Here is a 71,342-nt window from a genome sequence, read left to right as displayed (position 1 = left end):
TAAGCCTCTTCTATTTCAGGTATGCTGCATGGTGGGCTCCAGGAATAGGAAAGTTGTTAGTTGCTTGGCTTACACTAATCATAGAATCATAGGATTAGCTAGGTTGGAAAAGACCTACAAGATTATCCAGTCCAACCATCCACCTACCACCAATAACCTCACTAAATCATGCCTCTCAATGCTATACCTAAATGTTTCTTGAACACCTCCAGGGACAGTGACTCAACCACCTCCCTGGGCAGCCCATTCCAGCGCCTGACCACTCTTTCAGAAAAGCAGCATTTCCTAATGTCCAGCTTGAAAATCTCCTGGCACAACTTGAGGCCATTCCCCCTTGTCCTGTCACCAGTTACATGAGAGAAGAGGCTGACCCCCAGCTCACTACAACCTCCCTTCATGTAGTCATAGAGTGCAATAAGGTCTCCTCTGAGCCTCCTCTTCTCCAGATTGAATAATTCCCTCAGTTGCTCCTCATAAGGCCTGTGCTCCAGACCCCTCACCAGCTTCGTCGCCCTCCTCTGAACACGCTCCAGGGCCTAAATGTGTTTCTTGCAGTGAGGGGCTCAAAACTGGATGCAGTACTCGAGGTGCGGCCTCACCAGTGCTGAGTAAAGAGGGACAATTACCTCCCTACTCCTACTGGCAACACTATTTCTGATACAAGCCAGGATGCCACTGGCCTTCTTGGCCACTGAAACATGTAATGAACAGCCCTACTGGGGTTCCATCCTTGGGTTTGGCCTTTGTCTGCAATGCTTAATAATTGTTTAAGTATGAGAGATACTAACCAAGCTGAAAGTTTTCAACAAACCTTCTGCTAAAATAGGTTTGGGATGGAGGTTGCTTTCTCTGCGTGCTGTGGTTTGTTACTGCATTTGCAGTCACAGGACTTGACATTTTCATGCTGCTGGAGATGTTAACTTGACATGTTATCCTCAACGTATGAAATAGCTGTGCATGTAATTGCAGCACTACTATCAAAACTCATGAAGACTCAATTAATCCCTCAAGACTGGTATTTCCAAAAGGGTTTATAGTAGTTCTTCAAAGAAAGTTAAGTGCTTATCAACAAAAGCTCTGTCTTGCTGGGATGCATTACATTTCTGCTAGCACTGCTGCTGCTTCTTGTGGCTATGCTGCGTAACTATGATTTCTGCACACTACAAACATGATTCACTTGCTGGCAAATATTTTTAGGATCAACATACAAGTTCACATGGAGCTCTTTACCATTACTTATGGGATTATACTGCACTTTTACTATGTCTGCAATTTGTCAATACCGTAACTCTAGTGGTGCAGTGAATCCCATCCAAACTGGACAAATTAGATCTAGTGCAAACTAGGTAGTCAAAGCTTTATGCTCTAGTTTACTGTGTCTTTGCTCTCCCACCAAAATACCAAGCAAGTATTGTGGAAAAGCAACCTCATTCCTTGCTCTCCCTCTCAGTGTGGCCTGCAGCTAGCTGTGTTTTGCAAGCTACATCTTCTGAATGGCCCTTGAGCAAGGGCTCATGTCCCCAGTTGTCTCTGCAGTGTGGGTAAGAGGTGTGATATTTAATAGGCTCTTCCCTACAGGCATTAGTGTGTTCTATTTAGACATCCAATTACCCTGAATGACTCAAATGCTGAGCTAACAGGGCTTTGGAAATTTTCAGTGAAACATTGCCACTCATCTCTTGCTTGGTCTGTCATCAGTGGCCAAAAGCATCTTGACCAATAGTGAGCATATGAAGAGGCATGATGAAGGATCCAAAATCATGGCAGTGGATTTCAAAGAAAAAAAAAAAAGAAAAAATTTCCTTTCGTGTAATATCCATGCAACCTTCACGTCATCTGGGGCTTTGAAGAGCACCCTCATGTCCTGTCTCTGAATCTCTTTCCACAAGACAAATTAATTTCTCATGTTTAATGGAAGTTCTGCTGCTTGCACACAGCATGTGTCTGTAGCAGTGGGGCTGTATCTGAATCACTTAGTCTTTTAAATATCACAACACTGGAACTTCTGCCTGGCATGAGCCCCAAGATACAGCCAAGCAAACTGCTGCTAGGTAACAGGGAAAGACTCTTTTTTTTTTTACCTACAACAGCATTTACTGGAATGGCATGAAAAGTTCACATCAGAGCCTTGATAATTGTTGTTACTGTTGAGATGTTAACCACCACCCTTATGCTGCTTTCAGTTAAGCTAACCCAATCGATCTCAACCCCTCTGTTAGTGTAGTGGTTGCAAGAACAAATCTTTCCCAAGCTTAAACACTTGATAGAAGTAGGATAGGTGTGATGGTGGAGCTGTGCTTTAAAATGGATCTCTGAAATGATCTGAGATACAAGTTGATCCTCCAAAAACCTCTGTTTTTCCGCATCTAGTTTATAGTACAGACCTGTAAACAGTGTAGCTGTATAACCAAAAGGTCAGAGAGTTGCTGCACGAGGGAATGGGTGTGTAGAAGGAAACAACTGTGAGACACAGGAAGACAGAACAGTTTTGCCAATAGACCACACATTTTGTTACTCCAGTCTCGGATAATTGCCTTCATCTTATCCTCATTTCTTTAACCATGACAACTACTTCACATTGAAAAAATGTTATTGTTTGCAGAGTCTTAGAGAAAACCAGTGACTCAGGGAAGTGTGACCCTACTACTGATCATACTTTGATACACATACCTGTTTTGAGGTACTTAAGATGCCTACACAGTATTAAAGTTAGAAGTGATCATTTGTCTATATCTGAGCCTGGTGCCATTATTAAATATTGCTGAATAGGGAAGATTCTTGAGGTAGGTGAGGAGTTACCCTCCTGGTCCCTTAATTCTAGATATCTGGCCTTGCCAACAGTCATGAAGCTAATCCACTGATAGCACAGAAAAGTGTGTTTATAGTTTCAGATTCAGATCAGTAATAACAGTGGCATACGGTTGCTATGGCTATTTTTGCTCCATTTAGGTTTCAAATTACAATGTCCTGTTATAATGAAAAAAAGATGCAAGAAAATACATAATCCACCAGAAAAATATATTTTATTATTTGCCATATTTAATGAACTTTTTAGGTTTTCTTGAGAGGAGACAAAGAGAGATAAAGTTTATTTATCATTTTGATGCTTATAAGATCATCTAAACACCTTTTCTGCAAGCAACTTGTAAAATCTCCCTTTGCTATACACTTCATCAATTATATAACTTGTGACTAACCTACAGAACTGATGATCTAACCATCAGATGGATACGTGGTGTGTGACAAAAACTTATTCAATGTTACTGAAAAGTATGGGACCAGCACCTCTACATGCAGCCTATGTCTTTGTGTGTTATGTATATACAGCCATATAACTATATGTACACATTAAATACAAAAAGAATCTGAGTTTGCTTACGTAAGTTTTGAGGTCCATAGTTTGGAAGACCTAGGGCATAATCTAGTCATCCTAGTCAGATAGTCTAGTAAGGGAATTTGTCTGTATTTGCAAATGAAGAAGAGTGTGTGCCTGTGTATGTGTAAAGGCATATGAATGAAGGACTATGTATACAAGCCTGTGCAAGTATCTGTATGTCTGGGTATGCTTGCAAGCAAATATTTGGGTCCCGGAATGGATTCTAGTTATACGATGACATTCATATGGAGTTTATGTGAATAACAAAGGGAGAGATGAGATTTGGTTCCAAGGTGCCCAAATTCCTCACATTCGCAGTGTTTAGGAATGATAGAGATGGTGGCCAGCAGTGGCTGGGAATGGTGCCCCCATGGGGGCTGACTGGTGAAAGTTATAACCATCACTTGTCTTTGTGCATGAATATTCCACACTGCCAGGATAGCTATGATAAAAGTCTACTTTGTGCTGGGCAATGAAGCCCACTGTCTGCTGGATGCTGCAGGTCCCTCCACCTTTGCCAAAAACTCCTCCATCCTCGCTGGTCACAATGGTGTAAGCATTCTGCCCTGCTCTGTAGTGTTGACAGGGGGTAGGCATTGTTTGGATGTTGCTGGCTGCAGTAATCGGGTAGCCCTGGTGGAATTTTGGGTACACATCCAGGTAAGTACTTGGCTGGAAGCTATTCTGAAAGGGAAATACAGTGAATTAAAACACATAATAACTTCCGCTGCTGTCCACAGACCTAACACCTACTGGTGCTCTGCTCTGTCCCTCCACATTTCACATTGTTTCTTGTTCAGCAGCAATGGGATTGAGAGTAAGAAAACTATATCCATCTCCTATAGGTCAGGGTGGATACAGAATCAAATGCAATATATAAGGAATATACTCTTTCTCTAGAAGTATTCAAGTGGTATAGTCAACCCATTGCCAGGCTACCTACAGAACATGGAGAGTCATGCTAAGGTTGTGCCTCTGTGCTGAACAAACAAGAAGGCAGGGTATGCTGATACCTGTGTATGGTTAAGTTGCCCACATGTTCTTACTTGCGTGAGGCATTGAGCCCGAGCAGTCCACAAGATATGCTTCTGGCACCTTTTCAGCTTCATCCTCCGGTTTTGGAACCAAGTCTTCACCTTGGGTGGTGAAGGGAGAGCAGAGAAAATATCAGCAGAAGAGGAATAGTGAATGTTATCAGATTTACAAGCAGCAAGAATCAGGGGAGAGTGGTCAGATGACATAGATACATGGGCAGCAGTAGATAAAACCCTTTAAGTGTTCCCTGAGGTTATTCCCTGGGAGATGTCTGTCTAGCAGCCTCAGCTCCTGGCTAGTGCATCTGCGTGTTGGGAGGAGTGGATGGAGCGACATTATGGCCACATGACAGTTATTGTTGTGACACAGAGATAAGCCTCAGTCATGGACATGAATGACTACGAATTAGACCCACTCAGGCCTCCACAAGCCCTCTGCACTGTAGGAAAACTTCTGAAACACTGTTTCTGCATACTTGTTAGTGAAGTGAAAGGTTTGCTCCTTGTACTCAGCAATTTCTGAATTCAAAGCTCCTTACAAGGGTGAATTCCAGGGATGTTTTCCCGCAGGGTTTTGTCTGGACTGTGAGAACAGCCATTGCAGGATGTTGATTGAAGGAAATAACAGATTGTCCCAGCAGTCCCGTCCCTGACAGAACCAGTTCAGTATGTGGGTGTGTATATATGCATGTACAATGTATATATAATTATTTTAGTCTCAGGACATCCAAGGACATACTGGCCATCATGCCTATATCTTATATCCAAATTCCAGGCAGATTTTGGAGTTGTTACTGCATGTATTTGTGCCCCACCCTCAAGCCCTTTCTACTTCAGCCAACGCCAGTTCACTGTTCACAGTATATCTGGAGACCCTGAAGGACTACAGTGTAGGAACCTAGTAGCATTTGCAAGGAGGGAGGGTGCTTAGAAGGATGTTGTTAGATATTGGATAAGATCACCCCTGGGAAATGGTAGTCATAACTTTCAGCATGTTACAGACAGAAAGCTCAGGGAGTAGGAGAGCTGGTGTATGCCAGGGTATCTGTGAAGTTCATCAGTGCCTGGAAAAAGTCTGAAAAGGCCTGTCAAGCCCAAAACGTAGGTTATTTTTGGCAAGCACCATATTCATGACTGTATTTGTAATTTACTACAAGTGTTGGCAACAGTCCCCTTAACAGACCCCTCACTGGGGAGAACTGAGTAAAGTGCCACTGACTCTCTTGTTCCCCAGAAGTACTTCAGATCTCTGGCATGAATAGACAGGAGCAACTGTTACATAGCACTTTTGCCTCTGCCCATTACCAGGAACTGCTTTTTCCATCCTGTCACAGCTTTAGGTGACTATTCAGCCACTATGTGACAGATATACCTAAGTCTCTATGCTCACCTGCTGGTAGGTGAGCCCGAGGGCAGCAGCCAGCTCCCGGATCTGGTGGGGGCTGAGGTACTTCTGGTTCTGAAACCGCTGGTGCAGGGTCTGCAGCTGCTCCTGGGAGAAGGCCGTACGGCTCTTGGCCTTCTTGACTGTCCCCATGCCATATTCTCTGCCCTCTTGAGACTTAGTGGTAGGCTGGGGGGATGAGGATGCTGAGTGTTGACTGGTGGCTAAGTCTGGCATGAACTGGCTGAAATTCCCAGAACTGGAAGAAGATGAAGAAATATCTGGAAATAAAAAGACAATGTCAGAAGCCATGTAAGACATAATGTACACTTGAATGGGTATGAGCACGCTCCCTGTGTGCTATGTCACAAGATCAGAACTCTCTGTCTGCCTGAAAGGGGCCTACTTGAAGGAAACTTCTGTGTCACACTTCTACGGTCATGAATCTGTGAACACAGACATGCTCACTAACAGTGAGCAACTTTCCAGCTCAGACTTTCAGGATTTCCACAGCTCCTTTTCATGAGGTGGAAAAAGGCACAGCAGGGAGAATGCTATGCACTGGCTCATAGAGTTACTATTCCCCTTGAAAAGGCCTTAGTAATATTTCATTTTCAGGTGGTATAAAGAAGCCTAGTCATGACTGCAAACATATCTTTGAGTTGATAACTGGGCTCCCCAAAACTGTCTGCCCAGAAATCTCAAGACACTTCATAGCACGCGTGGTGGGGCGTAACAGTCAGTGCTTACAAGGGGGAAGCAGATGGAGAGCATCAGAGCCAGGCCTTGGATACTGGCTCACTCCAGTGAATCTCACCTACGGACTGCCTCAATGCTGGAAATGTGTGCAGATGAAGAAGGCTTATTTAGCTAGGGGACCTTCTGTCAAGAACGAAGGAGAGAGATTTGACATAGAGATGGGAAGGGAGAGAGGAAAGGCAGGAGTATAGGACAGGGGAGAAAACTCAAGAATCCTGTATCAGAGTCATAGGGGACAAAATTCAAAAGTACAGAGGAAGCTGTTCAAGCCCTTTCTCATTTGCTCTGGTAAAAGTCCTAAAGGGGCCTGTGTCGAAGGATAAAGCCAAGATAAAGATCTAAAGGAAAAACTTCCTAAACATTTGAAATCACTTTTCCAGGCAAAAGCTGCCAAGATGCAAAGTCATTCCAGCTGCCTGAATAGGAAAATGATAAGGAGAGATTACCCCTATCATATTTCTGTTAGGTACCTGATTTCCGAGGTCTGTGAAAAGCTGAGAGCTTCTCAAGACAATCCTGACAAAAAGGCTGTGATACCAATCTTCCCCTCCCCATATCTCCAATGTTAAATCTGTTCATTCCTTCTTCCAGATACTCCTATAACAAACCCTGCTGCATGGTCCATCCCCTCTCTTCCTACTGACATTTCAGGAGAGAGGAGATGCAATGAATGGGCAGTGCCATTTCAGTACATACCCTCTGACTATTGATCCCCATGGCTCCCAAACTCCTTGCTAGCCGTCTTGAGAGCTGTAAGTCTGAAAAGACATCCTCCTCATCCTCCTGAACACATATCCAATCCAAAGTACCGATACCCTTCTGAGGAATGGGTTCTCTTGTCCATCTTCCAAAACCCTTTCTTCTTATCCTAAGCTGAGAGGTTACTAAACAACACTCAGAAAGTTTCTCGGCCTCGGAAGGGGTAGCCACGTGTGTGGTGTATTTTCCCCTGTAACTCTCCTGACAGAGACACAAGCTGTCTTGCCAGTGGTACTTGACACTCTAGGGTCATCTGCTTCTGCCTTATAGGCCTGCTGTTAGCTGTTTCCTGTCCTTAGGAGATGACAACCTGAAGTTCTGGCTGTGTGAAGAGGCAGGTGTGAAGTGAAGCAGACTTTTGGTGCTGGGGAACATGAGGGTTACAGAGGGTTTCTGCCTGCAAGGAGATAAGGGCTCTCGATGGAGCAAACAGAGGAGGTGCAAAGTTCTGAGGTAGTATATGCATGAGTGTAGACTGCAGAGCCAGTCAGAGAGAAAGCTGAACATCTGGGAACTGGATGCACAGGAGGCTAATATTTCATGTGGGCCCAAAGGATGTTTGGCTCTTGCAGATCACATAAGTGAAAACTTTGTAGGTAGGAAAGCATGTTTAGAATATGGGTTAGGAAAATAGGAAAGTCTTCTGTCACACAGGAAGCACAGAGAGACACCACCCTGCTAACATTCCCATATGTGTCCCTGCTCAGCCTGTCATCCAAAATCCCCATGTAATTTATCACCTGCAGCTTGAGCTCTCCCTCTTCCATGAGAAGAGTCTGAAGGAAAAAGCAAACAGGAAACAAACAGCAGTGGAACAAATGTAAACACAAAAACCTAAAACAGACTCATTTGTCTAAAAAGAGGCCTAGACATTCCTCCTCTGAGAGCCACAAACTTCTATGAAGTATGAGCCCGGAGCACAGACTTGCCTGTGCCTGGACTGCCTGGTGAGATTTACAAAATCAGTTCACAGACACCAAAGCAGCATGGAAAGATGATGAAGGCATCCTTCTCACCTAGAACACTACTCTTTGTCCAGCACTCATATTAAAAAACAAAACAAAAAAAAAAAAAAAAACACCAAGGCAAGGAGGGCAAAAAGATTTACTCAAGGTCATTATTAAGAAAGTGAGCAAGCTGGGGCCACAGGTATCCTGAAGATCATCAGCTCTAGGAAATAAGTGAAATGCTTTACCTGCAGTCTGCCTCTTCTCTCCTGACTCCGGAGATGGACTGCTACTGGCCGCTGCTGCTGCTGGCCCAACTGAAGCAGGGGCATGTCCTGCCTCTCCCACCGAGTTCCAGTACAGATCCAGGTATCTCATGCCAGACCCGCCGGGGTACGGCTGGTAGAGGGGAAGAGCCAAATGTGCACACATGGGGGGGTGGAGGGGTGGTTGCCACACCTTTCGGGAGATGCCACCTCCACTTAAGGGGAAGGTCTCACCAGCGAGGTGTAGTAGCCGCGAAGTATAGACTGGCAGTTACCCTTATAGCTCACCATACCTTGTCTGGGACTGCAACATCTATCATCGTCGGCTCCTCAAGCTCCTTTGTCATGCTAAAGAGGTCTGTTTGATGGGGTGGGGACAAAGCCGGGCAGAGGGTGGGGATGGGAGTACATGTGGCACTAGGGCTGAAATTCTTGCCATTCTGCAGGTCTCTCAGTCACACCTGAGCATGGCTTTGATTCAGAGCCCCAGGAAACCTCCTCCCGCTTGGTTCTTTGGGCTCAGCTAAAATCGTCCCATCCCAAAATAATCCCATGAACACGGATGTCCTGTAGAAGAGGGTTGCTCACTGTGGGAAGGACAAACTCCATCTCCATCACAAGGTAGTGAATAGGAAGTAGATCTGATGCTGATCTGAACGCTATCCTGCTGGGCAAACCCAAGCAATGGCTCCGGTTTATGTCGGAGATTCTGACACCTTTGCCTTGTGTCACAGTGATAGGCTGAAAAGATCCTCTTCCTCCCCCCCCTCCCCAACCCCACACCAATGTAGCAGCACTTTCCACACTCTCAGTGCAGATTTTAGAGACAGAGCAAGAGGAAAAGATATGTAAGGATTGGACCTGGTGTCTAGAACATACTTTTTCCTTCCTTTCCTTTCTTTTTTTTTTCCCTTTTTCTCCTTTCTTCTTCTTTTCCTTGTCTTCCTTTCTCCTTTCTTTCCTTCTTTCTCTCTTTCCTTCTTTCTCTTTCTTTCTCTCTTTCTCTCTTTCTTTCTTAATTATTAATATTATTTATTGGAAAAGGAACTTCCAACTACACAGACATTGAGAGAGCTATCTGAAAATGTATTCAGTCCATCTTCCAGATTTCTGTGCCAGAGATATCTGACAAGCCAAACAAATCACACCCAATGCCACCTCTCATTTTCCAGACCGAACTCAGAAATCCCAGTTATCAGCTCTACAGGTGGACACTAAGGAAAAACTTTTTCACAGTTATATGGAGGTAAGGATAAGTTTAATGGAGGTAAGGTCCACAGATTTACTGCCCCATGACCCTTCAAAGACATGTCCGTTTATTTGCATAGTCTTGGCTATGGCCTTGTTGTCCAGATTGGTTGGAGTAAAGAAGATGAAGTATTTTCTTTAAGACAAGGTCCAGAGGAGGGACACAAAGATGATCAGAGGGCTGGAGTATCTCTCCTACGAAGAAAGATCAAGGGAACTGGTCTTGTTTAGCTTGGAGAAGAAAAGGCTCTGGGGAGACCTCATTGCAGCCTTCCAGTACTTGAAGGGGAGCTTACAAGGAGGAGGGGTACCAACTTTTTCCATGGTCTAATAGTGATAGGACAAGAGGGAATGGCTTTAAACTAAAAGAGGGTAAGTTTAGGTTAGATGTTAGGAAGAAATTCTTTACTCAGAGAGTGCTGAGGCAGTGGAACAGAGTGCTCAGAGAACTTGTAGATGCCCAATCCCTGGAGGCACTGAAGGCCAGGATGGATGAGGCCGTTGGCAGCCTGTTCTAGTGAGTGGCAGCCCTGTCCACAGCAGGGGGGTCAGAAATAGATTGTCTTTAAGGTCCCTACCAGCCCAGGCCATTCTATGATTCCCCTGCCCTTCAGGTAGGGGAAGTGCTCAAGCCCTCTGATCATCTTCGTGGCTCTGTTCTGGACCTGCTCCAACAGCTCAATGTCCTTCTTGTATTGGGGGCCCCAGAAGTGGACACAGTACTCCAGGTGGGGTCTCATGAGAGCAGAGCAGAGGGGCAGAATCACTGCCCTTGGCTTGTTGGCCATACTTCTCTTGATGCAAAACAGGATATGGTTGGCCTTCTGGGCTGCAAGCAAATAGTGCCGGCTCAGGTTGAGTCTTTCATCAACTGACATCCCCAAATCCTTCTCCTCAGGGCTGCTTTCAAGCCATTCTCCACCTAACCTGTAACTGTGCTTGGGATTGCCCTTACCCAGGTGCAGGACCATGCACCCGGTCTTAGTGAACTTCATGAGATTGGCAGGTACCCACGTCTCAAGCCTGTCCAGGTCCCTCTGGATGGCATCTCTTCCCTCTAGTGTGTCAACAGCACCACTCAGCTTGGTGTCATCTACAAAATACCTGAGGGTGCACTCAATCCCACTGTCCATCTTGCCTACAAAGATGTTAAAAAGTGCCAGTCTCAGCGCCGATCTCTGAGGAACATCACTTGTCACTGGTCTGTATTTGGACATTGAGCCATTGATTGCAGCTCTCTGAGTGCAACCATCAAGCCAATTCCTTATCCAGAGAGTGGTTCATTCATCAAATCCATTTTTCTCCAATTTAGCGACCAGGATGTTGTGTGGGACAGCGTCAAATGCTTTGCACAAGTCAAGGTAGATGACATCAGTTGCTCAATGATTGGCTGTTTGCTGACACATGGCCAACCCATGGAGGACAAGCACCTGCAAACCTGTTCATTAAATAACTAGAGGTAAGTGAGGGAGTCACAAAACACAGTTATGGGACAGTCGGCTTATCTGCTTTGTGGGCTTGCTCCAGTCCCTTCCCCTCAATAGGATTTGGTCTGCTTAAATTTAGGAAGATTTTACTTGTCTCATCTCAAGAGATATTTAAGTGTCTAACCAATGCCTATTTCTCAATGAACAATTGGAAGTTCATAGAATCATAGAATCGTTTGAGTTGGAAGGTACATTTAAAGGTTATCTAGTCCAATTTCGCTGCAATGAACAGGGACTTCTACAGATAGATCAGGTTGCTCAGAGCCCTATCCAGACTGATCTTGAATGTTTCTAGGGACGGGGCATCCACCACATCCCTGGACAACCTGTTCCACTGCTTCACTACCTACGTAAAAAAAAAATATTTTCCTTATACCCAGTCTAAGTCTCCTGCTTTAGTTTGAAACCATTTCCCCCTGTCTTATCACAACAGGCCCTGCTGAAGTGTGTGACCCCTACTGAAAGGCTGCTATCAGGTCTCCCCAGAGCCCTTTCTTCTCCAGGCTGAACATCCCCACCTCTCTCACCCTGTCCTCATAGGGGAGGCATTCCATTCCTTGAATCACTTCTGTGATCCTCTTCTGGATGCATTCCAGTAGGTCCATGTCTCTCCTATACTGAGAATTCCACATCTGGATCCAGCACTCTGGGTGAAGTCCCACCAGCACAGAGTAGAGGGGCAGGATCACCTCCCTCCAGCTGCTAGCCACGCTTCTTTTGATGCAGTCCAGGATACGGTTGGCTTTCTGGACCATGAAGGCACATTGCTGCCTCATGTCCAGCTTGCCATTCATCAGTACCCCCAATTCTTTTTCATCATGAATGTGCTCAATCCTTTTCTCCCCCAGCTTGTATTGATAGTGGGGGTTTCTGTGACCCAGACACAAGATGTTGCATTTGGATTTGTTGAACCTCATGAGGTTCTCCTGGGTCCACTTCAAGAGCCTGTCTTGGTCTCTCTATATGGCATCCCATCCCTCAGGCATGTTGACTGCACCACACAGCTTGGTGTCGTCTGGAAACTTGCTGAGGGTGCGCTCGATCCCACTGTCAGTGTCACTGACGAAGATGTTAAACAGCACCAGTCCCGGTACTGAGCCCAAGTGAAGTTCTGGAGTTAATTTAAATATCTATTGCTAGAATCAGCCCAGCCTTGGTATAAGGACACATGCATGCCTGGTTTAAGCTCAAAGCTTAGGGTTCAGTTTCACAGGAATATTCTTATATAATTTAAATCTGGACTATCCCTGTTCCCCTTGACACCTCATTCCTTCACAGGTGCTTGTTGCTGCCTTCTTCCCAAGCCTATGCTAGCACCCAGTACCTGCCCAGCAGGCCAGAGAGCAGAATCTGCTTGCTGTGAGTGTGTTTGGGTGTCAGCAGGGAGAAGAAAGACAGGTAGGGGTAAGCAAAACCACAAGAAATGTGAATTAGATCAGCTTAAAGGATATGGAGCATCACTTCTATCAGCAATTCTGGCACTGCTCTGCATCCCTTGACAGACTATAAGTCAGAGCTTCTCTGATTGTACAGCAAGGGTAACTTAAAAGCATTCTGAAATCCCTTACTAGGAAGTTAAAAGGAACTGCAGGACAGGCCTGTGAATGAGCCTGAAAATCAAAACAGCTGTTCTTGAAACATCATGGACAGACCATTCAACACACTTGTCACATCACTGCACATTTCTGCTGCCATTAGACCATCTCTTTGCCATGAGATGCAGACAGGAAGGAGCTCAGGGCCTGGCTAGACTCTCTTTCTTTTGACATTCAATATTATATTTTGTTATATTTCATTTGTTTATCTTCATATTAATCACTTAGTTTAGCATGTTAATTCCTTAATTGCAACTTCAGCTTGAACTTAATTATTTTAAAGCACCATATTTTTCTCCATAGACTTTTTATTTTTGGTGATTGAATGTTTCCTACACTTTAACTTTGCTTTGTGTGTGACTGTGCTGGAATCTAGTCAGATCCGTGTGTTTGGTAGTTTTCACAAGTCCCTTGTCCTCCTTGTAGATTCTATTAATGAATCTGTAACCAGAAGAGGAGATTTGCTTGCCCTTTGCCACATATTGTTTTGCTGTGTTGAAGATAGGCAGTGGAAAGGAAAATGAACTAAAAAAAAACCCCACAAACAAATATTCAGAATTGTTTGTCCTTAGAAGAAACTGTCAAGATCATAACATCCAACATGCTGCTACTTTTAATTTTTTTTTTTAATGTGTGGCATGCTAAGGTAAAAAATTCTAAAAGAACTAAAACGTATTCCCAGAGAGGGTATATAATGAAGTTTCAATTTGATAATCAAAAGGGAAAAGGTGCCTCTCTCTCCTCAGGTGATTCTGGGCCTATAGGTAAACTGGCTCAGAGCTGGTACATCACTATACATAGCAGCCATCCAGAGCCATAAAAAAAGTAAGCTAAGAACTCTGTGGTGGAAGATCTAAAGGAAGCTACTGTACTGCCAACTTGTAAAAGATTGGGTGAAGGGCTAGGATGTTTGCAAACTTTAAATGACATTCTTCAGCATTTCCTACCTACCTTCTATTTGTCCTCCTGTGAATGTTATTTAATAGCCAACTTCACATGTTAAGTGTCTTTGGCTTGTGAAGGAAGAGAATGGTCTGCATAGGTCCCTCCTCTTAAATTGTAACAAATATATGTAATATGTATAATATACATATATTATAACAAAAGCTCATCTTACTTTGGTGATCAAAATTTTTCCAGTAAAAATGATGAAAGGTAAAAGTGAAAAACACACCAAAAGTATGCTGCTACAATATGTATTTATTTTTAAATCTTCTTCCTCCTACCCCACTGCCTTTTTTTCACTCTCTTTTTTAATCTGCCCAATGATCTACAAGTAAGGAACATGGGTTTAGTTTCCAAAAAAGTAGTTTAGAGCAAGTTGTTGATCACTGTAATCTGATGGATTTTTATGCTACATATTTCCATTCTGAAGACCTTCACACACTGAGGCCCTTCAAGTGAAGCATAATTGACTCTGATGATAAGAGAAATGTGAAATTGGAAGAAAAAAGCTCTGTGAATATTGCCAGCACTCGCACAGCTTCCTAGGTCTCACCCTTAGGCTTTTACTTCTTTGATCTACTAAGAAAAAATGTGATGAGAATTAGGCTAAAGAGAAGGCCCTGGAAAGCGTCACCATATCTACCACAAGTAGTCTCATTCCAACATTTCTTGAAACACGGGGGATGGTTTCCTTGCTTTCGTTCACATTTAACAAAGCTTGTCCTATTCACTTTCTGTCTCTTGATGTTTAAAAGGCATCTGTGGTTGCTGGCCGAAGGAATTTCTCTCATTATATGGCTATGAACTTATGAGCAGTGCCAGGTAACAGCAATGTCTCAGCCAATCTAATGCTGCTCTGTGTTTTCCACTTCCAAGAGTGCCCCTCCATATCATGTATTCACCAGCAGCAGAAAGTGCTGCAAGAGTCCAGCATCAGAAAGTGAAGGTACATTTTCCTCCTTGTTGGTCTTCTTCTCCCTAATCAGTATATGTTTTGTCTTTGAAGTTTGCACATCAAGTAAAAACAAGGTTATACTCCAGATCCACCATAACTAACTCCACTAGAAGAATGAATCTTAACTGCCATTAATGCTATCTATCACATATTTTCTCCCTTGAAAGTAAGAGGATGAGGGATTTTCTAATAGTTACATTTTTACCTATTTCCGCTTCTCTTTATCAAATGCTGTGAACATTTTTAATGATGTTTGTTGCCATGGCACCAAGCTGTCTGAGACCTTAATATCTCAAATCATGCTTAAACATTTAATGTAACACAGAATATTTTAATCAAAATGCACACATAAACAAAACACTCTCTCACCACTGGAAACCCCACTTGGTCCTACAGAGATGTGGTCTCTGTGTCATTCTCTTCTACAGCTGGTCCTAGGCAGATTTGCCAAAGAATTCCCACTTAAGCCCAGCTTGCTGGGCTGTAGATCTCCATAGACATTCTTCCAGCGCAGATGTCAATACCTGGGAACCCATCCCACTCATTCACCTCTCTGACTGATATTAGGCTTTTAACTTAGGCTAGGTTGTAGGCTTTTTGACTTAGGCTAGGCTAAGCTAGGCTTTCAATGCTCTCTTCATGCTAGTCATTCATCAAGCTTCATGATCAGTACATAGTCTTCAAAGGGACTGGTGAATTCTTCCTAAATATCTTGTGAGCAAATGGCCTGCAAGTAGAGATAAATTGATAGGGAACTCTGTCCACAGAACAAGACAGGAGGAAGAAGAAACCAAGCTAGGACTTCTCTGCAGGGGAATAAGATACAGTGAGAGCAGGTGATGGCTTTTGGCAGCTGGAAGATAGTTAGAGGTTTCTCAATGACATTAAATGCAGGCAAAAGTTGTTTCAGGGGAGTAATAGGCCCTGGAACATCTAACCTCATTAGACTCTTTGACATATCTGAGAGTGGGAGAAGAATGCAATGTGCTACTTTTCCGGTCACCAGCTCTGGCATCTGGGATTCCAGCAGCCCAAATGTGCCAGGAATTAACTCTCCTCAGACAAACTGAGATAACATAGCAGAGCTCTGATCAAGGGACTGATATCAAAGAAACAAATCACTCAGCCCCAGGGTTGAATTATCAGAGCAGTTTATTCCAGCCTTTTCTCCTCCTTTCAAGCATCAGGTTCAATTGCAGCAGCAACAGAACAAAAAGCTACATCATTCTAGGTGCTTCACAGACAGGGAAAATACAGCTAGGAAGAATGGAATTCACAGGTGATACAAGGCTGGGAGAGTGTTGCAAATACCACAGAGAACAAAGAAAAAATGCAAAGGAACCTATCTTGCTTGGGCAAGGAGGAAGAAGGAAAGATGAGAACTAGTCATGCACCTGGGGAAAAAGAATCCCAAAGGGATTTGTAGAATGCACAGCATGAAAGAAGAAAAGGACAAGCAAGAGATGCATGTTTACTAGCTCAGGTATATTCAAGCAATAGCTTGAATTTTGCAGGCATGCAAGCACTTGACAAAGATCCATATCTTCTCATTTTCATGGATGGAAAAACTGAGGCATGGTATGGACTCAGTAAAAGGCCTGCTGTGGTGCAGCACTGGCCACACCATGGCTAGGCAGAAACGTCAGACTGTATATGCAGAAAACTTTTGTCTTAGAACTAAAGGACAGCATTATGCACAGTTACAGTGAGGTTATCCAAATAAGGCTACATTCTGTGTGCATGCCCTGCAAAACAAGGGGGAGGTCCCAAGGAAGAGCAGCAGGCACACGAGTGTTATAAAACAGCTCGTCTCTGCCAAATGTACTTGCTTGGCAAATTCAGAATTCCAAACAGAACTGCAGTGCCTCATCCTCTCTACATCTCAGCTATCCGTGGATTTAATCTCTGTTTCCTCTTAGATTTGTTTTTTATTTTTTGTTTGTTTGTTTTTTCTTTTTTTTTTTTTTTCCGGAAAGCTTCCCACTGCCAGCTCCATTCAGGTTGCCCTTCCTACAAGAAAAAAAAAAAAGGTGAGGTGAAAAGGGCTGGCAGACAGACACGGCTGTGATGAAAGTAAGATTGTGTCAGTTTAGCTCAGTCAAGTCTTCACAATTTTACTTGTATACTATCCCAGTCTGGAACAGAGAGGAGGAGGATCTGACAGTCTGTCTTAACACCATTAGTAACAGCTATGCTGGATGATCTGCCAGCAGGCTTTACCAGCCACATCATTACTGGATCATAACAGGCAATGTTATTAATCAGTCTGGTTCCTTCCTGTGAGCTGTGTTAGCTCTGCAGGGCAAATAGGAGGTAGGCCATCAACTCTGTAGAAAAATCCATTGATCTCTGAAGCCTGTAGCTATGTCACAGGTGTACACTGTAGAGGGGCACAGAAGTGTGGCTGAGCAGTGGTCTGGTTTGGGTAGTGGAGTTATAGGTTGGTTGATTTTGAGTGTTTTGTGGGGTTTTATTATATTTTAGTTTTAGAGATGATAGATACTATGGGAGGGGGTCACGTGTTTTGAGGGATTTTGTCATCGTGTTCATATTTCAGAGCAGCCCTATGCTTTATCGTGGCCAGAATCAAGATTTGCTTCTTCAAGCCCTCACGTTGTCTCAAAAAAGTGTTACTGATAATTGCAGTGCAGATTAGTCTACACCTTGCAAGGAGAATTGGTGGGTGAGTAGATGACAATTGTCAATATGGAATAGTTGCTGCAGGTGAGATGCCCGAGAAAAATAAATACTCTTAGTGCACTGCCAAGTATACAGGTGTGTTTCCATGTTACAGAGAGGGTAATGCAGTGTCAGCACCCTCCACTAAGAGCGCCTTGTGGATGCTGTGCTCTATTAAGAATCACAGAATCACAGAATGGCTTGGGTTGTAAAGGGCCTTAAAGATCATCTAGTTCCAACTCCCCTGCCTACCCATGAGATCATGCTGCCCAGGGCCCCATCCAACTTGAATGCCTCTGGGAATGGGGCAAGGCATCCACAGCTTCTCTGGGAAACCTGTTGCAGTGCCTCACTACCCTCTGGGTAAAGAATGAGACAACTCAGGAGGAAGAAAGCAATTTGTTGCCTAGAGGTGATCTTTTTATGGGGAAGTTAACTCACTGGGAATACAACAAGGAGAGTGGTAGTGAAAATACCAGCATGAAAGACATTGGAGAGTTTTTTTAAAAAAAACTGCATTTCTCCTTTTGGAATGCATCTGAAGAGCTATTTTGTGCTCACTGCAGAAGAGGCAAATGCCAAAAACCTCCCAGGATCTGCATGGAATTGGAGCCTTTGGCTCTTCCCACTGCCCTAGTGATCAACCTGCTGCCTCAAGCTGTGGAAGGAGGACCCAGCCATGTCCTGTGTCTCACCAGGCCCAGCAGGCCCAGTACCACTTGTAGCTGCAGCCTGGCATCTTCCCCTGGCCATCTCTCTTCCCCGGGTAGCAGTAGCACTTGAGAGGTGATCTGGCACACCAGGAAGACTTGAGATACATGAGGGGACAGTAGCAGAAACGCCCTCAGGGCCATGATCCCTAAGGGGCAAGTCATTTAAGCTCAACAGGACCCCTGTGTCATGCATTTGGAGATGGGATTAACGCTACTGTTGCTGACCAAATCTCAAAACGTACACCCAAAGTTTTGTTCACAGAGTTGTATATTTTGAAGAAGTCCTCAGTCAAGGGAAGGATGGTACATGAAGTAAGGCCTAAAGAAGGGCTCTAAGGGCTGGCAGTGAAAATGGGATGCAGAGAAGTGGGTAAGAGCAGGAATTATGGGCTGAAACATGAGAGAAAATACAGAGGATTCCAGAAGTGTACAGAAGTGTAACACTGGGACGCTTTCAGTTCTGTTGGTATACAGGAGGCATGTAAGGGCATCAGAAAGCAGTTGGGAAAATGCCATGTCATAGAAGGAATGACCAAGTGAGATTCAGGGTCACAGAGGAAAGGCCTTGAGATACAAAAGAAGGAACAAACGTGATTTAGGGTCACAGGGAAAAGGCCTTGAGATACAAGAGAAGGAACAAATGTGATTTAGGGTCACAGGGAAAAGGCCTTGAGATACAAGAGGAGGACCAAGTGAGATTTACAGTCACAGAGAAAAGGCCTTGAGATACAAGAGAGAGCCCAGAGTTAACAAGGTAATGCAAACCAACATCTACACTTTCTGTCCAGCCCTCTCTATCCTTCCCAAAGCTGTCAGCCTGGTGAAAGTGCACAATAATCCTCACAAAGGTGTAGGATGAGAGATGGATATATTAAGAGCCTGTGAAGGTCAAGAAAAGCCACTACATGTTGGAAGGAGGAGAGGAGGTTAGCAAAATTCTAGCTACTTCCAAGGTCCTAGGACAGAAGATGAAGAGCTCTGTTTGTGCTGAGGATCACGTATTGACTGCACCTAGCCTGCAGTGACTCTAATGGAACAGGAAAACAGTCCCACAGGCATGGGGGTGGGAGAGAAGATCCAAATTTGCCAAATGAAGGAGCCTCCACCACCCTTGCCATGCTGTTTGTCTCCCTTTGTGTGGTGTGCCTCTGATGGAGACAAATAACCTAAGGTAGTGTTAACAAGGAGCATGTAGTCTTATCAATTCTCATAACAGAAGATTCCGTATAGAAGAACTCAGGTCTCTTGCTGGAAGAGTTTAGCATCACATTGGACTCCTCCTGCAAGACATCCTTTACCTCAGAGGTGAGCCACAAGCTCAGCAGTGATTTTGTGGCCCCTGTGCTGCAAAGATTCCCACAGGGTGCAGTGTGAGAGGTGAGTCATCAATGAAGCTGGATGAAGACCTTGACTATCACTGCTACACGGCTGTTCACAGGTGCAGGGGTTGTGTCATGACAATGATTCAACTTTTACCATACTTTCCAATAAATGTCAACATTTTATAATCTATAATGCTGATCTCAGAAGTTCTCCCTAGATTGTGTTACAAGAACTGGTTGAGTGTAGGAACATTTTGCACCTTTTCATTTCACCACTGGAGAGAAACCAGCACACTGTGTGTGCGCGCAACTGAATTGTTCACACTCAAAAATCACACACCAGATATGTGGTCATCATGGCTGTGCTCCAAAACCTGTCTGGAAAGCACCCAGTTCTAAGTGCTGGGAAGCAAGGGACACAGCAGCCGTGACTACCAAAGCTTCTCAATCACTCCACAGCTCCTGCAGCCCTTTTCACATAAAAGGAAGAGCATGAACTGCTTTGTTGGTGCCTCTGTTTCACCAACTTGCGCTTTCATGGCAGACAATATAAGGGAATGACAAACCAAAAGACACATTGTTCTTCCACAGACTCCTTGGTATTGAGGCACAAGTGGATCTACCTGGTGTCTGTTCATCTGGTGCCAAGGTAAGTTTGTTTGGCTGTGCCTATTCCTGTATTGCTTTTTGGCTCCAGTCCAGAAAGGATTCCCTGGGGACTGTGATCTGGAGGTTTACAAGAAACATCTAGATGTGGCATTGAGGAGATGGTTTAGTAGGCATGGTTGTGATGGGCTGGTGGTTGGACTAGATGATCTTTATGGTCTTTTTGAACCGTAATGATTCTATAATTCTATGATCTTTCCCCTACAGTGAATGACTTTTGTGTCCTGCCTGCTCCTTCGTTTTGACTGTAGTGGCTGGTGTTGGTTTCTAAGAGCTGCTGGTGTTTCAAGATGCAGTTCTCACCTTTCCTTCCTGCTTTTCTTCCTGCTTTTCCTTCCTCCCATCCCACTGAGCAGAGTTTACTCTTTTTTTTTTCTTTTTTTCTGGCTTTCCATCAGCTTTAGATTTTCTCAGGAATTCTTTGCTTTTAAATAGTAAACAGTTTGGCTTGACCCTTCCCTTAGCAGCAGAAAATGTGCTCTCTCAGCTCAGTTTAGTTAACAAAAGATTAAATCCCAGTCAAAGAAAAAAAAAAAGTTACTTTTTCACCACTTGCCTCTGTGCTTCAGTTCTAGCTGGCTTTAATGCCTGTGCATTGGCTGCTTTGTCCTCACACATGTGGTCACTCAGGAGCAAGTTTCCATACTCCAGGAAAAATACATCTCTATTTCCACTTCCCTTTCACTCTTCCTACTTCTGTTTCCTTTTTTTTTTTTCCTTTTGCTTCAATTTTCCTTGGAAATAAAAATAAATCAGACTTGCTCACACTGCAAAATTGCTCTGGATGAGCTGATGGAGAAGCTCTTCATTTTGTGGTGTGACAGCTATGCATGGACATCTGGAACATGGCTTGTTTTACACATTGCTGTCACCGCTGCTGAAACACACACCCCTCCACCTGAGTGCTTGGTCCCCATAAACATTCAGTAAGTGTCAATGAATGTCAATGGGTGCAATTTTTTCTGCATGGAGGAATTCAGCTACACACTTTTGCTTCATACGCACTTCCATGTCAGATGCCATTTTGTCAGACTGTCCCTCTGCTGCCATCTGTTGCATGGCAACAAAATATAATGGAATACTGGAGGGAAGCTTCAACCTCTAGTGCCGTACCACCAACATCCACCTCTGACATTGTGGGTCAACATAATAAAATAGGAGGCATTGCTTTTGGAGCAGCCCTTGTTATTATATTGCTATTATATTGTATTCTATGTATACCATCTGTGAGCAATGTGAATGTCACTCTTGCATCAGAATTTAAAAATAAAGTCTAACGGTGAAGGTGATGTGATGCTGCTCCAGCAGGTGATACAGGTGGAGACTGGTCCATCAGAAAGTCCCAAGGTAAAAAGAATTGCAGCAAAGAAATGTCGCGTCCGTATGCAGAAACTCAGGGAGAAAGAGGTGGAAAGGCGCAGACATCAGTCCTTCTTCCTCTCCTTCCAGCAGTGACTGCCAACACCTGGGTAGCTCTGTACCCCCCCTTTTTTTTTTACTGTGTCAATATTTAATTTAGCTGAACATGGGCTCTGGTCACTGCCTTTTCATAGTCGGGTTGATCATAAAACTGCCCTAGTGCAATGAGGCCAGCGGCAGGACCAGAGGCGAGGTTCTCGCTGCATGCTCTGACCAGGAGATGGCACTGCCAGCCCCTCCTACTTGCAGCTGGCACGATTTTTGAGTAGCTGCACAGGATGGCCAGCGCCCTGCATGCCAGATACCTCCACCGCCACGCCTGCCACATGATAAGACCTGGCTCACCTGCTTTGTTCTATTTGCTGAGCTTTCAGCTGTCTATCCCTTCTTCCAGTGAGGTCTCTCAGGGTAAAAGCCCAGAGAAGATAATGCACAGTGTCACAGCATTTTGCTGCATCCAAAATAGCCAGCTACAATCCCTCTCCCTATCTACTTCAGTCTTAGTCAGTGTTAAGTTCCCTTCAGCCATGCTGCTTTCAAGGATTCTCCTGTACAGGTCTTTTTGATCACTTCTGCCTTCAGAGACCCAACTGGTTTTCACTGCATACTTCTTCCCTCTCCTGATCACACAGAACTTCCTCTTGTCTTTTACTCTAACTGCTAGACACACTGCCAGCTCTGGATATATGATAATCCTCTTGGCTATGTGACAACAATGCCCAACTCTTGCCTGCTCTGGGACTTCCTTTTGTAGTCACCACTGTCTCTGACAGGCCTTGTGCTGCATCATCTCTTAGTGATTTGCTCCATTCCATCCTTCCTTGGCTTCCTATGGTTCATTTCCCTAAATACCTACTTCATCTTCAGTTTAGCCTGCTTCTATTATTTCAGTCCTTGTTCATGCTCTACCAGCTCTGCACTGCCTCTCTGACACTTGTATATTCTTTTGACTTGTCTTAAATAGTGGAAGGTACTCCTCGGACCCTGGGAATATGTTGTACTTCAGCACAGGCAGCCTGCTTTTCTCCACTTTCAAGTGGCACCATGATGGAAGGTAGGTAACTGTCTTTGTTGCTGCGTTCTGCCTTAAATTGTCCCAGAAATCCACAGTTCCAGTTGTGCCATCAGTGACTTTCCACTGATTTTCAGTATCAGAGTTGCAAGGGCAGTGACAACATCAGCAGCAGCTGTTTGCCAAGACCCAAGGTCTTAGTGCATGCAGAGAGACGAGGAATTAAAGACATCTTCAAACCATCCTTGTTGCTGGGAGTCTGGGAATTCTGGCAGAAAAATATCCTGGCTAAGGAAGGAGTTGCACAATGAATTAAAATGCAAAAGTGTGTGTGCAAGAGGAAAAGAAAATGCAGGAGGATGGAAGAGCTGCTTTTGTAATGAAAGACAAAATTAGAGAGGTCTCTCAGAGACTATCTGGATTACTTGCATAGGATAGAATGGCTAACAAAAGTGATTCTGTAATTATAGAATGGCCTGGTCTGGAAGGGACCTTAAAGATAATCTACTTCCAACCGTGTTGCCGTGGACAGGGTTGCCACCCACTAGAACAGGCTGCCAAGGGCCTCATCCAACATGGCCTTCAGTGCCTCCAGGGATCGGACATCCACAACTTCTCTAAGCAATCTGTTGCAGTGCCCCAGCACTCTCTGAGCAAAGAATTTCCTCCTAGCATCTAAATGTAAATTTCCCCTATTAGTTTAAAGCCATTCCCCCTTGTCTATCACTATCAGACCATGTAAAAGGTTGGTCCTCCTCCTGCCTATAAGCTCCCCTTCAAGTATTGGAAGGCTGCAATGAGGTCTCCCCTGAGCCTTCTCTTCTCCAAGCTAAACAAGCCCAGTTCCTTCAACCTTTCTTCATAGGACAGGTGCTCCGGCCCTCTGATCATCCTCTTCTGGACCTGCTCCAACAGCTCTGCATTCTTCTTGTAGTAGAGGTCCCACACCTGGACACAGTACTCCAGGTGGGGCCTTATAAGGGCTGAGAAGAGGGGTACAATCACCTACTCTTCTTTTGTTGGCCTTCCAGGCTGCAAGCGCACACTGCTGGCTCATGTCCAGGTTTTGGTCCACCAGAACCTCTGAGTCTTTCTTCACATCACTGCTCTGAATGTTCTTCTCCCAGTTTGGGTACGTACCTGGGATTGTCCCAAACCAAGTGCAACAACCTGCACTTCACCTTGTTGAACCTCATTAGGTTCACCTAGGCTCATTCTTCAAGTCTGTCCAGATCACTCTGAATGGCATCCCTTCCTTCTATTGTGTCAACTGCACCACTCAGCGTGGTGTCATCAGCAAACTTGCTGAGGGTACACTCAGTCTCACTGTCTATGTCATTGGTAAAGATGTTGAAGAGCACTGGTCCCAAGACACTTGGGGGACACCACTCATCACTGGCCTCAGCCTACACATAGAGCTATTGACTACAATCCTCTGGATACAACCATACAAACAATTCTTTATCCACTGAACAGTCCAGCCTTCAAATCCATATCTCTCCAATTTAGAGATAAGGATGTGATTGGGGACCATGTCAAAGGCATTGCACAAGTCCAAGTAGACAACATATGTTGCCCTTCCTTTGTCCACTAATGCCATCTATCACTGAAAGTCACCAGATTGGTAAGGCATAATCTACCCTTGGTGAAACCATGCTGACTGTCTCAGATCACCTCATCTCACATGCGTCTTAATATGTCTTTCAGGAAGGTATGTTCCATGATCTTCCCAGGCACAGACATGAGGTTCACCCACCTGTAATTCCCCAGGTCTTCCATTCTCCCTTTCTTAAAAATGGGAGTGATGTTTCCCCTTTTTTCAGTCAGCAGGGACTTCTGATAACCATGACTTTTCAAAAATATGGTGGAGAGTGGCTGGTAACCACATCAGCAACTTCCTTCAGGACTCTGGTGTGTATGTCATCTAGCCTTGTAGACTTGTACACATACAGCGTCATGAGGCAATCTTGTCTTTTTCTGCTCCTGCAGTGGAGCAATCCAGGAAAATACACATCTACTTAGAAGTGGGGGAGACAAACTAGTGGTGGATGCCTCAGCCTCAAAAAATGCTGCAGTACTCAAAGCTTTCTTTACAACTGCCTGTAGAACAAAGCCTACTCTCAGATCTCCAAACATAGCAGAATGGTTTGGGAAGTTGTGGGAGAGCCAGGAGTGGGGCAGAAACAGGCTCATTACTATTTAGAGAGGCCAGATATATTACAGTCCATGGGATGGGATAGGATACCCTTCAAGAGTGCTCGGTTATGTCACAAATTGATGAAGTAATTGCCTAATATGATTACAAGGCTGTAGTCTTTTATCTGTGAAAAATCTCAGTGACTAAGGGAGGTCTCTAACAGCTGGAAAAAACTGTAACATTATGCTCAACTGTACAAAAAGCCAGGAGGATAACTCCTGAACTCCAGACCAGCCATCTTTACCTCAGTAGTATGTCCTCCTGATATCTAGTCTCAAATGTGCAAAGAACAAGATGTAATCAGGACAGGCTGATACTGGTTTACTAAGGGAAAACTTGACCGCTTTTTTAAACCAAAGGACTGGCAACGTAAATTAGAGGAGAATGGTTCATGTAATAGATTCTAATATGCATTACACAGGGTACTGCCTTCCACAGCATACTCCTTTGAGAGGCAGGAAGGTATAAGAGCAAACCGCTATTCAGCATACTGCAAAACAGGAAGATGCAAAATATCCCAGTGAGGGAAAATGGCTCTCTTTTCCTAATTCCACACTGGTGTCCTAACAAGGTGACATTCCCCAAAGAAGAAAGAATGCCCTGGGCAATCCATCACACTCTTCAGCTCTCTGACTTTGGGCAGAAGAAATTTAGAAAGATTAACACCTGGAAAGGCTGATTGTCCTCTAAAGTGTTCTGTAAACACTGGAGTTTGAACTGGGAGCAGAGAAGAAACTAGACAGAATATACAAAGCCATAATCAACTGGCTATTAGCAGATTTCTCTCAACCTTCTCACTAGAAACATCTGGAAATGGAAGAGAAGAGCCAGCCAACTTCTATAAGCTACTGTGCAGTTCTGATATTTTTCTGGTATACATCCACTGAGTAGTGTTTTTCATGAGCATCTTATTCACAGGGATGTGTTTGTCCGTGAAACCTCAGCAGCTCCCCGAGGCCAGAGAATGCACAAGTGGAGAATTCATAATTTTAGGGAAAAAAAATATTTTTCCCTACTCTAAGCAAGTCTGATGTCCCTGAACACTGTCTCCTTTCAGCAGTATAGTATGAAGACAAGTGTCTTGTATGGCACCCACACTGTAAAGACAGCTGCAGGTTAAAGAGTAAGCATGACAGACAAGAGCCACACATTCCAGTTTTTCCAGTGAGGATCTCATATGTCATCAAAAGGGGATCTAGTCCCTCTCAAAATGGAGACCTTGGAACTGTGTCCTTGGCCTAGGCTAAAAAACCAAAATATCAGTAACAATAACCAAAACAAAATCAACAATCAGAGAGCTGTAGATTTTCTGTGCATCTCAGTATGTGCTTGACCTACCCACTGACAGGACTTTCCTAATTATGCGTACAGCAAGAAAGAATGTTGCAGAGAGGCATCGCCTACATCATGGCCCCATAACAATGGCAACAGCACGAAGTTCACACAGTGCACAGCACTTTCCTTCCTGTCAAACGGAACTGATGATGGAGCAGTCCCCTCACCAAGTAACAAATATGCCTGTTCTGGGCAGGCCTGCTGATCCTATCCCCTGTACATAGTAAAGCTTAGTAACTTTGCTTGGAGGTAAGACTGCTGCAGCACTACTTGGACTCTCTCACCCTGGGACCTTCCCAAAGGAGAAAGAGCATGCCCATAGTTCACCCACTAATGAGATGCCTAGAACATAAAATCAAATGCAAAGATTTGTGCACAAGGCAGACATCTATGAAATTTTGTTCCGATAAAATGTGTTTTCACATTTCTTCTCACATAATTGTACACTAGACAAGAAAAACAGCTTAAGTCCATCCGAAATGCAAAAAGGAAACAAGTGTGGATAAATAACATTATATAATATAACATCACAAAATGTTATCTCAGTGATAAATGACTTTCTTTTTGTGGGGTTGTGGTGGCCATGAGAACTGTTTGGCTTGAATGTAATTAACATTTCAACTGGAAAAAAAAAATCAAGTATTCAGCTGCCACAGAAGCTGGTATTAGCTTACTTCTACTCTATCTTGTGTTGTCTTCATCCTTTTTCTCACTTTCCTCCATCCTCTTCCTCTGAAGGATATTTTCATACTTTTTGATGAATTGCTCTTAGTTTCTGCCTTTGAAGGAGAGGCAGGCTCTGAAGGCTTGCAGACGGCTATATGATGAGAAAATGTGCTACAATAGGAGCTTATTGCCTCATGGGAATAGTTGGGATGGCTTAGTACTGCACATACAGGTGTCAGGACCACCACAGCCCTCAAGCTATGAGAGCAGCCGCTCTCCAGGCAGTGCATTTTCTTCTTTATCATTCGCTAGCCCACATCCTGCTCCTTCCGCATACCCATTATGAATAAATACATGCAATGCCTGAGGGAGACAGCATTATTAAGCTCTTAACTACTTCACTGCCCACTCATTACTGAGAAATTTTGGATAAGTACCACTGAAGATCACGCGTAAGGGATTTGGGCTAACAAGAACCAGAGCAGCATCTCTGCTAAGGAAGAGTAGTAGTAAGGGAATTCATTAAGCTATTAAGCGTGGAAGGCTTAGGGAAATAGTCCTTCCCACTAGAATAAAATACCAAATCCAGACTGCTGAGCTAGCCAGAAGAAAAGCTTGTGACATACCAGGATACAGCCTAGGTTTGTTAGGATTAAGAAACAACTATAGCAAGTATGTCCAGCTAGCAGCCTGTGGCTCCTATATGGGCCTACTCTTGCCCCACACCATCATGTCAGCAGTTCTTGCTTGCCAAGCAGCCTGACCCAGCCCTGGGCATGCACCTATTGCTCAGCAGTGTGCAATTGGCACTGTCTAGACTGAAATGAGGGCACAAGGAAAGCATAGTGCAGCAACTCCCTTTTCAGTTGACAGCTCTGATACCTATGAATTTTGAAGTGGAATGTATATAGTTGCAATCAGATATTCAACTCAAAGAAAAATTTGATTCTCCCTCAAGTAGATTTCAATACCTATTTTAACAGATAAACAAGCCTCACTTCACAATCACACCTTATTCATGTCATCACTTTCGGGCAGTATATCCATTTGTGAACAACTATTTTCAAGTGTGAAGTACAGGTGAAGTAAAATTCCAAAAATCTCTGATCACCTTGAGAACTCACCAAGATCACCACCGTTACCATCAAAACAGACCAATGCATTAGTTTCACAAAAACAAGGTCAAATATCTTACTAGTCTTATGTTCTTGCTGCTCTTTATGTTTTAATAAAGATATTAAAAAATAAGTTTACTTACATGCAGTAACTATAATATGTATTTTATATACAGCCCAAGACAATTCTTCACTCAATACGTCCCAGGCAAGCCAGAAAGCTGGACACCTATGAACCATATTGTTAAGATAAAGCCCATGGCAGGCATTAATTAGACCTGTAATCTTTATTTTAAAAACATGAAACAAATCACAATAAGCTTATAAAACCCATCAAAAATATCCACAATGCTATTACAGAATAACAAAAGATACCATATGAGAAAGACCTATACATTCTGATCCAGGCCAGCGCACTTCTGTGATGCAAAGTACGGAATACATAGCTGTAGGGGGAAATTTCCTAGAATAGCAGATGTCCACACAGAAATCTCTGCAAAGGAAGGGCACAATCTGTATAACTGGGCAAAAATATGGAAGTCAGGAGTGAGAGTAGTCTTATAATACCTCTGGGAATAAATATCTGATAGAGAAGCCTGATGGAAAGCAAGGGAAATTTGGATGCAATAGGACTACGTCGTGCAAAGAAGGGAGTCGTTCAAGTGACATCACAGCATGTTTTTCACAGCGGCAAATTTTACTGATCTCTCCAACTCTTACTCATTAGGGAAGGCTGAAAAATCTCATCACTAGTTACAGAAGATGCTAAAGACAACTCTAGAATATATACTGAAGGGACATGCCTGACAGCACAGTTTCATAGCAGGTTGAAGAAAACTTGGGCTATGCATGCTATTACCAATTTTGCTGTCATTTCTCCCCTTTTTGAGCTCTTCTTCCTTTTAACCACCTTATCTTCAAACCTGCTTCTTTTATAGGATGTCTAGTAATGAACTCTGGTGTGAGTTTGCAGGTAGACCTGAGTTTAAGACAAAAAAATGCAGGCTTAAGATAATAAGTCTACCTATTCCTCCACTACTTTGCCTAGCTTATATAGGCCAAAACTCAGAACACTGTAGTCAGAGGAAGCAGCAGTCCCAAAAATATCACATGTACTTCTTCCCCTTCCTAAACTGAACTGATAACTTACACTAACGTCAGTAACTGTGGGTATATACATACTTTTGATTACCTAGCAATTAGAAAAAAAGGAGAGCATTAATTATGTACATCCCAGTGTCTGCCATGTTAGGTCTAACAGAGGTAGTACTACAGACCTGCCCAGAACACTGAACAATGCTGGGCACTGCCTCTTCCAGAGAGGACACATAGGACAAAAACATTTGGCCTACAACCAACTAATAGCCTGAATTTTCCAAACTGTTAAACTAGCATATTCCAGTAGCTCTAGTCTCTAATTCTAGATCTCTAGGTATGTACATGTGCCATAGGATGATCCTTCTAGACACAAATGGTCAATTTTGCCTCCAGTATTTACAAATAATTGTGAAACAGCTTTGGAAAAATAACTTTTAGCCTCACGCACCTTAAGTAACTATCTGCAAGCTTCAACCTTTCTGGCCTACTAGAATACATCAGAGAGGCCAAAAAGTCAGGAGAAGGAAAAAAAAAATTAACCTTCTTGGTTGCAGTCACTACCCTCAATCATCTTGAACAATGCTCAACTGTGACTGAAAATATAAAGTAACAACACCCTTCTGGTGCAATCACTTTTCAAGTAATACTTCAGAACAATATTTAAAAACACCACCCAAAATAACCAAATTACATAGGAATTTTGGTGGACAACTATACTGCTTCTCATCAGTATTCAGTTATTTGAATTACTTTTCAGGGGGCAGAATTAACTTTAAAAGGTGATGTGCACAATTGGCTCCATCTTACCATCAAAAATGCCCAGCTTACAGTTCGGTACAGTATTCCTTCTCTACAGTTTTATTGCACCTCAAGTCTACAGCATCTTCTGTTAGAATAGCTATTTGTCTTAAACATCTTCAACCTCGTTATCTGTACATTTTTGTACACCATTAAAAAAATAAATATTTACAAAGTGACATACAAATAAATAAACTTAAGTAAAAGTATGTTCTGTTTGTCTATACAAAAAAAATAAAAGCAAGAAAAAAAAATAGGCATGCAACTTGGTCCCCTTTTTCCTGAGGCTGAAAAAGTGCACACTGGAAAGGAAAAATGCAAGGAGATGGCTTTTTGGTAGGCTTGTTAAATTCCAGTGTAACACTGCACGTACACGCGCACACATACATCCACACAGAGTAGACTCAAAGGGCAGGGGACTTGTTTAGTGGACAACTTTAACTCACTACAAAAATAGTATTTAAATTACATTACGGTCACTGCATACATAAGTATGTTAATTCCAAATAGCGATTACAGGTGAGAAAAGTAACAATATTACCAGCTGTTGCATGTTCACCTGATGTTTGTGGCAAAGAATAAGAGATTATTTTTGCTAGAGTGCAAAATACCTCCCAGTATTTAAAAATGAGATCACCCAGATCAGATTTGCTAAATGGTGGTAAGCCTGGCAGAACAGGGGGGAGAATATGTGGATGCAGAGAAGAAAATAGCAGCAGTTGGAGAAAGAAATTGTCCCAGTTCTCATCATTTCTTTGCTCATTCCTTTAATGACTCTATGTATATGCAAGAGTCAGAGAAAGGGTGTGTCATGAATCTTAGGCATCTTCTTTGTCAGGTTCTATGTTGTTCATCTCCACCATAGGGTCCTTCTCTACAGGTGGTGGTGAAGATGGGGAGCTTGCTTCTGCTTGTTCTTCAAAGCCCCTGGAGATGTCTTCAAAAGTTCTGCCCTTGGTCTCCGGCACTTTGAAGTATGTGAAGATGAAGAAGATGACCAGGAAAACAAGGAAGATAAGGAAGACATAGGGGCCACATACTTTCTGCAGTAAGAATAAAAACAGGAGGTTTTAATTTGAGAAGATAAATTTAAAAGCAAAGTTATTTCCTTCTCCAACAATACCCTCGCTGAGTTGTCCTCAACACAAGGATCTTTTTCAATATATCATGTTTCTGTGAGCTTCTGTAATGACTTAATACTGGTTCTGGTTGACCAAAATTGAGGCTTTTAAAGGGAAAGCTTAAATGTATTAAAATGGCTCTGAACTACAAGCAGTAACAAAACAGAATGTAAGGCTAGCTACAACACTCTTAACCTTCAGTAGCAATCAGAATACAGGATTGGAGACCCCAGAGGATTGTCCAGCCCTCTGCCTAAAGCAGAACCAAAATTTCAAGAGAGATCAGGCTGCTAAGAACAAAGATTCTACAGCCAATCCGGCCACCCGTGACAATGCTGCAGCACTCCTGAAGTGCCTGGCAAACAGAGCCCTTACCTCTGCATAGGGGAAGAGCATTCCCACTAAGAAATTAGAGGTCCAGTTAGAACAACCAGCCACTGCCATGGCTGCAGGCCGTGGGCCTTGACTGAAAAGTTCTGCCACAATGAACCAAGGGATAGGTCCAGGGCCAATCTCAAAAAGGGCCACAAAGCCAAAAGTGGCAACAATGCTGATATATCTGATCCACTGCACAGTATCCTGCAAGAGAACAAGATATAATTAACTGCAATCTGAGAAGCAAACATGACGCAGCACAGTATCCTCTATCAATTTTCTTAGTTGTACTTCCATGCATTTCCAGCCACAGCCCATGATCAGCCCTAGCCCCACCTGTAAATGCCTTGCCCTGAAATTCTGCCCTCTACAACTAGTCTTACTGGCCCCCTACTGGGGTCAGCCTGAATAAAATAACCAATTACTCACCTTCAGAGCCAAAGCAATTGTCATAACAGCAGCACACACAGCCATGCCACCCAAACCAACTAAGTGGAGAGTCCTGCGCCCTGCACGCTCTACCAGGAACAGCTGAAAATACAGAAGAAATTCAGTGACTTAAGCAGCACAAGCAGAAGAGGCTCCCTCAGTCACCATGCACTGCACCTCTTTTGAATCTTCCTGTACTCCTCAATGCCAAGTCATCAGGCTGCTCTTTGGTACAAGTATTCCTCTTCTTACTGCCTTCCCTCATCTTCTACCTCTCCCAACACTCTTATTTTCATCCTTTACTTCATTTCTTCCTCTTAAAACACATATATATTCTATTCTCCCACAATAACTTCAATGCATTCTTTTCTTTGTTCTTGTAGGCCAATAGTTAACCCACTGCTTTACCACAGCCACGTCTCCCAAAAGATCCCATGCAGACAAGTTACTTTTCTCACCAGAAGGCTCCGTTCTACTTACCGACACAACAGTGAAGACTGTGTTTACCACACCAGCTCCAATGGTGGCATACACAGGCTGCGTGATACCAGCTCTTTCAAAAATCCCTGTAGAATAATAGAATACCTAGGAAGAGAAGCAAAAAGTTGGACACATTGCAGTTTTAATGTTTGAAAGCATGTTCCTCATTCCCTACCTAATGGCACAATCCTAACAAGCAATCAACAGCATAAAGCAGCATAATTCCAGTCAAGTTTCATTCGCTTGATGCATGGCTGTAATGTCTTGCCAGAGTACGTGGGAGAAGTAAAGGCCAAAATCATCTCCATCTTTCATCTTTGCAACCTCTACACTATCACAAAGAAAGTTTTCCAGACAAGACACAAAAGAGGTCTTTCGAAGACTAGTCTGCTAACGTTGAGAAAACAACTACCTTGACGCACAAATATACCCAGAAGCCCAATAGATATGACAAACATAACTCACAGCATTGATGCCTGAGAGCTGTTGAGAGAACTGCAGCATGATGGAAATGATAATGGCTTGACGATAGTTAGGAGAGCGGAAGAGCTCTGGTACAGTTGCTTTCTTTTCCTGAGACATTTTAGCACTCTCTTCTTTCATCTCCATGATGTCTTGAGATACATCTTGTGTACCACGGAGCTTCTGGAGAACTATAGGAAAGAAACCAAAAGCATATGGTGGAACATTCCCACAACCAGTAAGCTCCCCCAGCCCCTGTCCTGCTATTTGAGGGAGTGCACACTGGGAAAACAGAATATATGCAAGTCAGTGTTTGGGCCTGCTCTCTCGCAAAGACAAAGCCTCTACATGCAGCCTTTGCTCATCTTTTCAACTCACAGTTCAGGGAGCAGTGATCACCATGGAAACTAAACTCAGATACTAGACACTCTTCATGTTATCTGTGCTCCAAACTTGCATTTGATCCCTAATTCTGTTCACACACTTGCCAGAGGTGATTCCAGGCCTCTGTGGTAGGAACAGATCCCTCCTAACTCATTGTTAAATGTGCTTCAGGTGGAGCTGACATCTGCAAGCAGCTGGTACTGCCACATCCCACCAGGCCAGGTGCCACTCCTAGCTTCTTTCTTAATCCTAACAGGATTTCATTGGGATTACAGGTTTCTCAACTCCTGACACTGGTACAATTTAAAAGACAGAAGGGAAGGTTTAGTACCTTCTGGGAATCTCATCCTTGTATACCACAGATTCTAAAGACAGCCTTAGCATTCCACTCAAGTTCAGCACAGACCAGGAGTCATAATACAGTCCGGCCCCTTCGAAGACAACTCCTTACCCGTTTCCGCTTTCTCTTCCTCCATCTTGTTGATCAACAGGAAACGGGGGCTCTCAGGGCAGAAAAGAAGAGCCACACACTGCAGAACTGCTGGGAGAATTGTGAATCCCAGAAGCAGTGGCCAAAGCGTTTCAGTCCCCATTATCCCCTCAAGGCCAAAAATCTACACCAAGAATTTGAGAGAAAGAAAAATTTTTAAATACACCAATTCCTTGCCCTTATGCCAGGGAGTATGACAGGACAAGATGTTGCACCTGATGACAAAGGCAGCCCACTTCACTAGATTTCAAGCCCACAGAGCCCTCCCTCATGTACCCTTTCCTCCAAGTACAAGTTTGTCAAACCTACCTGGGCCACCAGGATGCCTACAACAATGCCCAGCTGGTTGAGGGTTCCAAAGGCTCCACGAACGCTGGTGGGTGAGACCTCACTGATGTACATGGGTACAAAGCCAGTACAGAGACCACAGAAAAGGCCAATAATGAAGCGCCCAATTATCAGCATTTCCACTGCCTTTGCAATCTTGGATAAGGCCATGAGGGCACCCCCAATAAAAGCCAGGATGTTCACCAGCAGCATGGAGTTTCTCCTGCCAAGACAGAAATACCAAGGCTGAGCTTTACCTGGCAATAGAGCGAGAAAACCATGGGGAGAAAGATAAAGCTACCTATTACTCTTATCTTGGGAGCAGGGAGAGAACGGTATTTCCTGTTCAGCTTCTGCCTTGGCCTGCAACAATTTTCTCATCCCCGCCCTCTTCCTCCCAAAACTCCACTGCAGAGCATAAAGTCACTAATAACTTGTATTCCTCTTCCCAACTTACCTGCCAAATCGATTGACGAAAAGGCTGACCGAGAAGGAGCCAATCATACCTCCTACGGAGAAGATGGCCACAGAAAGGGACCATAGTGAGGTAAGAAGCTCTGGGGAGACAGTCTCCCCACTCCGTTGAGATAAAGTTCTGTTGAAGAAGGCCCGGATGATCTGCAAGAGAAACCAGGTAGGTAAGGAAGGTTTACAATCCCATGGGAAAAGAATTTGGGAAAATATTTGGGATGGTCTTTCTATTTAAGGAGTCATGCAGCAAGAATAGACATTAAAAATTCAGTAGAAAGCAGCAAGTTATACAAGGGAAAGATCAGGGTGATGAAAGAGGAATAAAAATTCACTGAAAAGTTCAGAGACTGGTAGTAGAATGATGAGAAATGGATTGCTTCACATGGAGCTGTGATAATTAAGGAAAGTGGGCTTATCTTTCGAATGTTTTCAGATGATCAGAGTCACTTCTGGTGTTTCAGGCATGAGATGGGAGGGAAAGAGAATGAGAAAAACAGCCAGAGAATGGAGGGGGACATTTCTAGCAACACCAGAAATCTAGCAACAGAGAAGGGCTCTCTGCAATGAAAATAGTTAAGAGACACATGAAATTCCATTGAGTTAACCCTGAAAGCAGACGCGTTTTTCAAAACATTCCTTCATTGTTCCTTGGGACAAGATGAGATGGGATGTAACAGGGCTGCGTTCAACCTGAGGTATCCTCTTTGGTAATGAGGGGAGCACTGCAAGACTGAATGGGATATGGCCTCAGAATGCCAGCCCCCAGCAGATGGCAGCAGGACATTAGCTAGGAAGGACCCTACCCCCCCAGCATGTGATGTCACATCTATTCCTGGAGATGGGGTGGATGTGGTATTGGTGACTCAGTTCCTAAGAAATAACCATCTTAGTTACAAGAAAACCGCATTTCTCATTTTCTTCATCATCTTTTTTTCTGATGAATTTTCACTGAATTGGCACTTAAATAAACAAATGAACAAGTCAGAAATATAGGGCCCTGAGAGAAACTAAAGCAACCGTAATCCCTACCAACCCTCTCAGCTTACTTCTGTACAGTGCTCCCTATGTGCCTTCTCTGCCCCAGCTGGTTCATGCTGGTGGAGAATATCCTGCCTTATCTCCTGACCTGGTGCAACAGGCCAGAAGCCTGTTCTTTCTTAATTTGCAAGAGTTTGGAGGAGAGCAGTACACAGCAGAAATTAAAACACAATAACTGAATCATGTTTCATCTCCTCTTGCGCGGTAAAGAGGAAGGGGGAGGGGAGAGGGGAAGATCAAGACTACTAAAAAACAAAATGACAATCCCTGAAGTGGGTGACATTCCTGGAAATGACAGATTGACCCCTTTCCTTAAGCAAAACTCTGCACTCCAAATTAAAATAATCATTCTATCCGTTCTCCCTCCTCCTCAGTAACTTTCCTGTCCTTTGAATCTCTTCTTTCCTTGAAGAAAAACACCAGAACTAAACTATTAGCTGCTTGACAGCTTCTCTCCTTCCTATGCTCTTTTTTCCCCCTCCCCAACTCATTTATACATATTTTCCTCCCCAACTCATTCTTTCTCTCACCTTCTCAGGAGCATTGATGACACCAGTGTTGTACCCAAACTGGAGAGATCCAATGGCAGCAACAGAAACAGCATAGATAAGGGACGCAGTGACTTTCTGAATAAAAAAAGAGAATGCAATAATGCAGTGTTTGGTTAATTTGGTAGTTCGTGCTTCCTATATAACTTGAGTTTCCTTGAACATAAGTAGAACACACAGCCGGGCCAATTGCAATTAAGAGCCCAAAGGTAAAGGAACATACTTTTCTCCAGTGAGGGTAGGTACCAACAGAGTCTACAAACAGGTGCAACTAAACAGTAAGAGTTCTGTGATGAGAAGGAGAGCCTGTCAGGTCCAACATTTATACATCATGACATTTGACTGTTTTCAGCTCGTTAGTAATGAACACACCAGCTCCATTAGCAGCTGTAATTTTAGGTTGATCTGCTTCACAGAAAAGCTTTGCTGGTCTCTGACATGTCATGAAACAAGTGTTTAACTCTTCCTCATGCCCCTCAAAGTCCCATAGATAGTTTCTCAGATCTGCATAAGAGCTGCACTGGCAGTCACATCTAACAGTTAAAACTTGCACTCTTCAGCAGCAGATCTGCTTTTCCCAGGCTAGAATTTCCCAACCCTGCCCCCGCAGCACCAGGCAAAACAGCCTCCCTTAAAGAAGAGGCTGTGCTGCCCTTGTTCCTCATTTATTTTTCTTGTTACCGAGTCAAATAGCGAATATTCAAAACAAAGCACTGCTTCTTGAATTTGAGTGCATGTGAATTTTTTTTTTTTAACTACTGAGCACTCAAAGCCATAGAGGAAGCAGCTCCAATCTGTGAAATCCCAAAAAACTGATACTTAACTGTCAGTGAAAAGCATCTGATATTTTCCACTTTTTTTTTTTTGGAGTCTGCAAAGCTTAAGCCAGCTGTTAAGGAGGCAGGAGGGAGCAAGTAACTCAGGAGTTGGAACCTATACAGCCAGTGCTTGAGGGGTGCTATTCAGAAATATGTTTCTGTTGCAGGAGCAGTTGGAAGCTTTCAAAAAGCATAACAAGGCTTTTCAATTATTCTCCTAAGGCTGGCAGGGAAGGATGAAGTACTCCATGGGGCCTGCTGTCACAGCTCCTCCAGTCTCTCATTTTCCAGCTGGCTCCAGAAAGCTGACAGTATTCATGCTACCTGTACCAGTCCTTCAGGCATGTAAGTACTTCTGTAAGTACTTCTGTGGTACAACCCCGCAAAGACACATGTTAGGCCTCAATAAGCAGGAAGTAAATTAATGCATGGTTTCCCTCGTCTACATCATTTAAATATCTCATGTTAAGGTCTCTTCCTGCTAAGGTTAATGCTGGAGGAAGGGGATATATTCCTATATTCCTGAATGGAGCAGATGATTCTCGTGCTACGATTCACAGCTGAACATACTCCAAACAAGCTAGGCCTTCTCTCTGCCATCCTCTGACTTTGGTCCAAGAAACTCTGGCACAGAACCAGTCTTCCAAAGCACCTAGATGCCAATTAAGTCATCTAAGCCCTTTCAAGATTCCAGGCCTCATCTCCCTTAGCTGAGGACAAAGCTCAGCTGTCCACACTTCCAGCGCAGTAACTGACACAAGTGCATCTTTCCTCTCAAGGCCCTGCTTGTAGTGGTCATAGTTGACCCTTCTCCTCTGGATGCAGCAGGAATTATAGGATACTTGCTTCTGTATGACCCATGTAGGCAAGAGGTGCCCACAAAGCAAGTTATAACAAAGTTAGTTCTTTCTCACCACCTTTCATACTCCATTCTCCTGACTGTTGCCAGTTATTCAACTCCCACTCAGTCTCATACCATCCAAGATATCTCATGGGCTGATCCAGCCTCTCCAGTGAGAGAGACCACAATTTAGGTATGGATCATTTGTTATGGCTAGCAGAACATTTCCCAAAACGGAGAAACTTAGAAATAGTGCAGCAGCACCCACTCTATGTAAAGGACCAAGGTTGAGGTCTATATGTCGGTAAGATGCTCAAATTAACACCCCTCCATCTGACCACTACCAGCATCAGGATTCAGCAGCAGCACTTGTGAAGCATCTAGCTAGTAACAGCTCCCCTCTCCTTTACCAACAGCAACCTCAGAGTAGCACAACTTGCTGAATCCGACTTGAAATACTGCCACATTGAGTGACCTCCGTCAGTTCTCCCTTTCATCTCAGCTTCTCACACTCCCCTTATCTCCCATCAACACAGGGGTAAGGGCACGAGGCTCCCCGACACCACCCTTCCTGCTGAGTAGGAAGCCCTTAGTATCCTGCTCCAGGACAGCCGGCTGCCTGCTCCTCTTCCTGGATGTACCTAGACACAGCGCAGTGCCACGGGCGCACAGATCACTCGTGGCCGAAAATCGACAAAGACTCTGCCCCCTGCTCTCCAACGGAGAAACGGGAAAGGGCTTGGCTTTATTTTCTTCTAGAAATCGAGAGATAGTTTCAACATAATCCCCAACACCACCAACAAAACGCTTGTTTAAGCAACCCTCATTTTAGCATCACGAATCCGCTGCCATTAGCTCTGGGACAGAAGAGCAGTACCCAGCCAACAAAAGACATGCCGCGATCGAAACGAATTACGGTATGGATGGAGTCACGCGGGCAGCCGGTCACACGCACCGAAAGAGATCACCCCCACGGCCTGCACCAAGCCTTCCCAGATAAGCTCCCCGTCCTTCTGTGACGGACGGAGCTTTCGCCGAGACGCTGGACGACGCTGAACCGCGGCCCGCCAGCCCCGCCGCCGCATCCTTCCTCGCTCACAACCCGACGGCGGCGGGAAACGCTGCGGCGACGAACCACGACCCCCCGCCAGCCGCGACCAGATCCCCCGGCAGCCCGGGGAAACGAGCTGCCCGGCACACGCGGGCAGCGGCCCCAGCTCTGCATCGGCTCCGACGAGGAGACCGCCCGCGCTTCCCTCACCTTCTTGTCAGCCATCTCCGGCGACGAACGGCTCTAACGCCCGCACCCAGCCTAACGGAACGCGAGATACTCCGCCCACGAGCACGCACCGCTGCGTCGTCTGCGTAAGAGCCGCATCTGTCTGTTTATGGGCTCTGTGCTGGCAGGCGGCTAGAGGAGGAGCCGGGAGAGGAGGGGCCGCAGCGGGGGGCAGTGCCGACCCTCGGCTCCCCCCACGCCGCCTGGGCCGGGGTGCGTAGGTGGCGTGGGCTGCGGCTGGGCTCCGTAAAGAATTGTGAGGGTACCAGGCAGGAGCGTTCGCTGCGGGGTTTGACGCTGCGCAAATACCGGCTAACCGATATTACCCGATATGGTAATATCGGTACGCCAGTGGATTGCGTGAGGAAAGAGCGTTGCTTTGAAGCTGTCGTTAAAAATGCTCGGGCATACTAATGAGCGCACGCGTGCAGAAGCCTGAAGCCTGCTGCTACACTGGGTGCTGGCTCCTAGCTTGTACTTTGTAGACGAGACTTCTGGATGCTTGGGTGTGGTTTTTGTTTGCTTACTTTTTTTGCTTATGGATATACTTTTTTTTTTTTTTAACAAAGCTATAAGCGATGGGAATGAAGCCTAGGGTGTGCCCTTGCAGCTGCGCTTAGTCCCTTACTGACACGCTTTCCAATCAAACTAGCTCCTGTATTATAAATTCATTTGCAGCCCATCCTTCAGGTTAAAAGAAAATTTAAAAATGCCATGTTTCTACCTGGAGAGCAATGAAGAGCTGTACTTTCAATTCCAGACAAAAGTGTTGTCAAACAGCACAAGTCTTCACTGAATTCATAATCTTCAGAACATTTTGGGAACGGTAACAGCTCAGACATGAGGCAGAGGTGAAGTTGCAGTCAGAGGAAATTGTAATGATGTAACTTCCTTGCAATGACATCGGGTTATCTGAGGTCTGGTTGTAATTTTTGTTACCAGATTCGGAGGAACTTGGTTGGATAATATTTTAATTTCGTTTCTGTTGTTTCTTTGCCACCTGATTGCAGATGGATACATAACTGGAAATTTATAGTTCAAATGGGGTAACAATTTCTCTCACTCTTTTCACGGGCCTTTTTGTGTTGTTAAAATAATGTTGCAATAAAAAAAAAAAAAAACTGATGTGTAAAAGGAAGTCTGCAAATTCCTCTTTCTTGGGTTATGTGATAAAAGCTCCCCTGCACGTCCACAATGGAGCACGGAGAGACAATGACGGGAGGGGGGTACACAATAACGCCCTGCCCAGATCCTCCTCGGCCCATCACCGGAGCCATCAGCACATCAAAGTCTCATCTCCGCATGCCCCGAGGGGCACAGTGGCAGATGGGAAAGGAATTAGGGGCTCAGAGGAAGTATCACCTGCCTGGGCCCCTCCCGGGGCTGCCCCATTGTCTAAGTGTGAAAGCCAACGTGCTGAGCGATGTCGGAGCGCCTTTCAGGAAAGGCCGGGGGCGTGGAGATGCGATCTGCGGCACGGGACGCACGTTCCACACGCCGTACAGTTAGATGTTATGGGGAGGAATCAGAAGTGGAAGAAATGAATAGTGTAGGTCATCTGGGGAGGAACAAGTGAGGGAAAGTGGAGAAGTAAGGGAAAATAAGGTCTTGTCCCATCTAAACCTCTGGCTGGCCGGTACATTTGTACCTTTCTCTGTGTCTGACCAGCACAGTCTGTCCTAACTTACCATTAAATTTCATTTCTAACTCTTTTCCCAGGTGAAGAACACCCCATTTTGGGTGTGCGTGGGAGCCTGAGTACCAGCCGCTGCAATAGGGCTATGGATCAGAGAGGCCCACGTGCCCATGGTGAAATGAGTGCAGGTATGCAGGAAGCTGAAAGGCAATGAGTGTAAGGGAGAAGCTGCTTCTTAGAAGGATCGGGGGAGTCCCAGACAGCTGCCAGAGAGGCCATCTCTGCCAGCAACAGGAGTACAGCTGCTGCTTTCAGGTCTCAAATGGTCAGGTGCCAGCAAAAGGGTAGACTGTGATTCAGGCACAGATTGAGTACCTGTATTTGTATATGTGTGTAGGTTGCTCCAAAAGTAATGCCTCCTCTTTCTTTCCATGGAAACTCCAACAGATACAAAGAGCACAATAACACTACTGGATAGAGCAAATTCTCAGCTGCAAAACGCTGTTATTCAACATAGTCACCACCATTAGCTATGCATTTTCACCAGTGATGAACAAGAGCCTGCAAGCAGTGCTTGAAAAAATCTGCACCAGTGGAGGTGATCCACTGTCACTATCGCCACTGTTGAAATGTACCACCCACTGTGCTCACATCCACTGTTTAATTTCCATAAATATTCAGCAGGCGTTGATGAATGTCAACTCGTGCAATTTTTTCCTCATAGAATAATTCTGTTCCTCACCTTTGCTTCACATATGCTTCCGTGTCAGATGCCACGTTGTCAGACTGCCCTTCTGCTGCCATCTGTCACGTGGCAACAACATGTAATGGTATATTGGCAGGAAGGTTCAACCTACTGCCATACCATCAACATCCACCTCTGATGTCATGGGCCAACATAATAAAATAGGAAGTATTTTCAGAGCAGCCCTCATATTTCCCACAGATGGACCTCCATGCTACTTAGTTTCAGGGGGAATGGGGAGGATGTCAGGTTGAGGTGCTGTTTGTGTTCGTGTAAATGCTCTGTGTCTGTGTGGCAGTCACATATATAGGTATTTATGTAGTAAATATATCTCTTCCTGTACATGTCACTACTGGGAATACAGGCCTGGTTGCATTTGGGATCAAGGAGCTATGGCAGCCCTGCTTCTACTAGGCTGCCAGATCTGGCCCTAGCTCCCTAACACTCTTTGACTAATCTTGGCTCACATTTATTTTTCTTGTTCCTAGCTTATTTTCCACTTAATTGCAAGCATAACAAACTCCACCTTGCATCTGATTACTAAGATGTCTCAGTCTCTGGCATTAGCTCTGAATATATGCAATTACTGGTTAATGTGTGAAGTTGCAATATTTTAAGAGAGTCTAAGCATTTCCAAATTTCAGAGGAAACCTCTGGACAAAGAAAAAAAAAATTCTGCTCAAATTGCGTCACTCCTAGTTTCTTCTTGACCCACATGACTCAGTTGCAAGTGCTGGGAAATCCACATTTCAAGATTACATTAATCTAATCATGAAGTTTGATTAAATTAGTTTAAATACATGTTTAGCTTCTAGTCCAACTTAGAAGCAGTACAAGTTTAGCTGAAAATTACGTCTCTGATAAAAGATGCAGAACAATTTGAATGGCATTTTCTTATCTTTACAGAGCTGATGGAGTAAGCAGCAGTAAAAAAAGAGACACAGGCTGAAAATCCATCACTGAGAACCAAATTTCCCTACGAAATGCAGGGAAAATATCCCACCCTCCCACTGGAAAACCCAGCTGGTTTTTCTCCAGTTATTTTGCTGGTACTGAAATCTTTAGTTTTGAAGTTTGCATCACAGCCTGTTCCTCTTAAAGATCACATTTGTTTCTGTCCTAGGACACACATCTACCTCCCACACTGTATTTATGAAGATTGTTTTTATGAAGATCATCTGTTGAGTAGCTATGGGTGAAGTACCTTAATGCTTCCTTAGCAGAGATACCTGATACTGCACCAACTAAAACTGTCCACTTAAAATGGTTGTGTTGGGTTTTTGTTTCTTTGTTTCTTTATGTGCGTGTGTTGTTGTTTTATGTATGTGAATATAATCACAGAATCATAGAATCATCAAGGTTGGAAAAGACCTCCAAGATCATCTATTCCAGCTGTCCACCTACCACCAGTATTTCCCCACTAAACCATGTGCATTAGTCCAACATCTAAATGTTTCTTGAACACCTCCAGGGATGCTGACTCAGCAACCTCCCTGGGCAGCCTGTTCCAGCACCTGACCATAAATTTTTCCTAATATCCAACCTGAACTTCCCCTGATGCAAATTGAAGCCGTTCCCTCTAGTCCTATCTCTAGTTATGCTGCAGAGGAGGCTGACCCTACACCTCGCCACAACCTGCTTTCCTGTAGTTGTAGAGAGCAAAGTGCATTAATTGCATGAAGATGGAGGCCCACTGCAGGTTACCAGTTGCCAGCCAACCAGATTTTCAAGGAAAGGGCCAGATAACTTCATGCTGACTGCCCCACAGTAGGATACAGTAGTATCCTAGCCATTGAACAATGTGAATTGGGAAAGACTCATTGTATACTTGAGAAGCTTCATTTTAGCTTTGGAACTCTTACATAGCTAAAATAGTGCATGCCAAATAATGCTTAATTTCCAAGTAACCTACTTTTCCAGCTGTTTTTATCACAGAATACTTTTTCAGCATTAAAAAAGATCTCCAACAACAAGCAAGCCTGTTCATATTTTTTCCCAAGGGTTGGAGCTGGAAAGCGGTCCTGCCAGAAGGACCTTGCTTTGGCTTTTTGAGCATAGCAGTGGAGCTCCAACAGGTGTGGTTCTCTCTGGCAAACACATTTCATACACACAAGTTCTTGGCTCAAAAGGTACAATGAGGAGAAGAAAAAGGAAGCTGAGTGCTAAAAAATACTTTTTTTTATATCATCCGTGCCTCCACAACTTGTTGGGAAAAGAATCCAATCAGCAGGATCTGGCCAACTTAGCATCATCACACTTGCTGTCCAAGCAAGCTCCTGGCAAAATAAATTCCACCTTAGCCTAGCTGCTTTGTCATATCTGCCCGGTATTCAGTCAACTGGGAATGTTCCATGAAGTTCTTTCCAGCCTCTTTTTCCCCTCAAGTTACTTACCACCCCCCCTTGCTGTGCATTCAAATTCCAAAGGATTGTGGTGAATCCTTTCTCATGTTTCTTTCTGTTTTGCCTGGAGTACAAATTCTTCAGAGATAAGAGGAGAATGAACAAGGAGAATTATTATGCAGCGTTTGCCTTGAGAGATGATTTTGTGCTTTTCTGTTGTGTTTCTAACAAAAGGGTATTCAGAACAAAGGAGAGAGAACAAGAGCCAGCAGGGGCCAGATGTATCCCCCACAAACCGTGAGTAGCTTTCATTGTTGAGAGGAGCTGAGAAAGACTGAGAGAAAGAGGGAAAGATAAAAGGGAGAAACAAGACGATGGGTGAGGAATAGGTTGGTCTGTAGACAACAGAATGTTAAAAGAGTGAGAAGAGAGATAGAGAAGGGAGAGACAGAAGGCAAAACCAAACTAAAACAAAATAGGAAAGGAAAATGCTTAGTAAGGTGAAAAAGACAGTATTAAACAGATGAGAGGAACAAAGCAGAGGAATAAAAGAAAATAAAGGAAAAGGCAGCAGCAGACTCTGAGAGGAAAAAGGATAACAGGTGAGTTGATAGAAAAGCACAAGCAGATAGAGGTACAGGAAGAAAAGGTAGAATCACCAAAGATGAGAGGACAGGCATAGCACTAGAGAGATCACCTCATTAATCCAAAGTCTTCCTTAACCTCTGCCTTTTTCCATAGTGAAATGTAGCTGAGGCTTCTTAAATCTTTCCTAATTAACTTAGTCTGTTAATCAAATCATTACAGCCAAAGGTTTCTAATACTTTAACGATCACTTACAAAGGGGAAGTAACTTTTGCAGAAAAAGAAACAAAAAAAACATGCAGGAGAGCAAACCACGAGCATAGCATCATGCTGAGAGCTGTTTCCTACACCCAGCTCTGCACTACGAGAGATATGGCAACCCCCAGAGAGTCATTTGAGGTTCCCTTGCTCCACCTCCCATAGCGCTTCAGGCCTCATCCACTTCTTTTGCTTTAAGTCACAAACCTAATTTTTTTCTGATTTAAGTCGCAAAGACAACCACGTTTTCCACCAAAGACAGAAGCCATATATTTCTGTATTTGTTCTTGTTGTTGTTGATGATGATGTTTTTTTTTTTCCCCTTGTACTATCAGGCTTTAATATTGGTCTATATCTAAGAATAGCAATAATTAAGTATATGCATGAGACTCGTGGAGAATGCTGTAAAAATATTTTCATTACCAACAGCCCTTTTTATGATCCTTCTCCATTTTGGCCGCCTTTTCTCTGGTGTTTACAGGGAACAGGTGAGCTGTCTGAAACTGCTCAGAAGCTCCTCAGGACTAGGATGCTGCAGGGGCTGTGGAGGTAGAAGGCACTGGCAGAGCTGTGCTGGCAGCCCAGGGCTAAGTTGCCAGGAGGCTGCAGGGCAAGAGAAAAAGGCTTTGGCCAAAATATCTGTGGTGAGGTTTTCGTATAACAGTCATTGGATCTTACTAGATTTTTCTCTACCCTGAACAAGAAACTGAATTTGAGAGGCAAGGGGAGAAAACACTGGCTACTTAAGTTCGATTTAAAAACATCAACATAAATGGAGAAAAAAACGTTTAGAGTAGTAAAATTAAAAAGATATTTTCCTAGCAAAGTCCTGACCAGCATCATAGCAATAGGAAAACATACCAGGTTCAAGAGAGTGGTTGGGGTGGGGGTCAGTTCATAAAGAGACCAGAAGAGGAATAGAGAGTGACAGATGAGGAAGTAATGGTTGCAGTTCAGTTGAGTCTTCCCCTGAGACCCTTCCCTTCTTTTCTTGAGGGCTGAACAGCAGCATAATGAGTGGGGTGTGATCAGTCTTCAACAAAATAACCTTTATTTCATATTCTTGAGAAAACAATATATTCAGAAGGGGAAATAAAAGTTATTTCTTAATGGGAAACAGTTTTTCTCTGGAAGATATAAAAAGAAAACTTCTCAAGTACAAGCTGGGCACTGAGCAAGCCCAAGAGAGATGAGAGGAAGTTTGATGTACTCTTCCTGCTTAAAGAGATGCAACACAGCAATAATACAGATACTATCCAGAAAGTATTTGCTTTCTCACAGCATTTTATGCCTAGCCTATCCAGAAGTGCAAGAGATGCCAGGGCATGCTGTCTGCTGGAGCCAGTCTTGGCCTGCACACCATGGCACAGGGTGGAGACATTTCAGCAGTGTAAGCCACCTTATCTCATCCCCACTTAGGCATACTTTTCACACCCCAACATTAGTAACAGAAAGCTATGCACACAGTCAGTACAGACACACACATTATGCAGAGTCAAACCCACCCACTATGCATACACACTCCCCCACAATTACATGTATTAGACAAATACATATATTAACACAGCAGCTCAGACACACAAACACGCTCACATATAACTAGTGCCAAGCAGAGCTGCAGATTCACAAATACCACTGCTGGACACATTTCTCATCATGCCATATATTCTGCTCCCTAGTACATGGCCTGAATCCCATTGTATTTCCCAGCAGTTCCATGTAGGATCGTAGCCTGCAGGGAGAGAGCAGGGACTGTGAAAACTGGCTCAGTAAGACCGTGTGTGATTACAGTAGCAAGATTCACAAATAAAGAAAGGAAATAATGCCTCTGGATGACCACTCTGCTCTGCAGCCTTGTCCACCTCCCTGCCGCTGTTTAAAATTAGCTGCTGTTGAACTCGTAGAATTCAACTCAGGGAAGACAGGATTTGAGACTTGCCCTCTTCTTTTACTGGGTATGTTTCACACAGTGCCTAAGCCAGCTAGTGCACAGAGTTTAGCATTCTTCTCCCAGCAGATGCTCTGACTTGGCGCACAGCAGTGCTACTCCTTCCCCCACACCATACAGCACTCCATTACAAGCAGGATGGAAAAGGTGGTGATGTGAAGAGTACTCTAAACTGCAACACACTGCTCCTCTCCTATGCAGAGCTTTCCATGCACAGTGGACCAGGAAGAATGAGGGTAAACCACCACTAGTAAGAGCCACCTTCGATCGCCAGTCTAGCTCCACATTGCCAGCTATCAGAGAGAGAGCAGAAAGCACACAGTCCTCCCTTCCCAGACCAGCAATTCTGCCCTCCCATCTGGGACACAGGCAACCTTGGGCTGGGCATCTCCCCTACATCGACTGCTTATGCTTTGTTCGCCTTCCTTCCTCTTGCAAAATACAGGCCATCAGCACAACTGCTGGCCTTGCCCCAGCTCCACACTTTTGGAACAAGGCTCCCCTCCAGAGACAGCTTGTTCTCCTAAGGGCTTGTACTGCCAGTCTTGGAAGACAGTCAGTGACACTTCTGGGTGGGCGCACAACTGCACCATGCTACAGTGCCACAAAAGCAGGACAGTGATGGGGAGCACACCCAGGCCTGCTCCCTAGTGTGTGCACAGGGCTGGCTAGAGCAGCTTGGGATGAGCAGGATGCAGCCCCTGCAGGAGGGCTATGTGGGGCTCCAGTGGGCCACAGCCACCTTCCTCACCATCCAGTAATACTGCCCTTTATTTTGTCCTGCTCATGCAAACCAATCTGGCTCTTCTATTGCTCCCTCTACATGTTCCTCACACTGGGTGATTCCCGCACTCTCCCTGTCACTACTCACTTCCACTCCTACGCACACATGTATCTGCTTGCCTGTGGCCCTCATCTTTTTGAAAAGTTGCATGGTTACCTGTATCTGCCTGGCTGTGTGAGGGTGCTGAGTACATAACTGCTGGGGCACGGATTCTCGGTCTACATTACTTGTGCTTTTCTTTATAAAATGTTCTGAGTTCTGACACAGATATGTGATATTGTGCTACTGCATCCCTGTACAAATACCAGTGTCTGAGATTACCAGTGCATTAATTCATAATATTGAAATGTGCACGTCTATTCTTTTATACCCATGAATATATATATGCTCGTGCTTTTATATCTGAGAATACATTAAAACATCTACAATATTTGTACACATGCTTCTATGTAATGCTCTCAGAATCTTATCCCGATGGGGGATTTCAATCGTCCAGATATCTGCTGGGAAAACCACACAGCAAGCTGCAAGCAATCCAGGAGACTCCTGGAGTCCATTGACGATAACCTTCTGGTTCAGGTATTGGACAGACCGACCAGAGGTGAAGCGTTGCTGAGCCTGGTGCTCACCAACGTGAAGAAAATTGTTAGAGAGGCAGCCTCAGCTGCAGCAACCATGCCCAGGTTGCATTCATGATCTTGAGAAATGTGGGCCTGGAAAAGAGTGGAGTCAGGACCCTGAATTTCAGGGGAGCGAACCTGAGGCTGTTTAGGGAATTGCTGGATGAGATCTCCTGGGAAGCTGTCCTTAGAGACAAAGGAGTGAAGCAAAGCTGGCTAGTCTTTAAAGATGTCTTTCTGAGAGCACAAGAGTTCTCTGTAGGAACAGGCACAGGGGGCAGGAAACCATGGACCTGTTTGTCAAACTGAGAGAAAAGAAGGGCACGTACAAGCAGTGGAAACAAGGGTGTGTCACTTAGAAAGAATACAGGGATACTGTCCAGACATGCAGAGATGAGATTAAGAAACCCAAGGCACAGATGCAACTGAACCCAGCAAGGGATGTTAATAACAGCAGGAGAGAGTTCTACAGGTACCTTGGTCAGAAGAGGCAGGCCAAAGAGAACGTACCTTCTCTGATAAATGAGAAAGCGTAACTGGCTACAAAAGATACGGAGAAAGCTGAGGTACTCATTGGAGTACCTCATTGGAGTTCTTTGCCTCAGTCTTCATTGGCAGCCAGGATTCTCATATTTCTCACATTCCTGAACCCCAAATCCCTGAAACTCTTGGTGGGAACTGGGGGAGCAAACTACCCTCCACTATAAGGGTAGAGGAAGTCCAAGACTGCTTCACGAGACTGAATGTGTACAGGTCTATGGGGCTGGATGACGTGCATCCCAGGGTTTTAATGCTGGATGATCAGCTGACTGATGTGGTTGCTGAGCTGCTCTTCATCATATTTTTGAAAAGTCATGGCTGTCAGGTGACGTCTTATTTATAAGAAAAGGAGGATGGAGGATCTGGGGAATTACAGGCCTGTGAGCCTCACATTCGTGCCTGGAAAGATCATAGAATAGATTCTTCTGGAAGACATGTTAAGGCATATAAGCGATGAGCAGGTGATTCAAGACAGCCAGCACAGCTTCACCAATGGAAGGTCATGCCTGACCAATCTAGTGGCCTTCTTCTATGATGGAGTGACCATACCTGTGGACAAAGGGAAGGCAACTCATGTCATCTACCTGGACTTCTGCAAGGCCTTTGACATGGTCCCCCACCACATCCTCATCTCTAAATTGGAGATACATAGATTTGAAGGCTGGACTATTTTGTAGATGAGGGGTTGGTTGGAAGGTCACAGTCAGAGAGGTTGTGGTCAATGGCCCTATGTCCAGGTGGAGACGGGTGCTGAGCCATGTTCCCCAGGGGTCTGTCTTGGCACCAGTGCTCTTTAACATCCTTATCAATGACATACATGATAGGATCTAGTGCACCCTCAGAAAGTTGCTGATGGGTTGCTCCTTGCCCAGAGAGGCTGTGGATGCTCCCTCCCTGGAGGCGTTCAAGACCAGGCTGGATGGGGCTGTGAGCAACCTGGTGTAGTGGGAGGTGTCCCTGCTGATAGCAAGGGAGTTGGAACTAGATGATCTTAAAAGACCCTTCCAACCCAAACAATTCTACAGTTCTACAATATGATTCTATGATACCAAGCCAAGTGGGGCAATTGTTACAGCAGAAGTTAGCGATGCCATCCATAGAGTCCTGGACAAACCCGAAAGGTGGGCCCATGTGAACCTAATGAGGTTGCACTTTGCTTTCAAGAAAGTGCAAGGTTTTGCACCTGGGTCAGGGTAATCTCAGGTACATATACAGACTGGGAGAATAACTCCTTGAGCGTAGCCTTGCTGAGAAGGGCTTGGGGGTTCTGGTAAATGAAAAACTTAACATGAGCCAGCAGTGTGCACTTGCAGCCCAGAAAGCCAATTGTATCCTGGGCTGCATCAGAAGAGGGGTGGCTAGCAGGGCAAGGGAGGTGATTGTCCCTTGTCTGGGTCTTGGGCCCCCAAAACAGTAAAGATGTGGAGCTTTTGGAGATGGTCCAGAGGAGGGCCACAAAGATGATCAAAGGGCTGCAGCACCTCTCCTACGAAGACAGGCTGAAGGAGCCAGGCTTGTTCAGTCTGCAGAAGAGAAGGCTGCAGGGAGACCTCACTACAGCCTTCCAGAATTTAAAGGGAGATTATAAACAGAGGGAAATCCATTTTTTTACACAGGTAGATAGTGATAGGACAAGGGGGAATGGTTTTATACTAAAGGAAGATTTAGATTAGCTGTCAGGGGGAAGTTTTTCACCAACAGGGCAGTGAGGTGCTGGAACAGATTGCCCAAAGAGGTTGTGAATGCCTTGTCCCTGAAGGTGTTCAAGGCCAGGCTGGATGGGGCCTTGGGCAACCTCATCTAATACTTGATCTAGTGGTTGGCAACTCTCCCTGCAGCAGGAGGATTGGAACTTGATGATTCTTGGAGTCCCTTCCAATTCAAGCAATTCTATGATTCTGTGATACCTGCTTAATGCATGAAAAGTACATTAGTACATTAGTATGTTTTTTTAAGCTTAGCCTAGAGGAGGAGTCCCTGCACAATTCTGCATGCCTGCTTGAAAAACAGGGTGTTGGAAGTGACTGGGTTTGTGGTCATCCCTCATATCTCTGAAGAGGGGTTGTCACACAGGGTGCAGACGGAATGCTATCCCAGTAGATGTTCTCATCTCATTCCCGATACAGCCTCTTCTAAATCTGTCAGGTACAGGAGGTGGCATACATTTTCACTGTATGGACAGATAGATCTTTCTACTAGAGTTCCTACCGTTCTCGTCAACATTAGGAAGCAGAGTAGAAGCTAATAGGTGGGCCTTGGTTACTCCACTGTGGCAACTCCCAGCAGAGGCTTCTGTGGAAATCACAGATAGCACAGATGGGTCAGTAGCTACTCTGGCCCAGGCCTCCCCCAGGAAACAGCTTTGTAAACTGGAGAAGTCACAGTCTTGGCTGCACAGCTCATTCCTTCCAGTCTGCATTACTTCATCAAGAGTTCTCCCTCAAGATTATTTCATTTGCTCCAAAACAGTCCATACCTCAGGTCAGCTTCTGTGAGGTCAGGGACTCATTCAAGAACAGGCAGAGATGGTTTAGATATCTTCAGCATTGAGAAACTTCAGTTCTGAGTTCTCCAGATAACACAAATTATGCGACAACTAATAGAAAACAGGCTCATAACTGCTCTGTGGCTTTTCCTCTGTGATAACAACAGTTGCCTAAACATCTACACCACTTTTTACAACAGGAGCATCACTCTTGGAGACCTAGTTCAGGGGGTAGGGGAAGGTTGTGCAGGTCTGTATCATATAGGATACACCATCACATTCGGCTACAACTGCAGTGCCTGAACAGACAGCCGGCAGTCAGTGGAAATAAGCTGTCCCTCCCATACCTCCAGGTAGGGCTAAGGTGGCATCCATAGGGGAAGCCATCACGTATCTTTTCAGGAGTGAAAGTGCCTGGCCTCAGGTCAGTGCTTCTGCACAGATTTGTTCCAGTTTAATTGACCAGGTGGGAACAGGGTGCACTTTGTTTGCAAGAGATTATACTCCTGAATTAGCTCTCCTGCCAAGTCTCTTATCGTTCTGCAAACAATGTGTGTAGGGGGAAATGGACCTGGGAAAAAAGAGACTGAATGCATAAGGAAGACTGTAGATTCCTCTGCTGATGACATAGATAAGTAGAACTTGCCATTCCCCAGCTTAGAAATTAAACTAAAGAAATGAGATGGCACTTCTAGGATAGCAAAGAACCATAGTGAAGGACTGTGTGCTGGCCAGACTGTTAACCCCAGCTACTAAGAGAGCTCCAACAATGCCAAGGGAAGAGAGAGGTAAACCACCCACGGGGAAAGATAAAGAAAGACAAAGGAATCCATCCAATCTTTAAAGCTGTTCTCTTCAGCCAGTGGACTTCTCCCTACAAATTAACACATTTAAATATCAGTCATCCTCCTGCTACAAAGCCCTGGCCTGGGCAGGGCCAGAGGCCGTATTTGCACCCCATCTATGTGCCTTGGTTTTAACATGGCATGTTACCCTCTTCTAGCCAGCTTTTGGTTTCTTCTGCATTTGTGCCTTCCTCCTGTCAGGTCGACTTTCATCTTTTTTTCACTTCTTTCTCTTTCTCCAAATTGTCTTCCATTCCTTTGTGATTCCTGTGTCCACCTCTTTCCCTAATGCTGTGTTTGCTTCTGTACAATGCACATCCTTCTGTGCACTCCCGTTCCCTCTGCGGTTCCTCCTTTCTCCGACTCTTCCTTTCCACACTCTTTCCCTCCTCCTTTCTCATTGCCTGCACTCCCTGCCCCTCTGCTGCTGAACTCATTTGCTCCTGTCCCTGACGGCCCTCAGGGAAGGACTCTGTGGTCGGCTCAAGCGGGGATGGGCAGTTGCCCTCCTCTGTCCTTGATCGCTGTCATCAGCCTTCGGGAGACAGGCGCTGGGAGGAGCTGGGCGCATCCCGTGCGGGCTTGCACGTCCTCTGCAGGCTGCGAGCCTCGCTGCGGCACAGCCCTCCGCTTGCAGCGCAGTACAAGGGAGGCTGCAGGCTAGGCTGTTTGGAAGACAGAGCTAGTGCTACGCGTGGAAGCCTCAGAAACATCAGGATTCAGGGGACTGGTATGATGAGCAGCTTTTTTACGCAGCTACGTGCTCAGCCAAGCCACACTGCAGAGGCCCCTCAGCCCTGCATGCTGCTCGTGGTGCTTCCTTTTGCCTTCTTCCTGAAATACATCAGAGTTCCTCTCAGTACTCCTCTCTTGTGACCCGCCAGCCGTCCCCCCCACACACACTCCCAATCCACACATAAATGTGTGCATCTTAGCCCTGCAATTCCCAAGCAGTTACATTTCTGAGGAACGAAATACTCTACTGCGAGTCAGCCTGACAGACATCCTCCTTGGGAGACTGAATTTTTCTGGCAACAGAGAGAGAAAAGAAAACAGAAAAAAAAAAAAAAAAACAACAACATATAGATTGAGCTTTGTCGAGGGTCAGAGCAAGACATCCCCGTCACCTTCAACTCAGAAATACAGTAGTATTAGGTGGTAGAAATAAAAGAAATGCCAAAACCAAAGAAGACCTAGCTGAGTCTGAGCATGGGAACTCAGATGTGGGGTCAGGGGCTGTGCCATAGAGCCAAATGTCCCTGAGTACTGCTGGGTTATTTCTGCTTCTTGTACAGCCAGCTAGAACCAGACACAGAACAGTGCAGTATCTTGTCAGATCCTCAAGCTTCAAGAGATCACAGAACAATATGTGAAGTGCTTCAAAACATGTAAGAAATTTCACATTCTGCATCCATAAGGCATGTATGTAAACACCCCACTTCGGTAGTACCATAGGACCTCATGGCCTTGATTCCAAGCTAAGATGCCACAATGCTGAGCACTTCAGCATAAACACGTTATCAGCCCCTTAAATGAAAAGCAAGAACCCAGAAGAAGATATGATTGCCATAGATCCGAAAAGACAATAGTTACGGGGACTGTAATACAAAAGGGTCTAGAGGAAATCAGTGAATTCCAGCACTCTTCAGGCTATCTCAGCACCGCTGGGAGCTCTCTCCCTGCAGAGAGGACTTGCAGCCTATGTCTCTCTAACACTCATCCTGCTTACTTTTAAAAGAAAAAGAAGAATCTGCTCTTTTTCCTCACTGACAGAATAACCCTATGATTAGAGCAATACCTCAGAACCTGAGAACCATTTTCATCTTTTCCATTAACAGACATTTTTTCTACATTTCTCAACATAGTCTTAATGGATCCAGAAGTTGCTGTTGAAGGACAAACCCACTCACCATACTGCTATTATCTTCATAAGGTCTTCAGCTCTTCTTTAGGTCTCATAACTCCCTGTTGTAGTCCTTAAAATAAACTTATTCTCCATCTAACATAATAAGTTCAACCATGAATGTGGTCAAAAATGGAGTAAAGAAGAGAAGCCAAGATCACCTGCTTTCTGTACCCTTGCCAGGTAAGGTAGGGATCATGCTGCCTCATGCTTGATTTGTGGCCCAATGCATCTTTAATTCTTCTTTGCATGGGGATGTATCCCACTACCTAACCCAGAATTTGCTGTCACTAACTTATTAGGGCCTCCACCACTCCAATTGCCTCCAGGGGTAAGAAGGACTTCATAAGGAAGCTCTTCTAGAATAACATATGCTGCATTTCATGTGGTGTCAAGCAATGACATAAATTTGCCTCCAGTGTCTGACAGCCACTTAGTGGGTTTTTTTCCAGGAACAAGTTTTTTTAGGTGTCATGGCCTTAACATTGTCTATATCTCTCTTCAGACTCCTAAGACTCTGTATTGAAATCTGACTGCAACATAACAAGCACTGCATGACTTGTTTTAATTAGAATAGGCAGCTGAGCAAAGAGGGATGAACTGCAACACTGACTTGGGCCTGGGAACTTCTCTCTCAAGGGAGGAAGGTGTGTGAACAGGTAGTGGTGGGATACAGCCACTTAGACCTACTGTTCAATTTCACCCAATTTCAGGTACTACAGCTACCACATCACTCCCTTTCTCCAACATCAACTCTCACCTGTCTTTCAAGGTCTTGTATGGTACCACAGACAGCAACTGAGACAGAAATGGAAGGGATGAAGAAAATTTGAAGTAAAGAATATGGGAAAGAAAGTGCGTTGTTCAGAAAATGAGAGAAGGCCAGGAAAAAAGAGCAAGAGAAAAAGAAAAACAATATGCAGGTTAAGACTATATGTGAGAGAAATATATTTGTGAAAGAAATAACAAGAATCATACAAATGAAGAAAAGGAGAAAGAGAAACAAAGAAGGACAGCTGATTTGGAAATATTTATTTTTCTAGCAGGCTATATTCTTTTGACTTTCAGAAAGCAACTGAGTAAAAGTTGCATGCCAGTGTAAGGGAAGGATGCTCTTACAGTGGTTTTGTGCAAAGTGAAGCAATTAGTGCGGCACTGAGATGTAGGGACAGAAAGAACACAGGCAGGACTCTTTCACCATTCACAGAAGGGCTTTCTCTTCAGTTGTTTACTTGTTACTTCAGTGACTCACTAACTTGGAGGTTTTCAAAGCTTCTCTTGGTCAAGAAATATCTCCTGGGTCATACCTAGCATTAGGTGCAGGCTCTCTGCATCTCTTTGTAAAGTCATAAAGGATCAAGGTCCCAGAACCATTCAGCCCATGTCAAGTGTTCAGGTTTCCCTGGGAATTTGGGACCCTGAGCCTAACCACCCTTAACAGGTCCAAAGACTTATCAGATAACACATTCTTCAGCCTTTCAGAAGACTCACTGGATCAGAGAAGGTAGGACAATATGCTAGTTACATGAGACCCTAAATCCTCGATTGACCTAAAAGTGCAGTGAAGCTCAGAATTACATAAATAACAGATTGATCTGCAACTGTTTCCTAGTCAAGTGTTAATGCAAGATTTCTGGGAACACATTAAACTGTGGGGTGAAATGTAGTGGTAAAATACATGTGTGACCACAAGTGCAGTGTCCATACAGCAGAGCCAAGCCTCTCTGATTCCCATCCCATTTTGTGCAAGGCTAGATGTAAGAACAGGAATTATTTCCCCATGGCAGCTACTCCCCTAATTGTTCCAGAGTTTACCCCACAGAGCTCAGAATAATGCAGAAACTAACAAATAAAACAACTGCTGACATGTCTTTCAGAGTGTGGAGCCAGCCAGGCATGATTATAATACAACTAATTGGTGCTCCGAAAGAGTCCAGTTCAAAACATGATGACACTGTAGAAAACACTGTATATAAGCAGTAAGAGTTAGCCATGTCTTGAAGATCAATCTCAAGACCTACATAGATAAGAAAAAAGAATTAATATTAATTCTGCTTTGCTGATATGGGAACCAGGTGTGGAATGATTACATGGCTTAGCCCAAGAGAAAATCTACAGTAGAGCTAAGCAGACTGGAAAAATAGGGAGACCTAAAGTGGTGCTTCACCAGCTAGTCACTTCATGATCTTTCTCTGGATTAAAAGCAGACACCATGACACCAACAGCTGTTATCTTTGTTGAACAGAGCTGCTACAAATGTTGTATTTTCAATGTGGTTCACATTCACCCTAGATTCCATGCTCCTTTACTTACTTGATGCCTCTGGCATAAAAGAATAATGTGCTGGGAAGCAGAAAAGTATAGTTATGGATCATAAACCCTCACTTGCCTGCTGGAAATGTACAAACCTGATACTATCTACGATTCTCTGATTTTGTTAGTAGAATACATGTCAAATTCTGTCCATCTAGCCCAGATTACAAGCAAGAAAACTTTTAAAGTTGCAGTCTACTTTTTTTGTTTAGATGATGTTTAGATGTTTATTTTTTTTCTTAGATGACTGAGAAATTGATGTTCCAGTAAGACACAAAACAGGACATTCTTCCTAAACCAGGAAATAAATCAAGGACACTCACTCACTGGTGTTGTGCACCAAAAGAAGTTGGGGTACAGACATTCCCATATTGCTTTACAACATCAAAATGTTGTTGTGACTACCTATATGAGCACAGGCGTATTCTTACTTTTTTCTGAGTGGAGTAAGTATTGTTCAGTACTGTTACACTGTTCCTAAACTGCTTTTAGCAGTAGACAACCTGTCAGAGAGACAAACAAATTATCACTGAAGAATATAACACGGAAGCATATATGTCAAAAATGCATTGCAGGCCTATGGCCCGTTTCCCTCACAGGCACCTTCAAAGGGCTAAACTAATCATTGGTAGATTATAGTGTAGTAAAAGACCTGTCTTGGCCCCATAACAGAATGGTCATGACATGCTCAAATACCATACATCTTTTTCTGCCTCTAATTTTTGGCTCCTTTGTGGCCTACTTTCCTGATCTGGTGTAGACTGTTAACTCTAAAGCAGGTTTCTATGAGTCCAGCATGTTCTTTGGAGAACAGCTGTCTCCTCCTTCCAAACTTGATTGGTTGTGTGGCAGCAGATGTGGAAGATGAACCTGTCCCCAGTCCCTTCTCTGGGTTAGTTTTCAAGTTGCCCAGAAGACAACAGAGAGTTCAGTTTGGGTCTTCAATTTTCTGGTACAAAAAAGGCTACTGAGATTCAAAGAGAGATGTAGTTCACAATCACACACAGTTCTCAGGCAATAAATTGTGCTGACATTTCTTGGTGGACACCACCTTACCAACTCCACTCTTTTTTTCCCTCCTCTATCACATGTTCAGCTTGTAAGCAGTCTTAAAGTCTGAAAAAAAAGAATTAAAGTGTCTGAGACAGGTAATTCTATGTGGAAAAATCACTGATATGGGGACATCTTCCCCTCCAAGTTCCAATCTGAGGCTGACTTAAAAGGCTATTCCTTGTGTTCCACTGCAAGTTTCCATAATGAAGTAGCTTACCCTTGCTTAGCTGTTTTTGCATCTGTACATTTTTGATATCCTTTATACAGGGAGGTACAAACAAAATAGGAGCAAGTGCATACTCACACAATAGTTAGTGCCATGTTGACCTCACTCTGTCTCCTCTCTAGCTGGAAAGATGCTCCAGCATCTGACAGTAATCAATGGCATTCATGTACTGTGTTCCCCCCACAATAAATTTTGCAATAAATTTAACTCGTTTTCAGAGAGAACAGGAGAATGTATGTCACCAGTCCCATGATACCAGCGTCCTCCTAGGCTTCCAGTCTCAGCAGACCTGCCTGGACCTTCATCCTCCAAATACCCTACTCATCTCACATGCCTTCACTGAGAAAAAAAAGAAGGTAGAGAGCAACATGGAAGAGTTAGCTGTGCTGTCTGCAAGACTTTGACACCTTCTGCTTCCATGAGACCTTCTCCTACTCTGAAGAAGACAGGAACTAATCTCCTCATTCATGCCCACAAGAGAGCTGCCCAGGTACAAGCACTGACCAAACAGAGCTGCTTCTCCCTGACCAAGTGAATTGGAATCTGGCTGTACTAGAGAGAGCAAACCAGACTCCAACACTGCTGGGTCCAGTCTGAGACCAGACCTTCAGGACTTCCTCTCCTTTTCCCTTCTGTTTCTTCCTCACTTCCTTTCCTCTCACCTATGATTTCTACTTTTCCCACTCTCATCCCTCTAAGAGGTTGAGGCTGATATGATGCTATGAGGATGTCAAGTTACAGCAACACAGTGTGGAGCACAGTCTGGAGACTAGATATCCTGGGCAGATGCAGGCTCTGCAAAGTTTGCAAGGTCCATAAGCTTTGCTTTCACACTGCTGCCATTTCCATACTTCCACAAAGGCGTCCTATGGCATGGGTGCCCAACCTTTTGGCTTGCCTGGGCCACACTAGGTGAAGAGAAACTGTCTTGCACCACATTTACATAGGTTGCTCCAAAAGTAATGTCTCCTATTTCTTTTCATGGAAACTACAACAGATACAATGAGCACAGTCATTCTGCAAATTCTCAGCTACAAAACAATATTTTTCAGCATACTTATCACCATTAGCTATGCATTTTCACTAGCAATGAACAAGAGCCTGCATGTCATGCTCGTCAAAACTTGCACCAGTGGAGGTGACCCACTGTCACTATCACCATTGCTGAAACACACCACTGTGCTCATATCCACTGTTTGGTCTCCATCAGCCTTGACAAATGTCAGTGGGTGCTTTTTTTCCACATGGAGGAATTCAGTCACACATCTTTGCTTCATACACACTTCCAAATCAGACACCATTTTGTTAGACTGCCCCTCTGCTGCCACCTGCCACACAGCAACAAAATGTAACAGAAGACTGGTGGGAAGGTTCAACCTCTACTGCCATACCACCAATATCCACCTCTGATGTCATAGGCCAACATAATAAAATAGCAGGCATTACTTTCAGAGCAGCCCTCGTAAAATACATACAATAGAGAGAGCAACAAAAACATAAAGCTACTGAGATATTTGACCCTGTTTTTGTGAAACTAATGCATCAGTCTGGCTCGATGGCACTGGTTGCAATTCTTCCTGAGTTCTCACAATGCTCATCAGAGATTTTTAATTAAATTTTACTCTTCCTGTCTGTCATCCTTCACAGAATAGTTGCTCACAAATGAGCGTACTGCCAAAAGCGATGACACAAATAAGGCATGACTGTGAAGTGAGAGATACTTTTCCTTGTTAAGAGAGGTCACATAAAAGTCTAATAAAGCAACATGATCAAATTTTTGAGTTGAATATCTGATTGCATCTCTATACTTTCCATTTGAAAGTTTGCAGGTGATGTGTTTATGTTGACTGAAAATGGAGTTGCAAACATAAATTGATGATTTCTTTTTTCAATCTTGAAGCCTATTCTCAAATTCCTGTATCAAAACAGAAAGCACAGCTGTGTATTTTTCGCTGTTCCCGGGACTATGTTTAGCCAGTGTATCAAAATGCAGAAAATTATTTGCAAGCACTTGTTAGCGCTCTCCCCGTGCCCTGATTTCAGCCCACAGAGCCAATCGCACACCGACGTTTGACTGCTGAGAGTTACGGGAGCGCACCCGGCCACTCGACGCGGAAGAGCCGCCGCCAGGGGGCGGGACACATTGCGAGCCGGGCCCGGCCGCGGGTTGGACGTGTGTAGTAGCGAGACAAATGGAGGCTCTGCGGGGGCAGGATCGCTCCTGAAGCGCGAGCATGCTGCACAGCGGATTGCATTCCCTGATGCCTTTGGACTTACCACAAGGCAGAGTGAAATCTCCTGCACCTCGCCAGCTCTCTTGTTTCTGGGGAGATCTGGAAGCACCACAGGTCACTTCCTCCCCTTTAAAGGTTGCCAGTTGTCTTCCACTCATAGCTGAAGCAATCAGGTGTCCTCGCTTACTCCACTTGGGACAGGGACTCTGCTTTTGGGTATACAACAGTTACGAACACTTCACAGTTACTCTGGCTTGCGGATTTTGTAAAAGGCTTACAATTTTCCTTCTTTCAGCCAGATAGTGTTGATATCTGTCATGACGCTAAAGCATGCTGAGTTCTCCTAACAGTGCTTCCTCAAATCTCATCACGGGACAGATGATGACAGACAGTATTTGTGATTCTTCCACTGGATCATTTTAGAATTCCATAATATGCATTTATTGGAGTGTAGTTCCAAAATGGGCCATATTTAAGAGATGTAAATTAATTCCTCTTGTGTAGAGTCATGTTGCTGTGGATCCAGTTATAAAAATCTACTCTCAGCCTGTTTCACAATGAATAGTTATTTTGATGGTTACACGATCTGCTTCTGATGTTTCAAAATTCCATGTGTTTTTACAGGCTAAAAATGGGTTGGGAAGCAGGAAATTTATTACTGAATAAGATCTTTTTTGTTTTCTATAAAAAATGGATTTGGAGATACCACATAGCAGAGTAATTAACCCACTGAAATGGATACCAGTTTACTTCCCCTCATAAATGTCTAGAGTCAATGACAAAGTGAGCAATTGTAGTCAGTACGACCTTAGAACAAGGGAATCTTCTCGGCACGTTAATAGCTCTCCCAACGAAGTCAGCCTTAATTTGTCATTGCTAAGTGTTTTACTCAGAACACCACATTAACAACTGCAAAGAGAAATTACCACAAAAGAAGCAACTGATATTCCCAAGACAGAGGTCAGAGTGCCCTCGCCATATGACTCTCGGGTCAGTCATGCCAGAACTGGAAACAAACTTCAGGCTTTCTATTTTTGTGATCCTGCTATCCTCTGTTCCCCACCTCCACAACAACTGGAATTCCTTCTTCTATCCTTCTCTACCTTAGCATCTCTGCAGCCTAATCTGAAAGAAAAGTAACATGATGGAAATGTCTAATTGGAACCACCAGTATCCCCTTCTCCCCATGTCCATGCATTGCCCTATGCCTCCTAACAGGTCTCCTCTCATCTTCAAGTGTCTGTGCAACAGTCTGTACCCAGCACTGCCCAGCTCCTGTGTTTGTTCCTTTGTGCATTACACATCTTCCTTGCATTTGCAGGTTTCCTTCCACATCATCTTTTATCCATCCTCTTTTTCCTTTCCAGCATCATTTTTGTTCAACAACTCCCTCCTCCTCTGTTTCCCTGGTTTAAACTAGACTAAGGTGTGATATTAGCTACACAGAATAACCCAGTTGTTTTTACCAGTCTAAAATGGGCACAGTAGGCTAGTTAACATTAAATGGATCAAGTTAATGTGTCTCTTAGATTCTAAACCCTAATGTAGGCAAGAAACTTAAGTTTGTTTGAATTTCTCTTAGTTTCTATCAATTTCTGACTCATCCTTTCCAAGAGTCTCTCCTCAGTTCTGTCCTGGTCTTTGTCATTCGGCATCCGTCTCCTTTTCTCCCCTTTCTGCCCCAGATGCTCTTTTGCAAAACTTTTCCAACATCCTAAAAAGCACACAAGTCCTATTTTTTTCCTCTTCATAATCTGCTACCCACAACGTGTTTTTTATCCACTCTCAGGCAAGTCACATGGCTTTTCTTATTTTGATATTTTCCTTTTGCATGTATTTAAGTTACTATTTGATCACTTCTCATTCCAAGTTTATCACTCCTTCCCCAAAGACTTAAAAAAAAAAAAAAAAAAAAAAAGGACTTGTTTTGTAACTTAGATATGGAATAAGGTGAGGCCAGGTTCTGGGAAGCGTTGCTAATCATGCAGGAAACAAAAGAGAGGGATTAGAAAATAACATTGGAGCGAAAGCATGAAGGTAAAAGTTTACAGATAATGCTGAGGCCTGATTCCATCTCCTCCACAGCGTCCTTGAGACAAATGCAGGTGGCAGCACAAAGCAGCAGGCACTAAGGGGATCCAGCACTCCACTTTACCAGCCTCTGCCCAGAGGGACCCGGCAGGGACAAGACAGGGGTTGCAGACTGTGCCCATCTCAATCCCTCCACACTGGGATGGTGAGTCTTCAGCAGCTGCCAAAGGTTCACTGGCTGCTTAAACACAGCGTGCTCACATTAAGGCTAGGGATTTCTGAATTACGAGAGGAATTCTAACTCAATTGTAGCTCTTCCATTTGTTACTAGTCATTTTTTTGATGTCAATTCACCAAATCTATTAAACATGTAGCTCTTTTATGTCTTTAAATGCATAATAACATACCACAACATGCTCATCTCCTTACGGCATTTCACACTTTCCTGCAGTGGCCTGGATTTTCTCTCTCACTGCTATTAAAAATAGGCAGAAGCTAAAACAAAATGATAAGAGGAAGCCCTAAAAGGCTGTATCATTTACAGAACACATCATAGGCATATGTTCGTAGTGTGCTGTGGATAACATTAAATAGCAAAAATAGAGTTATTTGTTTTGCTGCATCCCTTTGTGCTTAAAGAAATACTGATGCATGATCTTGGTTTAACACACATGAATTGCTGCTTGCCCTGCTCCCCTGCTGTGCATAGCTCTGTGAAATTTCCTACAGCTTTCTGTTGACAGTACAACACAAAAGGCACTATTATTTGGCTACAGCAAAGCCTCTGCTGTTTTTTGTTTTTGTTTGTTTGTTTTCCCAGGGGATCTACAATGTATGACATGTCTATTGCAAATGTATCAGAGAGTTTCCTTTCTGTGCTTGTACATCATTGGTCTTAGAGCCAAGCCCACTTTCCCTAAGGTTTCTATATCTTTTTCTCAACTTCAAATTTACTTCACCCTGCTTTTTAGCGACATATTCTCGACAGCTCTTCTGGCATAATCCCAGTAAGCATTTCAGTCCAGGTGCATTCTTCAGACCGCCCGCCCGTGGCAGAAGCAGTCAGAACTGTCTTGCAGCTTTTCCTCCGGAATCGGAGGCTCTCCCGCATCTCTGGGAGCTCCCAGCTGCTGCCTTCCTCGCGCAGCCGCAGTTCCGCCGCTGCCTGTAGAGAGCCTGGCTGCGGCCGCCTGCAACACCAGCGGGAAGGAAGGCAAGCCACCTGTGGGGAGCTCCGCCTGGGGACAAACGTCTCCACGGCACCGGAGCCACTGCGGGGGGTTGGAGAGAAAAGCCCAGGGTCGAGGCGGGGGCGTGGAAGAGCAGTGGGCATGCTCCAAGCACCCCACTCGCATTTTTTTCAGGTGCTTCGTGCAACCACCACACCCTAGCATTCCTGCTGCCCCGTCTCCACCTCCCCTCCCTTTCCCTCTCTCTGACTACAGCGCTGCCAGGACTTGGGGCGGATCGGCCTCAGCCCTGGATCAGCTCCGGCTGCCAGCTCGGGAACCCCTCTTCCATGAGCTCACCTCTGTCAGTCCTGAACAGGAGAGGGCCATTCTGGAGCAGTCAGTTCCCAGAGGTTCCTTAGCTGCTTGCAACTGCTTGCTTCTGAACAGGGCCCCAGAACAGATTGTGAAGCGGGGTGATGATGTACCCTGATAGTCATTTATGATGTAAAAATCCAGGGGCTTTTTGCCTCTGGACATCAGCAGCTCTGCTGCTCATCTCAGTGGAATTGCTAAGCAATGCCTTTGGGCTAGGACAAGGAGTTTGAGACCTGGCAGCACTTCTCTGAGGAATGACCTGCTGCTGGCCAGGAAGGGCAGGGCAGGCAGGACCACTGCTGCTCAGCACCAGAGGCTGCAGATGGCATGGATGGTTTAGCCCAGTGTTTGACTGACAGCTGGTTGCTTGCCAGGGACAAGTGACATAACAGGAAGAGCAAATGGGTTCCCATGGCAACAGTCATCTGAGGTTAAAATGCTGACTGAGAATTCCAGAGAAAATGAAATGTGATGAGAGGCTAAAAGCCACAGCAATGACAGAGTGACTCAGCCTGCCAGCTCTGGGCTCCTGAGAAGCTCTGCAAAGGCCCTTGCTATGCTGAATCACCCAGGGGCTCTCCCGAAGCCTGATTATCTCTCCATCCTGAACCCACCTCCAGCTATTTCTGTTTCTGGGTCACCAAGAATACATCTGCATAGCCAGCAAAGGTTGATTGCAGTGTGGGCTGGTATATCCACACTATTCTTAATCAACAGCAAAAGGGCAGCACCACATAGGCTGCAGAGCACATGTACTGCAGATTCTCAGAGAAAATTCAGCTTGCCAATCTGAATCTGTCCTCACTTCCACAAGCCAACTGAGTAAAAAGCCAGCACAGACATGCCTAGTGACAACAAAATAATGTTTTTATCTTCCCCCCCCCCCTATTTTTTTTTTTTTTTGTAGGAGTGCAGGCTTTGCAGTCCTCCTGTAAATCCATCCAGGAAAGCAGTTGGATTTCAAGGTGTCCCCGCAGAATCCTGCCATGTTAAAATAGATTTCTGTTGCCACCTGGTGGATAGCTGAAGAGAACCTCGAAATCTAGAATAAATATCTAGATTCACTCCCTCCCCAGCCCTGCTATTCTTTGAGAGGGGCTTACTCATCTGCATTTATTCCACAGTCCCTAATTCTTGCCATCATCACAATTTTGTCACAACTGAGAGGAATACATTAGTGTTGTTGGTTGAGATGCAGCCTCACAAGAGCTGAGTACAGAGGGATGATCACTTCCCTGCTCCTGCTGGAAAAACATTATTTCTGACACAAGCCAGGATACCAGTGGCCTTCTTGGCCACCTGGGCACACTGCTGGCTCATGTTCAGCAGAGTGCCAACCGATACCCCCAATTTCATTTCTTCTACACAGTCTTCCAGCCACTCTGCCCCAACCCTGTAACATTGCCTGCACCTGTTGTGGCCGAAGTGCAGGACCCAGCACTTGGTCATGTTGAACTTCATCCCATTGGCCTCAGCCCAGTGATCCAGCCTGTCCAGGCTTTCCTTCCCCCAGGCAGATCGACACTTCCTGCCAACTTGGTGTCACCTGCAACAAAATGAACATCCCTCTGTACTCAGCCCTGGTGAGGCCACACCTTGAGTACAGCGTTCAGTTTCGGGCCCCTTACTGCAAGAAAGACATTGAGGCCCTGCAGTGTGTTCAGAGAAGGGAAACAAAGCTGGTGAGGGGTCTGGAGCACAAGTCTTATGAGGAGCAGCTGAGAGAGCTGGGATTGTTCAGAGTGGAGGAGGCTCAGGAGTGACCTTATCGCTCCCTACAATTACCCAAAGGAAGGTTGCAGTGAGGTGGGAGTCAGCCTCTTTTCCCACATAACTAGCGACAGGACTATGCTGTGACACTCAGTGGGGCCCTGGAAGAAACCCTGCAATGCAGCCCTCCCATTTCCAGCAGAGACCAACCTGAAAAGTACTGGTGCAGTTAAGAACATCCTTCACTATACATAATATACAGAATAAAAAATAAATTAAGTACTGACCACCACTAGGAAAACAGAAGGCCGAGACTTTGATGGGCTCAAAAGCAGCAGGGATTTCTCATCCAGCTCTCTACAGCTACATGTTCCAGCTTCACATTCAGTCCAGTACATGCACAATTATTACCTTAGACCAGGCATGTACAACCCACAGACTGCATGTGGCCTGGCACAGCTCACAATGCAGCCTGCCCTCTGCTCCGCACCATCATGGCAGCAGCTCTGACCCACTGAGGGGCCTAGCCCAGCCCCAGGCATGCACCTATAACTCAGTGTAACAATTGGAAAGACCAACACAACAGAAAAAGGCATTACAAAAGAGGCATAATGACTGAAGGATCAGCACGATAGAAAGGTGCTATAAAGGAAGGGAAGAAGATTGCTCACCCATCTCTGAAGATCTAGGTTCACAAGAAAAAGCTCTGCAAAGGAAGGACCTCCAGAAAGAGATCCTTCTTCAGTGGCAGTCAGCCCCTAAATGAGGCCTAAGAGGGGTGGAGCCTGGCTCCACCCCCCTCCCAGTTGCACAGGTGAATTGCCTTCACCTGTGCTTCCAGGGCTGACTGGGTCTTTCCCCCAGGTGCTCAATCAGTGGTTCATGCCATGACTTAGCAGTTCCCATATACTCAGCAACAACGAAACCATCAGTGCACTATTAACACTGTCTTAGCTGAAACCAGGACACCAGGAAGGTGCAGTGCAGTGCTAACTCATGTTATGGCAAATAATTATCTGCACTTTGACAGATTGGCTAAACACAGTCCTGTGAACAGTGAAAAATATGCAGCCATGCTTTCTGTTTTGATACAGGAATTTGAGAATAGGTTTCAAGATTGCCAAAATAATCTTCAAATTTTTTTTTATATTTTTGCAAGTCTATTTTCATTCAACGTAAATACATTTTTCAAATGGAATGTATATAGTTGCAACCAGATATTCAACTCAAAAATCTAATCATGTCTTCTTACTAGACTTTCATAAGAGAAAAATATCCCTTGCTTCACAGCCATGCTTTATTCATGTCATCACTTTTGGCAGTATGCACATTTGTGATCAGTGGCATAGGGTCTAGTTGGAGGCCTGTAACTAGCAGTGTTCCCTGGGGGTCAGTGCTGGGTCCAGTCTTTTTCAACATCTTCATCAGTGAGCTGGATGATGGGGTAGAGTTCATCCTCAGCAAGTGTGCTGATGATATGAAGCCGGGAGGCATGGCTGACATGCCAGAAGGCTGTACTGCCATTCAACAGGACCGGGATAGACTGGTAGTTGGGTGGAGAGGAACCTTACGAGGTTCAACAAAAGCAAATGTAAAAACTCGCACCTGGGAAGAAATAACCAGATTAGTCAGTAAAGACTATGGGCTAACTTCTGGAGAGGAGCTCTGCAGAGAAGGACCTAGGGGTCTTGGTGGACAACAAGTTGGCCATGAGCCAGCAGTGTGCCTTTGTGGCCAAGAAGCCCAGTGCTATCCTGGGATGTATTAAAAAGAGCCTGGCCAGCAAGTCAAGGGAGGTGATCCTCCCCCTCCACTCTGCCCTGGTAAAACCACATCTGGGAATACCGTGCCCAGTTCTGGGCACCCCTGTTCAAAAAAGACAGGCATCTCCTAGAAAGAGTCCAGCAGAGGGCTACAAAGATGATAAAGAGCCTGGAGCATCTCCCATATGAGGAAAGGTGGAGAGACCTGGGGTCAGTTCAGCCTAGAGAAGACTGAGAGGGGATCTGATCAATGTTTATAAATATCTGAAATGCAGGAGGTAATTGAACAAGGCCAGACTCTTTTCAGTGGTATGCAGTAATAGGACAAGGAGGAATGGCCAAGAACTTCAACACAGAAAGTTCCATGCAAATGCATGGAAGAACTTCTTTACAGTGAGGGTGACAGAGTACTAGAATGCCCAGTGAGGTTGTAGATTCTCCTTTGGAGATTAGAAGGCTTATTTGGACACCTACCTGTTCAACCTGCTGTAGGGAACCTGCTTTAGCAGGGGCACTGGACTTGGTGATCTCTACAGCTCCCTTCCAACTCCTGCAATTCTGTGATTATCAAGGATGAAATACAAGAAGAGTAAAATTCCATTAAAAATCTCTGATGAGCACCTTGAGAACTCACTGAGAATGGCTACCACTGCCATTGAATCAGACTGATGCATTAATTTCACAAAAGCAAGGTCAAACATCTTAATAGTTTCATGTTTCTGTTGCTCATTTTTTTAATGCTTTAATAAAAATATTAAAATGTTTTGTCCCTTTCCTAAATGTCATTCAAGACTATTATTATGACTGATATTATATGTATATGGAGCACTTCCAAGGGTTTTAATCTTTTACTATAAACTCTGATGCCTGTTTCTCAGGATGCAACAGCATGAACTGCTCATTAGTTTGAGCTATTGCTATCAGCTTTATATCCTGTCTGCATTTTCACACCATCTGCTTTTGAAGTGGTAGACAGACTGTTAATCAGACTTAGCATGCTTCAGTGTGTCTGTAGTGCAAAGGCTCTTTGAAAAGGGACTTAAAGTAGTTCTACATTCACTGCTTCACAGCAGCTTCTGTCCACACTTACAGGTAGAGAGAGTTTTCATAGCTGCCAGCCCTGAGATATGAAAACATAACTTTCCCTCCTTGACACAACTGCCTCATGTAAGGACCCAAACTTTAATACACAAAACAGGATTTTCTTTTAAAGACAGCTACTAGTTGGTCTGTTAAGTTATTCACTGAAACTAGCTGAAACTTAAGAATATAATTCCTTCAATTCAAAACAGGAAGTAGCAGTATCTCTCAGAACTATTTTAATTCCATAGAGCTAGCAACCAAGAAAAACAGTAAAAATTAATTCAGTCAGGTTGAAAGATAATCAGAGTACACCTAAGCAACTTAACTGCTGAGTAAGAAGGTATATTTTTATATACAACTTTTCAGAGGAGAATCACTTTGTAATTTATATTTCAACATATATGTTGAGGCTATAGTAACATAACATCTGTAACAGCAGCTCAACAGGCTTTAGGGCCCAAGAGTCTTCTATTTATTATCAGTTTGTCTAACTACTGAAATGTCTCACTTGTGAGTACTTCATAATACTTAATTAAGTAGTACTAAGTAAACCTTGGGATTCAAGAAATTATGATTATCATGGAAACATTTTCTTACAGAAAACTTTTTAGATGTTTCACACTGAAGGAAAAACAGTATGAATTGAAAAAGTACGTAAAACATATTCAGTTCACTCACTGAGATCCCTGCAATTTCTGTCTTCCTGAGAAAGTTCCTCCATCCCCAGCAGCCTGCTGTTCTTGTAGTCTTATGAGCACCTAAGCTGCAGAGGAATCTGTATTTCAGCATTACTTATTTACAAGGAAGTACTTGCTGACTGTCAGCTCTGACTTCACCCTCCAAGCTTTTCAGTTCGAGCTGAAGCTCCAGAACAAGATTCCTAAGCATGATTTTTCCCTGCTAATCTGTCCAGAAGGCCCATTCAGAGCACATCTAAGCCACAGGCAACCCATAGGAGCTGATATGGGAGACAAAGCATGTCCTATTTAAAACAATCTCACCAGTCTGTGGGAGATCATGATTCTGACTCCTCTCTCTTTGTTTTGCTTTCTGTCAGGTACTACATTCTAAACATGCAATTAATTATTTTCCAATAAGTATTTGTCACTTTGTATCTTGTTGGTATCTCCCATATACTGAATGAATATCCCGAAGACCAAAGTTCACAATACATTTATTTTTATCTCCATGAATATTTAACCATAAAGTGAGTTTCAACAACAACTAACTTAAAAAAGCAACCACCTCCAGACACCCAAAGGTGGATAATAACAGCATTTACCTAAGATATGCTGACACATCTCTCCTTAAAAAAGGGCAGACCTTGGGCACACAAGAATCTCCTGGCCATGATCCTTGGGAATAAGCCCTGTCCTGCTCTGGTACCTACATCCAGCCACTATACCTGTCTGAAAGATTGAGGAAAAAGCAGGCAAGCGAGATTTAAACTTTTGCTATACAGCTACAAGAAGAATGAACCCCCTTTGCAAAGAAATGAACAGTAAAGAACTCCTACAACATTCATGAAAATATGAGACCAAATACAGGAGATTTGGTGTCCTCACAGAGAGAAAGGTCACGGTACAACCTGAGCTTTAAAAAGCATAAAAGAACCAGAATGAAAAGAGACATTACAAATGCACTACTTAGGGAGAAAGCTTCAGCTGGAATGTGTATATTATCAGATATCAAAGAATCCAACAAGACCAAAACTGATAAGAAACCAGCCTTTTTTAGTTCTACAGTCCACAGAACAACCTGCTTCAAAGCACATTCAAGTGCAGTTGTAGCCTGAAATGACTATTGCAACTATGTGTGATGGCACAGAGCCTGCACAGTTGGGCACAAAGAAAAGAAAGGGCAAACCATCAGAGAAATCAAGGCTGGGGCTTTCCTCCTTTTGAAAAGGACTTTCTGTCTGAAAAGGGCAGCCACTTCTGCCGCGACTTCTGAGAGTTTCAGGGAAGGGTTCACACAGTTATAGACACCCTTTGAAAGCAGGAGGCCTGTGCTTGTGTGGGTGGTGAGAGACAGAAGGGCTTCTTTCCACCTGAAAAGTTCCATGACCTTTTCCCAGGACTAAAACTAAACCTTAGAGTAGGACCAATTCCTTTTTTAAATATAACCCTGCTGGATTATACTGGCACAGTAGATATGTTAAAGTATATAAAACAGGTCCCTATTCTGAGAGCCGCAGTGGAGCTTCAGCGCAAAAGTGATACACGTCACCCTCTGAATTCAGTTAGGTCTGCTGAGCAAGTGACTAAGTTACATTTAATGGCTTTACTTCCACTCATGTGGAATCAATACAATCAAGATAGGAAGAGGGACACCGTCTTCCCTCATGTCATCGTGACTCCTGTGTCGCATGCTGTGTTTAAATTAATTACAGAGCATGAGTTTGAGGGCCTAGTAACTCAGAAAGCACTATTTCACTCCAGCGTGGGCACTGCTACTAGAAACAACATGGAGCTCCTCCTCTGCCATTTTGCCGCCACTGCTCTTCACGAAAAGGAGGAAGAAAAGAGAAGGAAGGGGACTTTCTCCCGCACAGTCTCCACGCTGAAGGCGGCCGCGGACAGCGCACGACTCCGCCGCAGCCCCGCTGTTGCAGCCCGGCTTGCGGCGCGATAGCCGGGCTGCAGCCCCCACCAGAGCTCGGCACGCAGACACAACAGATCAATTCGCTACCTCCCCAGCCCGCTCCCGGCTGCCCCTTCAGTTCCACGCGACAACAGACCCCGGCCCCGCCCCGCTGGCCGCCGTCCTTGCCATGACGTGCGCAGCGAGGCGGAGGAAGAGTGGCCACCCGCTCCACGCATGCACCAGTCATTTTCGGAAGGACGACCGAACCCGCCTCAGGTCGCAGAGTTAACCGGAAGCCATGGGCCCCAGGCAGGAAGTGACCCCTCGCGCAATGACAAGCAACCTCGCTGCCGGTGGCGCGTTGCCTGTGTCTCTCTGGACGGCAGCGCAGCCCTTTGTGTGTCATTTGACTGACTAGCGAAAGGCGACTAATAAGACCTCCTCTGCCTTCTTGTCAGGCCTTCTCTCGGGCTGTGAGCAATTGACAAAGCAAATTGTTCGCCCTTTGATGGATGGACGCAGGGGCCAATCAGAGAGAGAGCTGCGGGCTAGCCTTACCCCACCTCCCTCCGGTGTGCTATGGAATGGAGGCGCTAGCTGAACCGTGGGGGCCAGGGGGTTGCGCCGGGTGCTTCCAGCAGCTGCCTGCCCTCAGCCCTCAGCCGCGAGGTCCCAGGCTCAGCGCTTATTTCCCGCTGCGGGGACCTCCCGCGGGCGGCCCGCCCCCGCCCGTGGCTCCGTTGCCTATGGGATGCGACACGGGGCGGGGCCGCACGGCTGCGGCGCGGTGCGCGGTGGCTCCTCTCGCTCTTAAGGTGGCTCCAGTGTGCGATTTTTTCGCCTTCCCTCCTTGGGAGGTGTCAGGAAAAGTCTGCTGATGGGCGGCCGGTCGCCGTGGCGAAACGGCCATTCCGGGAGGGTCATGGCTTCATCCAGGTCCGTCTAGTTCCGTTAGAGCGTGCTCGTTGTGGAGCGGTGGGAACGAGGCTTCTGGTGCAGGGTGCGAAATTGCACAGCCTGTCACACGAGTTACCGCGAACAGAGAATGGGTCTGTTTGTCGGGGAGTGGTAACAGAGCTGGGTGCAGGAGAATAAGCAGCAGATAAGAGTTAGTTACACGAGGCTTCTTCCTGTAGAGGTATAAAGTTATTGCAGGCAGTAAATGGCAGCTGGGGCTGTAGCAGTTGCGTTTGAAAGATGAAGCCAGTAAATACATCCCTAGGTGCTTGTCCAATCTTCAAAAGGCCTGATCTCCCAGCAAGTCCTG

General features: G+C 44.6%; 2 protein-coding genes and 1 long non-coding RNA gene across 5 annotated transcripts; 1 reads left to right on the top strand and 2 right to left on the bottom strand.

Annotated features, from left to right (window-relative positions):
• Positions 3,698-8,691, bottom strand: LOC110397029 (homeobox protein NANOG-like). The gene is made up of 4 exons (XM_021392961.1): positions 8,508-8,691; positions 5,801-6,075; positions 4,423-4,512; positions 3,698-4,060 (listed from the first exon to the last, which is right to left on the bottom strand). Exons 1-4 carry the CDS (start codon positions 8,689-8,691, stop codon positions 3,698-3,700), a joined length of 912 nt encoding a protein of 303 aa, XP_021248636.1.
• Positions 28,148-70,751, bottom strand: LOC110397542 (solute carrier family 2, facilitated glucose transporter member 3). 3 transcript variants are annotated; one of them, XM_021393966.1, is made up of 10 exons: positions 70,634-70,751; positions 35,883-35,978; positions 34,301-34,461; positions 33,826-34,066; positions 33,478-33,640; positions 32,646-32,833; positions 32,181-32,285; positions 31,701-31,802; positions 31,272-31,475; positions 28,148-30,818 (listed from the first exon to the last, which is right to left on the bottom strand). In XM_021393966.1, the coding sequence occupies exons 3-10, from the start codon at positions 34,345-34,347 to the stop codon at positions 30,594-30,596; spliced, it is 1,275 nt and encodes a 424-aa protein (XP_021249641.1). In that variant the 5' UTR covers positions 34,348-34,461; positions 35,883-35,978; positions 70,634-70,751; the 3' UTR covers positions 28,148-30,593. The 3 variants fall into 3 exon arrangements, with proteins under 3 accessions (XP_021249641.1, XP_021249625.1, XP_021249631.1); XM_021393950.1 differs by lacking the exon at positions 70,634-70,751 and adding an exon at positions 62,916-63,010; XM_021393956.1 differs by lacking the exon at positions 70,634-70,751 and adding an exon at positions 38,821-38,959.
• Positions 38,940-42,495, top strand: LOC110397675. Its single transcript, XR_002437913.1, has 4 exons — positions 38,940-39,051; positions 40,558-40,662; positions 42,126-42,268; positions 42,343-42,495. It is a non-coding gene; the product is annotated as an uncharacterized LOC110397675 (long non-coding RNA).

This window comes from Numida meleagris, chromosome 1, assembly GCF_002078875.1.
Source record: "Numida meleagris isolate 19003 breed g44 Domestic line chromosome 1, NumMel1.0, whole genome shotgun sequence".
Lineage (NCBI taxonomy): Eukaryota > Metazoa > Chordata > Aves > Galliformes > Numididae > Numida > Numida meleagris.
This window is presented reverse-complemented; position numbering and strand designations above follow the sequence as displayed.

What these genes read in the sequence shown, in the direction of transcription:
- LOC110397542 (XM_021393950.1), bottom strand. Translation starts at nt 62,945, where the DNA reads ATGGCCCTCTCCTGTTCAGGACTGACAGAG. An exon ending in TCATCAATGCTCCTGAGAAG is followed by an intron (nt 34,462 to 35,882) that starts GTGAGAGAAAGA and finishes TTTCTCTTGCAG; the next exon opens with ATCATCCGGGCCTTCTTCAA. An exon ending in CAGTCTTCACTGTTGTGTCG is followed by an intron (nt 31,803 to 32,180) that starts GTAAGTAGAACG and finishes CTGTATTTTCAG; the next exon opens with CTGTTCCTGGTAGAGCGTGC.
- LOC110397029 (XM_021392961.1), bottom strand. Translation starts at nt 8,691, where the DNA reads ATGTGTGCACATTTGGCTCTTCCCCTCTACCAGCCGTACCCCGGCGGG. An exon ending in AGAGAAGAGGCAGACTGCAG is followed by an intron (nt 6,076 to 8,507) that starts GTAAAGCATTTC and finishes TTTTATTTCCAG; the next exon opens with ATATTTCTTCATCTTCTTCC. An exon ending in GGGCTCAATGCCTCACGCAA is followed by an intron (nt 4,061 to 4,422) that starts GTAAGAACATGT and finishes TTTCCCTTTCAG; the next exon opens with AATAGCTTCCAGCCAAGTAC.